This window comes from Aptenodytes patagonicus, chromosome 2, assembly GCF_965638725.1.
Source record: "Aptenodytes patagonicus chromosome 2, bAptPat1.pri.cur, whole genome shotgun sequence".
Taxonomy (NCBI): domain Eukaryota; kingdom Metazoa; phylum Chordata; class Aves; order Sphenisciformes; family Spheniscidae; genus Aptenodytes; species Aptenodytes patagonicus.
In genome coordinates, this window is record NC_134950.1 from 136,501,257 (window position 1) to 136,573,345 (window position 72,089).

General features: G+C 41.0%; 1 protein-coding gene across 3 annotated transcripts; it reads left to right on the plus strand.

The window, feature by feature from the left end:
* The first annotated feature begins 5,313 nt into the window (after positions 1-5,313).
* Positions 5,314-26,813, plus strand: CDCA7L (cell division cycle associated 7 like). 3 transcript variants are annotated; one of them, XM_076331351.1, is made up of 10 exons: positions 5,314-5,397; positions 12,694-12,840; positions 16,385-16,516; positions 17,536-17,895; positions 19,806-19,880; positions 21,374-21,559; positions 23,027-23,161; positions 24,026-24,175; positions 25,330-25,466; positions 25,817-26,813. In XM_076331351.1, exons 1-10 carry the CDS (start codon positions 5,314-5,316, stop codon positions 25,845-25,847), a joined length of 1,437 nt encoding a protein of 478 aa, XP_076187466.1. In that variant the 3' UTR covers positions 25,848-26,813. The 3 variants fall into 3 exon arrangements, with proteins under 3 accessions (XP_076187466.1, XP_076187467.1, XP_076187468.1); XM_076331352.1 differs by having other exon boundaries at positions 23,030-23,161; XM_076331353.1 differs by lacking the exon at positions 12,694-12,840 and having other exon boundaries at positions 5,377-5,397.
* Positions 26,814-72,089: the final 45,276 nt, after the last annotated feature.

Genomic DNA, 72,089 nt, shown 5'->3' on the forward strand with positions numbered 1-72,089 from the left:
AATTGGTAGGGACATAGCAGATTTTTTGAGGAAATTTATGCCAGGCAAACTTTGGTGAGTCTGGAGTTTGCTAACGACGATGACCTTCAGTAGGATTTACAGAACTGACAAATCAGCCTCAGAAAGAAATTAAAAGGATGACATAGGAGAAAGAATTGAGAAGTGAACCACCTAGATAATGTGGATGAAATAGGGCATTTCCATGTGTTCCTAGCCTTTTTTTAATCCATGGAAAGCAGGAGGAGAAAGGTCAGATGATCCTAGCTCAAGGGATACAAAACAATACTTCCTCTGAAGGGAAAATCCAAAGCTCATTTCTTTGAAACGGTAAGACTCATTTGTCCTAGATGAATGGCTGGGAAGGTAGGGGAGAGAAGGGCAATTCCCATATCCAACTGAAATGGTCCAGCTCTGCTGATGCTGCAGAATTTACCCAAGGAGGAATTAGCTAAAACTAACACAGCCCCCTCACGGGCAGTTTGGAAGCAGCCATCCATCAGAGGGGGCTGAAATACAGCTAAGAATTAATGAAAACACATGACACTTCCAAATATCAACAAGGAATTTTAGGATTAATTAGTAAAGGACACGGCTGTTCGCCTTGACCTGAGACTTGCAGAATTAGATCAAGAAAAGAATGCCAAGGATCCTCTCACAAATTTGGAGTGTGTTTTTTTTGCTGCAGCAGTAGCGTACTGGAAAGGAAAATACCTCCTGTGAGGAAGGTGGAAGCTGGTGTTCATCCACCTGGTAAGTACAGCTCGCTGTCTAATAAGTCTAATGGAAAGGGGGAGGGGACAGTAATCCCGGTTCATCTACTTTATGAAAGCCTGGAAACAAAATATTGGTTTGCAATATGAAACAAGAAAATGAAATTTTCAGCAATGCAAACTTTATTGATACCCCCCACCCTGCCCCAAGGTTTGCAGCTCTTTTAAGGGAACTATGAGAGAGCGCGAGGAAGGCTCTCTTAGACAGCATTCAGGCTACTATTGCAAGAGAATAACCTGAGGCTTCAGTTTCAGATGGTAGGGTGAGATCACCCAAACTTTGCCCTCAGCCTCACCCACAAGCCAATTTGTTGCAACAATGAACAGGTGTGAGGAAAGGTTTTGAGATGGGGGGGTGGAAATCAAGGTAGTGGGAACATTTGTGCTTTTGTTGTTGTGCTGGGTACCACTGACACCCCTCCCTCGGAGCACAAACCTTCACCACCACTGGCATCTTCGGCAACGGCTTTGGAAAATACTCTCCAAATTGACTTTAGGCAGTTTGGAAAACCAGTAGTTTTTGTATATAAGTTAAAAGTAGGTTTCTGGGGTTTGTCAACAGAATAGATAATATTAAAAACTGGGTTCAAGTTAAGGCAATTCAGTATCTGCAGCTCTTTGTAGATACCTTTGAGAGAAGTATTTTGTCCTGAGCACCATTCACATAGCAATTGTGCGTGTATTCATACAGCTATTAGAAACTAAAACAGAAAATATCAAAGCACCAAAAATAGTGATGGAAGATGCCAATGAGTTAATAGTCAGGGACACAGCTCCTGGACAAGCGTGACCACAAGTAAATCTTAGATTTTATGTTTTCTTCTATATCTTCTGAGACGGCGATTTGCCCTGCACGGCAGAACAGATCTTGGCCTGTCTTTTTCACTTACTAGAGGATTTGCAGAGCAGGAAAAGAGGATTACAATTCCCCTCAGCAGAAAGTAATCCTTTTAAGTTAGGTATGTCAGCATTCATTGAGAAGTGTGGGAAAGTGCGTGCTACTTAAAATGCTTGACAGGTCTCAGAGAAACGTGGTGGCAGGAAGATGGGGGCAAAGCCCCCAGTCATGATTACAATGGCCCCCAAATTAAAGACTGTTGGAGGGAGCAGTGAAAACAGAGCTCTGGAGTGAGGATTGATTTTAATGTTTATCCACCTCGGTAAAATCACAGCATTAAAGTCCAGAATTATAACCTAGAGTGGTATTTGTTCATTCAAAACTAATGGCAAACAAATTTTGCATTTACAAGGCCACTTCAGAGAGATGGTGGTCCCATCCTGCAATTTTACTGTGCATCAGCATGTTAGTGAGGTGGTCCACATAAACAGGTGGATCTGCTATACCTGTTACACATTCCAAGCAGCTCGTAATTCTTTCAGTACACATTTGTTCTGTTCGGAAAGTTACAGTCTGATTATAATGGTCACATCGAGCCCGAGACAGAACTTATTGTTATGCGTTTCATTATATAGTTTAGGAGTCCAAAGACCTGGACTGAGACATTATCAGCAACACTCTCACGGGATGATCAGCAAGGTCAGAAACTATTCTGGACCCAGTCATTGCAAAATAATTCAGGCTTAATATATAAGGCTGAAGTTGAAGAGTACCCGGAATCCAGCTGAACTTCACGTGAGCAGCTGATGAGATCCTACTGACAAGGCAAAAAACACAAAAGCTATTACGGGTTAGAAAAACAAACTTTGAAGTAATATGAAAAGAGGTAAAGAAAATGGGCAGGAATTCAGCGGTGGAAAATCCACACTGAGAAGTATTTGAGATACAGCTGCAGATAAATTAAACTAAGGAAATTAAAAAAACCCCACACTTTTAATAGAGCAGCATAAAGAGCAATAGCTGACACGAAGGGCTTGAAAATGCTGGGAAGGAGAAGGATTGTGAAAATACAAAATGAAGTGGAAAGTTAACAGAAAGAAGAGAAACAAAGCAACAAATTGCGTAAAATAGCACAAGGTATTATCAGGCAGTTCATAATGTATTTGTAACAGCATAATAGCTGCAGATCTCTACTGTAACGGAATGCAATTTTATTCACTCTAATTTGGCACAGGACAGTCAACACAGTCATTTCAGATCTGTTGTTCGCAATCCAAGATAGCATCTTGACAGCTTTTAACAAACAAAGTGCTTCATAACGTAGACTGTTGGGGACAAGTGAAAGAACCAAACCCAGGGTCAGCAGTGGAATACATAAAATACATGTCCTTCAGGAATGTATCGCACAAGAGATCTTTATTCTTTCGTATTTTAAGAAGTCCACATTTCAGTTTTGCTGATATTATACCTAATTCCCGCATTTTGTCTTCTACTGAATTCCGTCCTCCCCACCTCATCCCCAAAGCTTCTTATTCCTGCAGCCTGAGTGACAACCGCAGGTGCCTCTATAGCGGATATTGCAATGCAAACCGGTATTTAAATGGCCTGCTTTGGCTAAACGGTTCTTTGTTTGCATGTAACTACTTTCCTCACATTCCCTTCTAACAAATACTCTCCATATGGCTGGAATATAAAGGCTTGGAAGTACTTAAATGGGTAGTCCACCATGTGTTACACTGAGGATCAGATACCATGGTACACAGAGAGGCTCTTCTTCCACATTTTAGGGTGGCTGTTCAGAGAGGGGTGGAAGACCATTTCTCATCTGTCCTTCACTTTCCTACAAAAACGTTACTTTTCTCTGACTTTTATTTTAAGTCAATATTTACAGTACAGTATTTAAAATACCCAGTCAGGCCTGGGAACTCATCGTAGTAGGTAGACTGCACAACGCATTTTGGAGCTCTCCCCGAAATTAAAACATACATATAACATTTAATTCGATGGCATCCAGAAAGTATTAAATAGTCAAAACAATCTGAATTTATTTTTAGCGTGCCCATTCACAATTGGGTTTGAAGGCAAGCTACAGAAGAATGCAGTTGGTGCATCTGATTTGCTTTTATCAATGCAAAAACTATAAAGACAGTTATCATGGGCTTATTTCAGCCAGATTACGTGAGCAAGTGAATTTCTTGCTGTCCTAGTCCAACTATCCAGACTAGAGGGCTCGTGGAAGCACACCCACATGCTGCTAGACAGAAACCTGGGTGTAGAACATGCCCCCAGACCTTATCCTGGCATCCCCCGATTCAGACATAGCCATCGAGTGTTCTATTTTCTCAAATCCCAGAGAAACGGTAAAGACACGCATTTATTTTATAGCACTGCAAACACTGAAAGGACTTCACTGCCGATCCCGAGAGGACTCTTTACCTGTGAGCCACCTGTTGAGATGGATGATGAGCAGTTGGCAGTAGCCCCATCAGAGGAGGCGTGTGCCTGCAATAATGTCAAGACGGAGGACGCTTCTCAGGCCCACCAAGGGAGACATGTTCAGACACAAGAATGGGAAAAGGGAGGGGAACTGTATAAAATGTGCCCTAATCACAAGAGTTAACTTAATTACAACCATCTTGGAAAGAGCACCATTCCATTACCAAAGCCGCAGCAGGAAAATACCAACAGGTTTCTGCCGGACCTGCTTCACATTGCAGTGGACAAGTGAAGATTGACAGTGTCAGCGGGACCGGGGGAAGCTGCGCATGGACCTCCACCCCACCCGATCAGCTATCGTTGGGAGCACGTCTCTGCTCAAAGGGCTGCTTTTCTTACTGAATTACTGAGTAATCATAGATGAAGTGCCTAATCTAGTACCACCCCCTTGATTAATAAAGGGAAACATACAATGTTGTAAGTTTTTAATAAAAATTAAACTTCTCAGTTGAGGAATACAGGTTATTCAGAGGAAAGTAGAAAAACGGTTTCCATGTCTTTGTGTTAATTTTTCTTCCTGCTAGCTGAAGAGTGGAAGAATAACATAGGAGATTTCCTAGAGGAAACATGCTTTAAAAATGGATACATTCCCATTTTTCCAATTTGCTTTCTCTGATTTGATTTACTTTCCACCATTTGTGATATTCTGAAATTTGAAGTCTTGACTTGCAGTTGAAAGAAAACAGCTCTGCTTCCCATCGCTTTCACTTTTAGATTTCACTTGCACAGTTAAGTTCAGGGCACTTAACTTGGGAAGCTGGGGAACGCTCACACAAAGCATTTAAAGCTACATCATCTCCATCCCCTCCCCCCCCCCTTTTTTTTTTTTAGAGTCTTCAAAAGGCTTACACTTCACCCCTGTACCGCAAAAGTAAACATTTTAAATTATTTGGAGGATGAGAGCGTTCCCCCCCCGGCAAGACCGCTCCTTTCAGACTAATAGCTGCTGCCGTGCGAGGGGTACGTAGGGAAGAACCGAAGATGCTGGGTGCCAACGGGGGAGCACCCGCCTCACCCGCCCGAGCCAGAGGACCAGGAGCTCCGCGGAGGTAACCCGCACGGCTGTTACCCACCCCCAGCCAGGCCGCACGGGGTGCCCCGTCCCCATCCCGCCTTTCCCGCCGCCGCCGGGCGGCTCCACCCCGCCACCGCCCCCCGCTCCTCCTTCCTCCTCCTCCTCCCGCGGCAGCGCAGGCGGCTCCTCGCGCCATGGTGCGGCGCGGGCGGCGGCGGCGGCGGCGGCGGGGGGTGGCGGCGGCGGCAGCAGCGGGCCCGGCGGCGAGCCGCGGCAAGGTGAGGCGGCCCGCCGGCCGCGCGGAGCGGGCGGGCGAGGCCGGGCCGCGGGGGAAGGCCGCCGACCCGGCTGCTTTCCGCCTTTCCCGGGGCAGCGGCGGCCTTTGTCCGCTCCCCCGCCGGGGCCCGGAAGAGCCGCCCGCCGCTGTCGGCGGCGCCGGTCCCGGCGCCGCCGACAGCGGCGGGCGGCTCTTCCGGCCCCCGCCCGGTACACACGGGCCCGGCGAGCGCGGCGGCCCGCGGTCCCGCCGGCCGGCCGCCCGCCCTCCACGTGGCGCGGCGGCTCCGGGGTTGCAAAGCGCCGGGGAGGGGGTGGAAGCCGCCTTTGGGGCGGCCCCGAGGGCGTTTGGCATCGGCGCGAGGAAAGTCCGGCGGTGCTGGGTCCTGCAACGTCCCTAATAAAGGCCGATGGGGTGCGCGTGGCTTATTGGGGAGGAGCTTTGTTAATTAATTAGTCTCTGTAAGCCAGGGGATGTCACTTTTGAAATAGCTGATTTTTTTTTTTTAAATTATATCCCCTTTTTTTTTTTGTTGTTGTTGTTGAAATGCCGCGATGCCACGAACACATATTTGAGTCGCCTGAATACATGTGAGTATTGGTAAGGCTGGAGGCTTAGGGACAAACGCAGCCGTGCTTTGATCGGCGCACCCGACTGCCATCTGGTCCAAGCCCGGCATTTGCTGGGATGCATCAGGCTGCCTGTGTGTGGTTCAAGTCTTGAGAGGTGGTATGGTGGTCCTCCCAGGTGGTGGGAGGGAGGGAGGGAGGAGAAAGTCAGCATCTCGGTCAGCTCTTGCTGGTGGAAGGTTGGGGAGTTACATGGGTTTCTGTGGAACAGGAGGGTTGTAGAAACACTGAAGCGTTTGTTGGGACCTCTGTCCTCTCAGGGACTTTGTAAACCTTCCACCTCTGTATGGCCTCAGGCTCTCCATTGGCAGAGTGGAGACAAGGGCGCTAAAACAGTTTGGGAGAAACCTGATTGACACGGTACAACAGAAGCGAATGGCACTTACTTCTCACCTCTGGTGCTATAACAAGAGGCTCTTACTGTCTGCTAGTCACCTTTCTACTGCACAGCTAAAAGGGTGTACATCATGTTTCTTTTAAGGCTCAGCAAAGGGGAGAGGGAGGCAGTCTGTTCTCAGTATTCTCCTGTTTCTCGTGGGAGCTTGTTTCTGGCTGAGCAAGGCCGCCTGCTAGCTCTTGCTCCTCTTTGCGACAGGCTGGTGAGCAGTGGGTTCGGTCCTGGCTGAGCCAGAAGGACGTGGTGGCGAAGGTTGCCTTGTCTCCGACGTCACAGGTCGTCTGCTGACTGGTAGATTAGCTTGTAAGTGAGTACGTGCCCCCATTGAAAGCAATTGCCAAGGAAGTCCACAGTGCAAAATTGTTTTGCATCACAAGACCTGCAGCTCCATTTCCCATCCCGGGGTCTAATTTAACAGGTCCTTGCACAGCAGTTTCAGTACACGGAGCTTGTTAAAGGGGTGCTGGCTGACAAAGCTTTTGCACCCAAAAAGCCTGGACGTTAGCAGTCCAGACGTGAAGAGGGGACGCGTTGCATTCCTGTGGCGTTGGACAAAAGTGTTTTGCTTGGAACACCAGGGCTCGGAAAGTAATTAGGCACCACCACAGATGAAAGGGATGCTCTTGAATTATGCAGAATTAATTCAGAAATAGCTGTTACTACTGTTTGGATCAGCGAGAGATTAGATATTACAAAAGAAGAGAGAGTAGCAGTTGACAGAGCATTTGGACTGCGTTCATATGCCGGCATGCTGCTATTCACATTATTATCGCTGTTTTTGAAAAGTAGGGGATAGTCTCCAGGTAGATGTTGCTTATGGAAGGTAACATTTTAAATGACTTGCCATGTGGTTATGATAGTTGGGCATTCTTTATTTTAGGATAAAGTAGCTTGATGGGTTCTAGCTTAATTATCAGTTTAAATAAAGCAATGTAGAAACCATACTCTACTGTTCTGAAAATAGCTGAATTTACTAAAATTTCACAGAGTACTTGGGTTTAGCAGTAGGTTGGCTGGGGTGAAAATTACCGTAACTTTTCGTGGGGGCAGGGGGAACCATCCTGAATGTCCCAGGAGCTGTTGCTGTGACAGATCTACATGCTTAGGCATAATCCATCTTCACCTTTGGTGGAATCAAAGTATCCCTGTGAAGATTGTAAAACTGTGTGATGACTGCTTATTTTATCACTTGTTCCTTCTTTTCTCTGAACATTCACTTGCCTTTCACCCTGTTGCCACATGTGCCCGGAATATACTTCACTGCCCTGAAGGTTTCAGGTTTTTGCCCTCTGATGCTGTTGAGAAATTGTGGAGATTGGGATCTTCCTTGCCTTCCTAGATTTCGTTGTTGCCCTTGAGTCTCAGGCTGGTTGGATGGTGTTGACAGTCCTGGTGACCGACCGTGTGTCTAGTTGTGTGATTCTTCTGCACCATAATACATGACTTTGCCTCTCTCTGCCTTCCACGTCTTTCACACGTTCGTATGATTTTTAAAATTAAGCTTTCACACAATGCTGTTTGCCATGATTCCAGTGGAAAGAATCTTGACTTGTAAATAGTTTTGGGTTTTTGGTTTGGCACCTATAGTCGTTCTGGCTGGGGCCCTCTATTCTTGTAGCGCTGCCCATAATTGTCAGCCTTGGAGCGTTTCCCTGTTTGGTTGTTATTTTGGGGCTACGAGCCAAATCCAGTGCCTGTAACCCTTGGGTGGCGTGCCTTGGGCTTGCTGCGTACTAAGCCTGGGACAAGTCAAGAGGTTTTCCAGCGTGAGTTGAAGGTGCGACTTTGCACAAGTTTGGTTTGTGTGAGTATGCATTTGAGATTAAACTGGGATAATTTCAGTTTGACTGAAATGAATAAGCAGCAAGTTTGAACGTTACCGAAATTCTCTGTCCCCTGCTTCAAATAGGAATGTCCATGCATTGTGCAAACTTGAATGAGGGGAAAACAGCCCAACTGATTTTTTTTTTTCTTTCGTGGTAGGAGCAAAAATAGAGAATTACATCTAGCCCTGCTTTCTCACACAGTATGTTCTCCTGATACATCATTGTCAGAGAAGAATGCGCTAGTGTGACAATTGGCAATGAAAGTGATATGTACAAATACGTCTTAAAAAAATGAAATATGATTGACAGTGGCGTAGAAATAACTCTGATGCTTCCCACCGAAGCTGAGGGTGTGCATGCACGCAGGCGTTCTCTCCTCGCGGCCTGCCAGGGCGCTGCCTTGCAGGCAAGTTGCATCTGTTTTGACTTGGGTATCAGGAAGGTTGCTTTTTTCACTTGAGACACAAGAATTCTTCCTGTTGACGTGGAAAGTAAAACATCTCACCTCAGGCTTTTCTTTATCTCCTTGCCTAACGTGGCAGGTGGAATTCATGGAGATGGCGCTTAGAAAAATCGTGTTTTGACTGGTGGGGACCTCGGGTGCCTTACTTTTCCCATCACTTGCATGGTGAGTGCAGGAATGTCGCCGAAACAGGTCTGACATCCCTCCTGGCCTCGTTTTCCGTCTCTGTCACCCTTGTGCCTTGGTGGCAGGTCTGCCAGCCCTTACGGGAGCACGGGAGCTGCGGGCTCCGCGTTCTGCAGAAACGGTAACTCTCCTCTGCGCAGCCCGACAAATTCGGGTGCGCTCCGGGGTGTACTGGTGGCATTTTGGCAAATTTAGAGAAGGGCAAACTGGGAGATGGGAATATCTTGAACTTTGATCTTTTGTTGGAAAAAACATACTTAAGGTTGGCTGTTCTGGAAATTCTTGGATTGAATGCTGTTTGTAGCGGGGAATGTTTTCCGCTGCTTTTGAAAAGTACCTTGTGGGTGTTTTAAACAAGTAAATGTATTTTATGTGCAAAAATAACTGAGCTCAATAGGTATAAAATTTCCTACTAGAAATGAGACTGACTTTTTCAGCAGCTGTGAATTATTTCCAGCTTTTACTAGATTTTCAGTACTTCGCTTTTTGTAATTGATACCTTTAAAAGACAGTATTTCTCACATCTCTGCAGCATTTCAGCAGACCATTGTGTCTGAACCTGTGGTTTTTTCATGTTGAAATATTTTCCCTGAGCAAGCTTGAAATGTTCATCACCTCTCTGCCTTCCTGCCTTTTTTAGGGGTTTAGTGGCAAAAAGATCCTCTCTTGAAGTGCCTGCATCTTTCAAGTGTTTAGAATAGATTAGTATTTTGACATTTGTGTTTAGGCAAATACGTGTTTTTCTTTCTTGGTATATGCTACTTTGTTGACAGAGTTGAAATGCTAGGCTCTGATGCTGATTATAAATCAGTTTCTGAATGTATTTTAATTGAAAGTGAAAAATGGAAATGTATGTGGCTTCTAGGACTACACAATAAATAATGGCTAACCAACCCATCACGGTAGAGGTGTTTGGTGCAAGCTTGTCTTTGATGTCTGTTTGCTGATGGCAATGGACTTCTGCTGGGAATAAACTTCAGTTGTGATTTCAGGTGTAGAAATACTGGTGATGAGTAAGCTTGGTCGTGAGGGTGCTCTTTTTAAACTGGAGCATGCCCACCTTGTATGTGTCAGGTGTTCTCTGTTATTAAGCTAAGCCCTTTCGGTGAAACGGGGACTCATCAATGACTGAACAGGATTCTTCATAGTCAGGCTATGGAGAGCAAGTCACAAACGAAAAATCTTTGAAGTTCTGCAGTAAGTTACTTAAATCAGTACGTTAGTATTTGGGAATGCATAAAGATCAAAAAAGGTCTTCTACTGGGAAAGTTTTTTTTGTTTTTTTTTTTCCTTTGTTCAAGATCAGTAATTACACCCCCATAACGGCTCCTGTGGTACAGATGCAGAAGTAATAGACGAAGAAGAAGAATTTAGTTAGGCATACAGGAATCACAGCAGTGGCTAACTCAGCTGTACAATAGCACAAGAACTAATGCAGCGGCTCCTGGAAGCAATTTATTCATAGCAACGAGCCCCACAGCTCCTTGTATGTTTTTCCATTAAAATGCATAATGCTTCATTTAATTCTGCTCTGTACTGAGTGAATTCTGTCACAGCAACAGAGCTGGATTCTGTCTGTTCGTTTTAAGAGGTGGGGGTGAGGGAATATCCAAAGGGGTTCAAACGTGGACAGCACAGCTTCTGCAGCAGTGCATTGGGTCGTGCTGTTATATGCCTGCGAGGGTCAGTTGTTCGGAGGTGAATTCTGCTCTTGCTCAAGCAACAGTAAATCAGTTTTGCATCAGTCTACATCAGCTTTATAAAAGCAGAGCAAGAATAAAGTTGAGCCTATGTATGCCCGTTACTGTAGCTTATTTCAGAGAGTGAAGCTTTGGTCAAGGTGCTGCTTGCTCTTCTAATGGAAGTAGAATTTTGTCAGCAACATTATTTTTGGAGAATAAGCCTCCTTTGGGCCATTTGCCTTGGCACAAATAAATTAAAAAAAAAGATGAAATAATAATAAAAAATAATCATTATATGGGGCCCTGTATGAGCAACCTTGGTTGTCTATGACAGCAGACAAGGACAGGCTGCTCTCAGTTCTGGGGTTCATCTCGGGGATGTTCTCTTGAATGTTAAAGGCTGGAGACCTCCTTCGGACGAGGAACTGGCCCCTCTCACCAGGCAGCTGTTGAGCTCACGTTCCTGAGAGTTAATGAGAGGAGTGGGAAATCCACGTGGGGCTTTAGCACACAGCAAACAGCAGAGAGGCTTGCTTCAAGTAAGAGTAGCGTGCGTGACGTGTACATGCCCCCAACATAAGAAGGACATGGACCCGTTGGTGCGAGTCCAGGGGAGGGCCACGAAGATGATCAGAGGGCTGGAGCACCTCTCCTATGAAGACAGGCTGAGAGAATTGGGGTTGTTCAGCCTGGAGAAGAGAAGGCTCTGGGGAGACCTTCTAGCAGCCTTCCAGTACCTGAAGGAGGCCTACAAGAAAGCTGGAGAGGGACTTTTTACAAGGGCATGTAATGATAGGACAAGGGGTAATGGCTTTAAATTGAAAGAGGGTGGATTTAGATTAGATTTAAGGAAGAAACTCTTCACTATGAGGGTGGTGAGGCACTGGAACAGGTTGCCCAGAGAAGTTGTGGATGCCTCATCCCTGGAAGTGTCCAAGGCCAGGTTGGATGGGGCTTTGAGCAACCTGGTCTAGTGGAAGGTGTCCCTGCCCACGGCAGGGGGGTTGGAACTAGATGATCTTTAAGGTCCCTTCCAACCCAAACCATTCTATGATTCTGTGTGGTCCTGGGGATGTAGAAGACAAATGTCTGGGTGCTGGTAAGCGATGTGGACACTTTCCTCCCTGAGCATTTTTGTGAATGGCAGAATGGTTTTGCAGATGATACTGGGATGTGTAAAACAGTCTTCTGAAACTTGGCAAAATGCCTTCTGCCTTGGTTTTTAAGGCTGGATCTGTTCATCCCATCCTTCCAGACACCAAATCCTAAAGCAGCCTAGGTGGGAGCTGTCTAAAGGCTTCCTTACTGGCCCGTTACATGGAGAAGCTTATCCGAAGTGCTTGGTGAAGTACGTGGCCAGGGGGAATGGTTACCTCTGGTGGTACGAGTCTCCTTCTGTGCTGGGGCTGGACTTCTCGAACTCTGAAGCTGTGACCTTGGTCACCTCAGAAAGTGCCGCTGCCTGCCCTTGGCAGTGCTTCCTCCTGGCGGACTACATTGTGGACTTTTAGCAAAACGAGAAATGTTCTTGGTTAAAATGCGTTTTCACTTTCTTACCAAGTGTCACAGAAAAAGCTCTGCGGCAGTACTGACGAAAGAGAATGAGTTGCATTGGGTTTATTTTTGGAGTTAGGTAAGTGTCTGATAAAACATGTTACAGTACTGTTACCGGATCTAGTGGTAAGGTTTCTTTGTACTTGTTTAGCATTGCATTATATTTGAAGGTGTGTTCCTCACCTCTGAGCCATCGTTGCTCTGTAAGAGGAGGAGCGGTGGTGGGTTTCGCTACAGGTAAAGGGTGCTCTGAGCACGTGCTTGCAAAGATGAGGCACACACATATTTTTACATCTGAGAAGCACTGTTGTGTGGAGTTAAACACCCTGCATATTGCATCCCCTCCCTAGCCCCAAATCTGGAGTCTGTATTTAGGGAGTAAAATACAGAATTTCCTGGAGTTTAGCTAAATGAGGTACCGTTTTGCTACGTGTAGCGTATTTTGTGATACAAATTTGTACTTGCATAGGAGTATAAAAATAAGTTGTACTGTTACCAATTTGAGTTTTCCTATTAAGTTGGCGTGTCTGACTCGTATCTTCTGTCTCGTTTTGAATCAGAAGCAGATACCCAAGGAAGTGGCTGACGTTTTTAATGCCCCCAGTGACAGTGAAGATTTTCTGGGGTTCCAAGATGATGCTTCCAGACAGAGGTTGTTGTCAGAGGACAGCTATGCTAGTTTTGATTCCCTGGAGTCAGGAAAAAAGGTAGGAACGGATTGCCATGGCCCAGTTACACTCTTTCGGTACAGTAGTACTCTGAGATTCTGTCAAGGCTGCACGAGCCATAACTCGCAGCAAAACCCATAATGTGCAGTCCTAATATTAAAAAGAAATGTAAACAAACTTGCTATCCTTTTTGGGTTCTGATTATTGCTTTTAAAAACTCTTTCCTAATGTAAGGAAAATGGGTTTCATTAGAAGGTGAGTTTAAGTGAAGTAGGTAAGTGAAGCAAACAGGAGAGAGAGAATTGCCATCCTGGGCTGGTGTGCTGTGGATACACAAGGCAGTGCAAATGCACGGTAATAGATGGGTTTTGTGAGTATGCAGACTTCAAGGTATTTCTTTCAGAAATTTATGTCGGTCCTGTTTCTGCACTAATTTATATTAGTGCTTTTTCTGCACTAAAATTGCTGTTTTAGTGGTGGTGACCCACAGAAACCATCAGCTCCTGCTTCAATTGTGAGATTTGCTGGTTCTCTGCTCTCTTGATGGTGAAGTAGCTTGGATCAGCATGATGATTTGATGTTTTTCATTCTCTGACTTGGTAGCTGGAGGTACCAGCTGAATTCACAAGAAAGGAAGAGAACTGGTGTGCTGTCTTGGCTGCCAGAAAATTTAGTTTTTAGTCTTTTAGAAGCTTGTAATTATATACTTGATAGATATGGGCTAATGTGCTAAAAGATACCCTTGTCAGCTGTGCTCTCAAAAGGGTCCCTCTGTTCCATTAATTAAAAAATTGAAAATGTCTTCCTTTTTTCTCTTTTCTCCTTTTTCTGTCCCCTTCCCCTCCCTCCCCCTTTTTCCCTGTCTCTTCCCTGTCTCTTCCCTGTCTCTTCCCTGTCTCTTCCCTGTCTCTTCCCTGTCTCTTCCCTGTCTCTTCCCTGTCTCTTCCCTGTCTCTTCCCTGTCTCTTCCCTGTCTCTTCCCTGTCTCTTCCCTGTCTCTTCCCTTTTTTCGTTCTCGATCAGGTCAGTACCTGGTTGAGAGTTGTTGAAGACAAGGAATATGACTAGTGTTAGCAAAGGGAACAGACAGAATGGGGCTTGGTATGAGTATGTGCTCTTTCTGAGCCTTCATAGGCAAATGGCATCAGAGAGGCTTGTACAAAGTGCAGAAGCTGTTTGGGAGTAGAGCCTCAAGTCTGTGCTATGGAGAAAGACAGCAGCTTTTAAGCAACAGAATATAGTTGGCTCTAAATTGCTTCGTCGTCTTGTTGCTAGACGGCGGTATTGGTAACTTCAGAAAACCAGGAGGTAGCTTGCTCTTGTATCTGTGGCTTTGTGTGGAGCATGAAGAAGGATCAATGAGGAGAGGTGGTGGTGGTGGAGAGGGAGTCTTGTGGTTCTGTCTCTGCTACCTGCTTGGGGACTGCAGGCACCTTACTTTACTTCTCTCCACATTGGTTTCCCAACTTGTGAGATGGAGATTATGATAATGATCTTTGCTGCAAAGCATTTTAAAATCCTCTGATGAAAAATGCTGTGGAAGAGCTACGTACTGTTAATTTAACATGCGTTACTGCGAATCCCAGGGAGGCTTGTTCCAAATTTACAGCTGGCACTGCAGCCTTCCTCACCATTCCTCTGTCTCCCTTGGGCTGAGAATTATTTTAAATCTCCATCAGTATTGAGTTTAACTCCTTTACCACTAAATGGTACAATAAAAACATGATTTTTTTATCCTGAGTTCCATCCATTTATGATGCCAAACACCACTGTCGCTGAGAAAGACCGTAGCTAATTGTTGTGCAAAACTAAAAGTTTTTGGTGTGAAGAGTGAAACGATGGGAAGTTCAGAAAAACGCTGCAGTTGTTGGGAGAGGGGGCAAGGCAGCTGCCCTGCTGGGGTGGTGAATGGGGTGTTAGTGCATCAGATGTTCCCTTGGATGCTGATGCGCAAACACACTAACAGTTATTGACCTCTGCGTGTCTGCTTTTCCTCAGGGCTTTCTGCAACCCTACTCCCATAATCTCTGCACTTCTGCTGAGTTTCAGCCGTTTCTCCTATAGGTATCCCTGATGCGTATTTTACCTTGTGTAGATCATTCTTCATAGGTGTAACAGCATAGCTCTAGGTGTGTTATTTTTAGTCATTTTAGCTAACAAACAGCTTATTTCCACTCCCCCCCCCCCCAACCTTCATTGTGGAATTTCATGAAAACACAGAATGCATAAAAACTTCAGTTTCCCTCCAAGAAATGCAGTTTAATTTTAAAGTAACTTCCCTATTGTGTTTGTTCCTTTCTCAAGCAGCTGCACTGCAGCTATCAACAAAAGAATAAAGTAATTTTGCTTAGAGAAAACTCATTCCAATTACCCATAATAATTTGTGGGAGATGTTTAAGTGTAAAGAAACAGCATATGCAGTAGCTCCCCCCCTCCCATTCTCCTGTAAGTTTTTCCACTTATCTATTGTATCTGTTTTTCACCAGATATTATCTTAACGTAAAGAAGTGTGTAATTAAAGTCAGGAACGGGAGAGAATTGAAAGGAAGAATAAAAATATTTAGCAAGTGCATCGTATGAAAAGTCCTTTTTGTATCTCACGTGGGAGGAAGAAATAGCAGAGGAAAATTGGGGAAACAAACTTAAGTGCGTGTTGCTGACTTTTCAAGAGGCAGGTGTGGTGTGAACATGGGTTATGTTCCCACCGTGAACGAGTCTTTCAGGAGACTAACGGGGACAAGTTGACAGATGGTCTTCTACTAATTCTGATTAGAAGTATGCAAATATATGTCTGATTTAGTAAATGCATTGTGTTTAATTGGTATGTAGTGTGCATATCGTGAAGAGTGTTTTAATGAGATCTTAGTTTATTTTTCGTGGGCTGACTTTTTACTTCCTAGTCTGTAGGCAGAAATTTGGGATCTGTGTACCCTAGAACACGTTTGAATGATAAACTGCACCATTAAAACAGAGGGAGTTGAGCAGCTGGAAGGCGGAGGGATGTTAGTCAGGCTGTTCAAAGCTCTGTGGTTTTGTGCTGGTGTCAGTGATGGTGTAACAGCGTGAGAAGGAGCAGACTCCATCTCCAGGAGCCTCGAGTACTGCTGCAGCAAGCCCAGAGGAGAGTGTTGTTTCTACTGCTAAGTGAAAAAAAGGAGGGCTCTTTCTTACTGTGGTTGTGGTTTGTATTTTCTTCCATTCAAGGCCTGGTTTTTTACATCCAGAAGAAGACATACAAAACAACATGAAAATTTACACATAAAAAACCTGATAGTTCATTTTTATTGGGTAGTAGTGAAGAAGAGGAGGAAGAGGCGAAGAAGAAAGTTTTCCTCACAAGAAGCAGCTCAGTTAAAGCCCTGTGCTCAAAATGAAGAAAAAAAATCCTGCCAAGTTAAAATAATTCAGTGCTGAAACTGAATGTCTTCTGCTTTTTTTCTTCTGACAGGCTTTGCCTGCCAGGTGCTTTCACAGTATATGCCATCTAGTTGGTACCTGCTTGAACCTCAGAACCTGCTTATTGTGGCTGTGTGACTACTCTGTACCTGACTGTCTCTCACAGCTACTGACTGGTATTTTTACAGGAGGTTCGATTTCAGTCCAGATACCTCACTGAAGAACTGCGGAGGATTTTCACTGAAGACACTGACTCTGAAACGGAAGCGTTTGAAGGCTTCACTTCAAGCGAGGTGGATGTGAACAAGAAAGGAGTTCTGGTAAAGGCAGTCACCTATGCGTGAATGTATATGTTGACTTCTTTTTTTTTTCTGTCTCTTCTGTGTAAGCCTCATGTTCTAGTTAGAGTGTTTCTGATACACTGTGATGTTCTTTCGTCATTGTCCTGGTTTTGGCTGGGATAGAGTTAATTTTCTTCCTAGTAGGTGGTACAGTGCTGTGTTTTGGATTTAGGATGAGAACAAAGTTGGTAACACACTGATATTCTTAGTTGTTGCTACGTAGTGCTTACACTAGTCAAGGACTTTTCAGCTTCTCATGCCCTGCCAGCCAGAAGCTGGGAGGGGGCACAGCCAGGACAGCTGACCCGAACTGGCCAGAGGGACATTCCATACCATGTGACGTCATGCTCAGTACATAAACTGGGGAAAGCTGGCCGGGGGGCGGCGACCGCTGCTCGGGAACTGGCTGGGCATCGGTCGGCGGGTGGTGAGCAATTGCATTGTGCATCACTTGTTTTGTATATTCTTCTATCATTATTGCTATTATTACTTCCCCTTTCTTTTCTGTCCTACTAAACTGTCTTTATCTCAACCCACGAATTTTACTTTTTTTTTTCCCTGATTCTCTCCCCCATCCCACTGGTGGGGGTGGGTGTGAGCGAACGGCTGTGTGGTTAGCTGCCTGCTGGGTTAAACCACAACAGTCCTGCTAAAGAAAAATATGTTATCTTAAAAGAGAAAAAAAGCTTTATTTAATGTAACATCACATATTAGAAATAAGAACTTCTTCCCCTGCTTGTAGACTGACTGTGCTGGACGAGATTGTTCCTCTGAAGACAGCCATTTCTGTATCCCAGACAGTATTAATATGTAGATTTTGTGTTGGTCTCTGCACAGGGAGAAGTAGTGTACTATGAACTTTGAAAAATTTGTTGATTTAGTTGAATTTATGGCAGTGCCTTTGGGTGGTGAGACTACTGCCTAGAATTAGTGATTTTAAAAATGGCCTTTCTTGTGTCACAGCCAATAATGTAACATGGGGTTCTTCCTGCCTCTAGGCAATGGAGTCGGACTTGAGTGATGAAGAACGCGGTAATTTATTGGGTAGTGAGGAAGAAGAGGACGAAGAGGCGAAGAAGAAAGTTTCTCCCAAGAGAAGAAGCTTTGGCCTTCGTGTTGCCTTGCAGTTTCCCACCAGAAAGTCATCTGAGAAAAAAGTGCCTGAACAGGCTTTTTCTAACTTACCTCTAAAGGACAGTGAACCCCTCACACCTCTTTCAAAAGAAATAAGCTGCAAGCGGTGGGACAAACTAGAGGGCTCTGCTTCAGAGTCTGAAGAAGACATTAAAGAAACACAGGCGGAAAGTTCCAGTGCTCTGCTTAAGAGAGCCATGAATATTAAAGAAAATAAAGCCATGGTAAGACTTATGAGCAGTGCTTTGTTCTTTGACATTTACATCCGAGTACTTAGCTTCAGCACACTTGAATTTTGGGGTCCCCGCTGGTGCTGTGCTGAGACTTTGGGAAAATCTTACGGTGGTTTGTGCTTGAATTTTTCTACCTGGGAAAACCCTAGAGGACCATCAGCATGCAGATATTTACCCCTAAAATAGCCTCAAGTAGGACTAGCCTGCTCAAGTTTAAAACCAGAATTGAACCAAGCATTTTGTATGTGGATGTGAACAAAGTTACAGATGCCCAAGTTGCAGTCTTATATTCAGAATATGTCAAAAAACGAGCTGGTCCCTTCAGGTGGTTCGTGGTGTCATTTGCACAATAGAGTTTCTGCTTTTCATTTGTGTCTGACAGATCTGCTGCAGTTGGAAAGCCAGCTAAAAACTGCTAAGGATGATAAATGTGGTTTTTCTGTTGTGTGGGATGTGATGTTTACAGTTATGCTTTGCTATATAACTACTGAAAGTGTGCATATGTGTGCATGTAGGTGTGGAAAAGAGAGACACTGATCGTTCCCTAACGCTTTTTCCTCTATTGTCCAAAATGCCACCAGCTCTCTTTAATTATCATGCTGCCGTGCAAATCTGAGTTGATGCTGGGTCCTCAGTGGCTCTTCCAGTTTTACTGTATTCCAGGAAAAGCTGCGGCTTCCAAGCAGTCTTGGGGCTCAAGTACACCTCTTGGGTGAGCGGGCCTGCAGCTCCCACGTAAAAACTTGCTTTAGTTTTGTATCTGTGTTTCTAATCTATCTTGTATCCTCACTGCTGTTGTGTTGGTCTTGCTGCTCTTCCACCCTTCTCACCTTCTACTCCTCCTCCTAGTTCAACCATTGCGAAATTCATTGGCATCCTAGTTGCGGTACTGTAATGACATTAAATAGCTCTTAATAAATGCCACGCTGAAGTATTTACTGAGAAATGCTGTATCCAGCTTTTAGTCTCATGATTGGTATGGGCGGTCTCAGAGACAGCTAGCAGCCTGGCTCATCTCCACTATTGCTGGCTTTTCAGAAGATAGCCTCATCCTGGTCTTCCAGAACAGGTCAGTGGTTTTTTGGACCTGTCAGCCACTGCTTCTGTTGAAATGTACTTCCAGGACATCTCCTACACAGTGCAACAGATCATCTTGCTGAAGCGCTTCTGATACTGCATACGCCGTGGTTAGGGGAACCACCAGTAGGGCTTAGTTGTTTTGCGACTTTGCAAATGAGCATGTTCCCATGTCGCTGTGTGTATCTGCACAAAGCAATGGGTATGTAGCATTACTGGCTGTGGTTTGCGGCATTTGTGAAATTAGTACTAGCTGTCATGATTGAAAAAGGGATGTTGCTAGTCATTGCTACTAAGGACCACTGAAAAACGACGAGCAAAGTTTCCCTGCTGCAATGTCACTGCTTAAGGGGACACTGAGTTCCCTGGCAAAAATCACAGGTGTATCAGCAGTCATTCAGTACAATAGCCCTCAGGGAACATCTTACAGTCTTCTGGCCAAGGGCACCCTGTCTTCCTTTTCTCCCTCCTGTCATATGAACTGTGAATTTCTCACTATCGGTCATAGATATTGTAACAGTGTTGTAATCCGCTTCTTCAGTGCTGTTTCAACAAGATTGGGTGTAATTCTAGCTAATTCTAATTCCCAGTAAGAATTATTGGGAGCTGTGACGTTAGTACTGCCTGCAGAGTTTTGCTCATTCAGGGGTAAATGAACCCCTTTTATGAGCCCCATTTAAATGAAGTGCCTCCAGAAGGGTTTCATGCGCTGAAACTTCATGTGTTTAGATATAATTTGGAGTGCATGTGAAGAGTGAATGATAGGTGTTGCTTATTTGCAAGTTTGCAGTGAGTTTTCAATGCGGCATCACTGTTGATTTCAGCTTGCCCAGCTGCTGGCAGAACTGAATTCCATACCTGACCTGTTCCCAGTAAAAACACCCACCTCGACTCCTTCGGTAAGTCTCTGGTACTGGCTAGAGGTGACAGTCGTTTTTGCTAGACTTAGGATTAATGTGTTTCCTGATTAAATGCTTTCACCAAGTTTGTTCTGGTTTTCTTTGGTTTTGGTCACTTTATTTCTATAGATTTGCTATTGATCAGTATTTAAGTACCAGAGGTTATGTGAGGAAATGGAATTTTATAAGATAATTTATGAAGAAATACGGAGACCAAGGTGAGATGCTTCTTTACCACTTTTGCCCCAGAAATACTGTTGAGATGCTAGACAAACGTTTGTGTATGTGGGAATAAGGAAGAGTAGCTGCTTTCCTTTGGGTTTAGATACTGTTAATTTCCCTGTTAATTTCCCTCTTGCAGGCTTTTCTTTTAAAATCCAGACTTCCCAGTAGAGCCATGCTGATGAAACTCAACCACTTCAGCATGAACCCGGAATGATACTGTAGTTATTTCGACTGACTTTTCTTGGCTAGAAGCAGAGAACTGTCAACCCCTCTAGGTTCTCTATAAAATAATGTTTTTCCACATATATTATAAACTGAAGAGATCTGAGGAAAAATTGAAGGGCCATGTCTTTGGGAAGCCCATGTAGAAATGCTGGTGCGGTGGTTGTCAGGTGAAAAGTGAAGCCAAATTATACAGTCTTTGAAAGGCTGGAACCTTGCTAGCTCTAGTTAAATGCTATAGAAACTTAAACATCCTTTGAATACATGCATAAGCCTGCTACTTCTATTTAGTATCTTTACCTGAGGAGGAGGAGGGCATCAGGAGTATTCTAGTTCTCTCTTCTGCTTGGTTTTTGACTTCCAGCCTGTCTCCTTGTGATTGTGATGTGCCTTTCACTTCTTTCGAAGGAAATAACTAAAGAGTACAGTAGCAAGCAGACTTGCTTCCTACATCTTGTTTATCCTGTCAGATAAACAAGTGCCTTTATGGTAGGTGTCTATGCAGGACTTCTGTTGCATTAATTCAGTCGTGCAGTAACTGGCAGGTGTGACAATATGAAAAGGGTATCTTGTGTCTCCTAGTAATTTCCACATCTAGGAATCTGGAAGTAGGAGAAGAAACTTATTACCGCCCCTTCAATTTAAAAAATATAAAAGAAAATAAACTAGAATTCAGGTTACTCCTTGAAGATGTATTCAATTTGTAGGAAAATCTGAACCTTTAGCTGCTGAAGAACAGTGAGAACTAGCTTCTACCTTAATATGCCATACAAAAAATTCTGGTATAGTTCTGTGATGTTAATTGGAATAGAATTTGACTGTGGAAGTGTGGTGTTATAAAAGGATCAAAAAGGTGTAGCATGTAGGGAGAACACTTAAGTATGCTAGAAATTGGTGAGGTTTGGCTTAACAAATAAGGAGTGGGAGAAGAACAGATTAATTCCTGATAGTACAAGTATGGTACAGACATTTTGAGATAATTTCTGGTGTTTAACTCTACAAACATAACTGAAAGGACAATTACTGGAATCATCTTCTCTTTCCAGAAACAGAAGAAAACCCCAAGGAGGACATTTTCTGAAGGCCAGATAGCACGTCGCATGAACCCAACCAGAAATGCTCGTCCACCAGAGAAATTTGCCTTGGAAAAATTTACTGTGTCGGCTGTTAAATTTGCAGAACAGTTCCGTAGCTATAGACAACAAAACCTCTTGAAGAAGAGACTCAGTGTGGTATTTGCCAGACTTTGATATCTCCAGTAGTCAAGGATTAGGAAACATTCATTTAAATTGTTGCCCAACACTTAGAGCAGACATCACATCCTACAGAAAGTCAATGAGAACCTTTGATTTGGGATTAGCTACAGAAGAAGTTGTCTTCAGGCCTTCCTGCCTCATCTTTCACCATTACCTGGGTGACCTGTGTTGTCCAAAACATAACAAGGCAGTTTACTTATGGTCTATTATTTATTTATTATCTGAAAATTATTAGAGCCCACAACATAGAAGGCCTTTGAGTGACAAGGTGGTGGGTCTGGTGGAGGTGACAAAGCAGATCTCTGTCTTCAGGCTCAGGAAAAGTTAGCAAAAACCCCTCTCTGGAAATAGCAGAGGGAAGATAGAGAGCAGTTATACAGCTGAACTGAGAATGAATGAAGGGAATCTGCACCAACAAACTGCTGATGTACTGGCTAGCCGTTCAAAAGTTGCAGATTTTTTTCTTCCCCATTTTTTTTAAATCTCCTGTTTTTCCATCCCTTGGCTTATGGTGGTCATTTGTCTTAGTTATATTTACTGTATGGCCTTTATGAGGAAGACTCTTAAGTTTGCATCTACATGATAGAGGCTGGATCCCAGTTCTGCTTATAGGAATGGGTGCTGGGCATAGCTAAAGCATTATAGAGGGAACTTGGCTATTAAACAAGGTGGAGTAGCACTGAATGAGAACCTGGGCTGGTAAATGACTATTTTGGAGAGAACAGAGCTGATCTAGGGCAAAGGATGAATTAGGTGTTAAGAGTGGAGTAGGCGGAAGGCTAAGGATCAGTTGAGACTTGTACATGAAATTTGAAATCTCCTGAGGGGCATAATGATGATCCGTGGATTGGGGTCAAAGAGATTGCTATTTGGAAGGAAAATAAGAGCGCTTAATAGTGAGTAGAGGACTCTCTTCCAAATAACAAACAGGATAATAACAAAGGGCTGGGTATGGCAGGACTAACCTAAAACTTCAGTAGTTTTTTTGCAAGACATTAGAGATTGTCATTGGAGAAGGCAACTAGAGAGCATGCTAGGACATTGAAGGAGCAAGGCATGGGAAGGCAGATGGTTATAGTTCCTTATTTTGAGAGGGAAGAAGTGGAGTGTGAAGAGTTACAGTGGAGGTGTGCAGGGAATGCAAAGAAAAGGAGGTAGCAGAAAAACACGTTAGGAATTTGTGGAAATAGAAGTAGCAATGATGGGAAGGAAGAACATATAAACAGAATAAATAATGGAGTAGAGAAAAGATGAGGGAGGAGAGGGAGAGAATGAGGCGGTGATGATTTGGAAACTCTATTCCCTGTTCTTCTAGTGGTCTGTGAGCCTGTAGTCCGCCCCCTCTAGACTGCATACACATTATAAATGAAAGAATTTGTCACCAAGTGTGGTGACAGAGTCTTCATGACACCAGACAAAAGGTGTTGAGATGAGTTTGTTTAGCAGGGGGATTGTGGAGTGCGCAAAAGAAGGAGATCATCAAAGTATTCATCTCACCGTCCAGTAGAAGATATTACTGAGGAGGACTTGGACAACATTGCAATCACTGTTAAAGACAAAATCTATGACAAAGTTCTAGTAAGTGGCTGCTGTTTTCTTCAGTGTGTCCATTTGCTTGAAATTGAAAGTCTCCTAACAGTTCCTCTGGTGTTTGCTAAAGGGTATGCTTTCCTGAGGTTCTGGAGAGTGCAGCTTTGCATTATTTTATTACACAAGCACAACTTGGAAGCTTTGTCAGGCTTCTGTGGGCTTGCTCATGCCGGTTGATATGCCCCACCAATTTTTTGCTTCTGCAAAGAAGTGCTTTCTTGCCATAGAGCTATTAAGTGCAATTTGCAATAGCTATGACTCACCACTGGTAAGAGTTGACATCCCTTTTATCTCTCATTCTCACTTAATATAAATGTGGCGGTGGTTGTACCATTAAATAATAGTGATCCCTGCTGCTCCTTGTACTCCCTGGAAATGACATTTCTGTACTGGTTGGGGAGTTTCCAAAGCTCTTGGTGGAACTCCTCCTCCTTTCTTTCACCGGATTTGGCTATTATTAATTGTCATAAAGATCTAGATGATCAGCTTACTATATATTTCATGCTTCATTGTATTTGCAGAGGTAAGTCAGAAGGTCATTTTTCTGAATAGTTTTAGCTTTTTCCTAGATAGAGGAAAGGATCAGAACTGCAATATGAGGTTCATGTAGTTTGAGACTCCCAACACAGCTGAGGCTGGGCACTGTCTATGTAAAATCCCTAGCATCTCTCCAGATAACTATGATTTATCATAATAACAGAACTTTTACAGTTCTTACTAAGATTTTCATTGCTGAATTTGACTTTGGTTTGAAGTTTTGTTTTGCTATCAGCAGATATACTAGGAAAATTCAGCAACAAGCATTTAAGATGTCCTTCATACATACGTATTTCTCCTCCTTTCCAACTTTAGGGCAGTACTTGCCACCAGTGTCGACAAAAGACAATTGATACAAAGACAATCTGTCGCAACCAGGGCTGTGGAGGAGTAAGGGGGCAGTTTTGTGGACCGTGTCTTCGAAATCGATACGGGGAAGATGTGAAATCAGCACTGCTTGATCCAGTAAGTATCATTTCTTGGGCTTGGAAAGAAAGCGTAATGAATATGGTTTTGTTAGTAAGCTGTGATGAGTATATGCTCATGATAACATGGTGGTCAAAGCTTTTTGCCATGAGAAGATCTGTAGTACTGTTACGACTGACACTGATCTTGTTGGAACTCAAGTGGAAAGTGCTGGACCTGGGTTACAGTCCATCCAGCTTTGTGGTTTGAAGCTCCACTTGCTTACCCCAGATAGTGGAGGGAAAGCGTGAGAGCTTTTAAGAAAAGGAATCTTTCCCCTTTCAGAAAAATGCCAAAATGTACCCTTTTTTTAATGCTTTCAGTAACATGGCATGCAAAGCAGGTTCCTTGTTTTAGATTCTAATTTTTAAATATGAGAAAAAAGGAGAAGGAGATCTAAAAGTCTCAGGGTTGGTTCCCTTTTCTCTGTTGTCCCCCAAGGCACTGAGCAAGGAGAGAGCACAGGCTGCTGCCAGAGAATGAGGCACGTGGCTACGCAAAGACCTCGCAGCAGAATAGCTCGCTCTGTGCTCCTGGGACCTCCTCTCCCCCCGCTCTGCTTTAGAGATGGGCTTCTGGGCTCTTCTGAAGGACAATGAAGAACTAACGGCTCCAGTGTGCTGGCCCAGTGTGGCAATGGCTGCTATACTGTAATGCAGGCTGTTAGCACCCGCGCCGCTATGTTCAGTTGCTGAGCAGCTGGGAGATGCCTGACTTCATGTACATGCTGGGTAATTCAGTCTCGGGAATCGGGCTATGCCAGCAGGCAGAGCCAAAGAAACTTGTCACAGTGGGTACCCATCTTTTTCTAGGCAGTTCACTACGGTCAGCCCAACATAGGATGAGTTATCATTAGGCGTTACAGATGCCTTTAGTCTATTTTAAATTAATACTGAACAAATCAGAGAACCTGAGTCTTCAGAGTAAGAAGTATTCAAGCAAACAGGGTAGTACCTAATCACTTCTTTAATCCTACAGAATTTGGAAAGTGTTAACAAGGTTGGTTGGCTGGCTGATTCAGGTTTTTAAAACCTTGCCCTGAACAATCATGCAGTAAGGAAGCTATACTCTTGTCTGTCTGAGCAACGGGAAGGCGAATATAACCTTACTTACTGGTTGCCTTTAACCCCCCTCCCACATTCACCCCCTTGCAGGCCTGGATCTGTCCTCCTTGTCGTGGGGTGTGCAACTGCAGCTACTGCCGCCGGCGGGACGGGCGCTGTGCCACGGGCATGCTCATCCACTTGGCCAAGTTCTACGGCTACGACAACGTCAAGGAGTATCTGGAAAGGTGAGGGCCGTGCCCCGCAGTCATTCTTTTTCAAACTGTTGTAGCCCTTTAAATAATACTTGAGTTTTGTGGCCTGGGGCAGATCCTGAACCTATGCAAAAGAAGTCTCTTGGACTTGAGATTTCTCCTAGGCTGAAATCAGCTGCATTAAAGTGAGTCATATTGTCTGTGTAAACAACTCCTGTGCTTAAGAAATTGAAATGCTTTTCCTTATTTTGAAATCAGTATTGATTGCTTCAAGCATACAGAAGTGCTGGTTTGGAAGTTGTCCTCTTCAGCAAAGGAAATTGTTTACGGGGAATCTGAGTTTCCTAAGAAGCACTAACACTGTTTTCTCACATGTCTTCTAGTTTACAAAAACAACTGGCGGATGACAATTGAAAACACTGAACTCAAGCTGTGCTGCAACTGGTTAATACGTTGACAAATTTTGACTTCAAAAGGTTATTACTATGTTTTATATAAGATAGAATTGTAGAGTATAGTATATGTATTTCTGTGTTGGGAACTTTTTGATTGATGTGGTCTTATGCAAAAGATCTCTCAGGAAAATGTTTTGGTAGAGAAATCTACATGCACAGACCTATACATTAAGTGAAATGGCACTCTTGAACCTTGAGTGGTTAATTTTTAATAGAGCTACACAACCACACAATTATATAAATAAAAATATTGCTCAAATTGACCAAGTTTGCAGAAACAGTGTTTAGCAACTACCTGTAAAGCATACCCCGTCTTTAAAGAAACAAAAACCCCCTTGTGTTCCAACCTGGCCATAAAGATTCAGTTTTCCAGCCCTTGCTTTCTGAACCTATTCTTTCTTCCACCTGTAGTTGATGGAACTTGTCTCTGCAAAGAAGGGAAGGGTACTTTCATCTGAATGCCTTTATATTTCAGCCAAAGCTGATGCAACCTACCAGTGGGAGGATGATTTTTTTTTTTTATTCCAAAGTGCAATTAATCACTGAAATATGAAAGTGGAAGAGTGTTTTGTAAAAAAAAAAAAAAATAAAAAAATAAAAAAAAATAAAAAAAAAAATTAAAAATTTTAAACATCATCCCAATAAAGAAAACGAATTGTTCACCAGCAGTTTTTGTGTGATGCACCTGCTGCCTGAACCAACTACCTTACAGCAGTCGTAACTGGTTAACTGGTTTAAATTGCAAAGTTCAGGATTACTTTCTTTACATACAGTTCATACTTGTTTTTTCATATGTACAACCAAGCTTTCAAACAACTTCGTTTAAATGCAACATGTTTGTATTGCAGTATGATTATGTTAAATTTCTTGTAAGAAAGATACACGTTTCATTTTATGTAGAGAGAATAAAGAATAATCAAGAGGAGTATTTTGTGAGTCAGACTACACCCAGATGCTGATGTTTCTCATTTACTTTCCCGTAGCAGGTGTAATGAAGGAATGCTTGCAGATCAATAATCATTATGTGGAGAAACACTTGAACGCAACACTGACGAATGAGGAAATAACAACATAGCACACATAAGTGTTACACTAAGGATTGTGTTTTTGTGAGGCAAATCTCCTGCTCCAGCTGACTGAAAAATATTTACCTCCTTTTGCTTTAACTACAAGGCAGATAGAGAAAGCAGCACGTACTATTGAAAGCTTAGTACTAAACTGCCTGGTTTCATCAGCATGTCCTTTTATTGAAAGCAGGGATGGGAAACTACTTACAGTTGGGACTTGTGAGTATGCCTATGACTGAGTGTGCCTGTCAAAGTCAAGTGCTCAGATTTTCTCCCAATTCTCCACTAGTTTATGGTCAAGTATTCCAAAAGCTGGAGAACTACACTGGAGTATTTAGCATATGTTTGTATAGCCAGATATCAAACAGGTACTTCAGTGTAGTTAAGACAGATGAGTTCTGTGCTGCTGAAGGGCCATGCACTTTCTGAAAGCTGCTGGATTTAAGTTTGTTGTGTGTTCTTCTAACATAAACCAGCATATAAAATGTTGCAAATGCTTGTTGTGGATTTTAGGAGTGTTTATGTAGCAACAGGAAAGTTATATTTGCAAATACCAACAGAAACACAGCAACTGCAGCTCACAAGGTTCCTCGATACCTTCCTCATATCCAGAGGAGGAACGAACAGTATTGCCCTTTGGGTGACAGATGTTTTAAAAAAAATCCTCTGAAAAATTCAGGCTACCTTTCCAAAAAGCAACAGTCAAATGACATGCTCGTCATTGCTCCAGTCCCTCACCCTGACTTTCCCCTTGGGGGGGCTTACCTGCTGTAGTAGCAACTCCCTTCCAAAAGAGTTGCTTTCCTTTTATTCTATTCAGGTCTAGTGAAGAGTACGAGTAATGATGATGTTTCTCTAATTGCCTGTTGGAGTCATTCACCTTTCCTCTAATTAGCTAAACTTAGTTGACAGCCCTTCTAAGTTAAAACTAAAATCTCATTTTGACTGCGGGCCTTAATTGTCATTCCTAAAGTAGCTTCAGTCTCAGTAAAATACAGTTCCAAAAGAGCAAGGTACAATGTTTATCCTCTGAAAGTTGTTAAAAGAGGGGTTGCACCTCAACAGATGTCCCATTCAGGGACAGCCTACAACCATATTACAGCTACTACAATAATCGACTGCTTGGAAACCCAGATGAAAAATCTACTCGTCATACTTGCACATCACCCACACTTAGGTGTGTCATTACACTCATGCTAATACAGGGGTTCTCAAGTATTTCCTTGCTTCTTGGTATGTCTCCCCAACAGCCTCTAAGTATTATGGCCTAGGAAACGAAAAATTAGAGTTCTTTAGATGTGTTTATTTAGAACTGACAACTTTCTGCCAAGATGGAAGAAAAAGCAGGAGAAAGATGATTTTGAAAATAGCTTTTTTGGTGGGTTTTTTGTTTGTTTGTGTGTTTGTTTGTTAACTGCAACTGTGTAGATGGCTTGATCTAGGTTACCAACACGTGGTAGCTACTAACCCTGTTCTACACCTCTAAGAGCTGCAGAACATTTCTAGGTGATCAGTGAAATTTAAAGTCTCTGGAATAGTTTTCTATTTCTATTTCTAAAGCTTCTGAACCTCAACTAGATTAGAGCTGCTGCTTTACTACAATGCAGACCTTGTTCAGACTCAGTTAACAGTTGCTTAACTGCATGAAGTACAGTCAGTGATTAGGACACCAAGCCGGTAGGAAATTTAAAGTCAGAGTGGACCAACACCAACAATCCACCACCATTCCTAAACTTCCTCGGTGCTGTTCATAGGATCACGACACTTTAGTTCAACTCCTGATGGAACTTGTCTATGTAATGAAGAAAGCTAGAGTCCCTGAACTAGGTTACTGAGATCAAGCAATTTAAGTTTATTTCTTATCCTCCATGGAAAGCCCACAGATACAGGCTCCTTCCCTTGGGGGATAGCCATAAGCTTCTTTGGTCTTTTTGGTAACATCTACAGTCAAGCACACCTTATCCAAAGGCCAGTTGTTCTTGAGTGCTGTGCTCTGCATTACAGCTTTAAAAAAATAATACTTTCAATATTTCAATAATTCAATATCCAGACGGTAATTTTAATGTCAGAACTGTTAACGTGCCCCTCCTGGGCCTGTTGTGCACGAGACTGACGGGTTTTTTTTTTCCTTTGGCCATTAGTTGAAGTAAGGCAAAAAAGCTGCATGAATGCAATTGTTTGGAAACAAAACATTCTGCACAGTACAGAACAAACCAACCCCCTCCTTAACAGGGGAGCAAGACCGCATTGCTGTCCGCACTCTGAGACACCGCCTTGCTTCAGTTGAGTCCCTGTTCAGAACAAGCCTGTGCTAACATCTATTCTAGCCTGCATGGTCCTTACATCCCCCCAGCCCTTGACAGGAACGAGTGCCCAGAAGAGAAAGTTTGGAGAGAGGCAGTAAAAGGAGTGAAAAATACAGTTGAGTTTCTCTATGCCTGTGGCACAAAATGAGCACCATTCGGGGACCTCGACATGAGCAGCAGAGAGAAGAGGAGCTGCCTGCCAGTCCTCATGCTGCCATCCCCTTCTGCTTCCAAGTACAGGGAGAGGTGCTTCAGTGTCGGCTGCAAACACTCCCTGGGCCCCCGCTGCCCATCTTCTCCAGGGAATGATGGCAGCCCAGCCAAAGTGTCCTGTGAGGAGCTCCTGGCCACCTGTCTGCTAGGCTAGTGGAGGATTATCTGAGTGCCATTGGTGGCCATGCAGAATTTGAGATACCCTGTTATCGGGCTCTCATGGGGCTTCACTGTGGTCTTCAGAATAAATACACACATAATGTGCTGTGATCATGGCAAGAAGTGAGACATCAATACACTGCTGAAGATTTTTTTATCCTCTACTGTGGCAACAACTACACAAAGAGGACTGGCAGACATTTATTTTTTCTACTGAGCCTGGTAACTGCGTTAATTCTAAGGAATAAACCAGAATGGTACCATGACCTATGCACTGAATTGGTTAAATAACAATGACAGGAAAACTTGCACTCTTAACCTTTTTTAAACTATGAAATTCAGCTTTTATTTCCTTAGCTGCTTTGTCTTCACGCTTCTGAGTAGACTGAAGACGCGTTTGGGTTGTTTCCCCTGCTTCCAGGAGATGATTATTCTGATACCAATGAGTCTACCTACAGGAGAAGAACTTGGACTAGAGGATTTTAAAAATGGGACAACTCACTGCTAGGAGTCGCTGTTACAGAGCAAGGTTGTTGTCAAATAGATCTTAAAGACAGCACATGATTAAACCCAGGACATTTCAGTCTTAGTTTTCCTGCCATTTTTGTCATTTCTTTACTTTTCTATTCAGCTTAGATATTTAGCTGGTATTTATCTTTTTATTTAAACTGTGCCTAACTCTCCAAACAGCATCACAAACATAGCTAACACCAATGGTAAAAAATAAATGTCTGGCAGTGAAAGGATATGCCTGGTTCCTTACAACCATCACTGCTTACCTGTCAGAAAGGACCGAGGATTGAACAAGCCAGAAAGCCACACCACTGCTGGCAGCACAAGGTCCTGTGTCCAGATCTGAAGTTCTCTGTATTGCATGAGAAGATCGGTAACCCTAAAAGAGAAGCAGCAATAGTTTCTGCCTGAATCTATTTGTACTACTTTTTTAGACAAAATAAATTGCAGATTCAAGTGTAAGAGTCCTTTTGTCTACAGAGAAGGTACATGGCTGAAGTAACCAGAAAGTATATGCTTACGTAAGCCTAAGGTCATGGTTTTAGTGGAATTGTTCTTTCCCTGATGTAGGTATGTCCGAAATCAATTGTAGAAGGGGATCAGCATGAGACAGGTTGCTGGCAACAGAGAATGTGGGTATGCTCAATCCTGTAAAACTTGTTGTCTTGGAGAGAAACCTGAACATCACCATTAGTCATGTTAACGCAACTTCAGAAACTGCCAAAAATTAGTAACAACAGTTGATGGCTTCTTAAATGCAAATTGTCTGATACCATCTTCAGTGGTGCATTTAAACTTCCAATAGTCCAGAGCAAAGTACAAATCAGGAGCACAGGAGAGTCTGACACAGAGACTGTGAATAACAGCATACTGCAGCACACATTGCCATGAGATACCAGAGGAATTTCCAAAAACACTGCCTATTCTTTCCATATCTAACAGCCTGCCAGTGGCTATTGCTGGTGGCAGGGTAGGGGAAAAGGAATCCTGAAAGATGCTGAACACCCCTAGCTCTTGTGACAAGGGAGGTGACGAAGCCTTGCTTTAGCAAAGAGCTTAGCGTTTCTGCAAAACTCACTTCAAAGTCAAACTGACTTGCATTAAGACAACTTTTGGACAAAAAAAAAAAAAAAGGAACAAAGCTGTTGGTTTTAGATCACTGGAATAGCTCTGTACATAGTAGCTAAACCCTGTTACTGTGTCATACTTACCAGTATGTGGATGGATATGCTAGTTTAGTCTATGTGTCTGGCACAGCATCATAGAAGAGTGCGGACTGCAGCACTTCCATGTGAGGAGAAAACATCAACTCCCCCTTTGTTTGGAGAACAATAAAAAGCATACTGGCATCATGAAGAATAGCTATTCTTTCATTTGCAAAAAAGCAACAGAAAGCCCCAAAATACATAGAAGAGCAACAGTACTGTTAATAAAAAAGTCACTTGCCTTCAGACCAAGGTCCAGCTGTTTAAGATACCTACGGATCTCTGAAAGGAGGAGGTTCATCCTCTTACACTCTTGAAGGCAAACAAGGGCATAGGGACTCCAGGCAATAGTCTTCTGCATGATTTCTGCCATAAAACTTCCTGAGGAGTTTACCTCAGGAAGCATCTCCAGAATACTATCCAGGACGTTCTTAACCTTTCCAGGCCAATACAAACAGATCCATTAGAAATCACTGCAATTAACTCTTTTTGACTCTTCTACTTTCAAGTCTGATTTCTTCTCCAGGAGAGCACAAACATCCCATTTTCTTAGGCAGATAAAAACCAGAGATGCTCCCCTACCTTTGCTGTCTCTTCGGCAACAGTATCGAGACAAATGACTGCAAACCAGTTAACACTTAGAAGCTTCTATTTAGCTTTACAATTCCAAGTAACACTGACCCCCAAAGCCCACCAACACATCATCCCTGGGCTTGGGATGACCGCTGTTACAAGTATGTACCCTGAGATTGCCTTGGTTTTTAGTCAAGTGTGATCAGTTGTTTTTTATTTCTGTAGTACGTAATAGCTTCTATCTCCCCCTCCACCGCCCACAGTCCTTACTGTCTTGAGCATTAGGCAAAATACAGCACAGGCACATGCACACACACGTCTCACCCCCAAAAAGAGCCTCTCTCCCTCCCCGCAGGCCTGCTCTGGAACTGAGACAGAACACAACTGAAAAACAATTCATAACAGAGCAGCAACTGAAATCACAACATTAATGCAGCTCAGTTTCCCTTCCAGTCCTAGCTTTGGCAGAATTAATGATGAATGCCATATATAATTGTCCACACTCACTAAAGTGGACAGGAACCAAACATGAAAAGCACAAGGTCCCCCTGGGAAATGAAGTGTTGTTTGGCTACTTGCATACAGAGTATTGTATTCCCTTCTGCAAAACCCCCATGATCTGATGGTGGTAAGAGAAAAAAAAAGAGTGCCCAGAGGGAAAGGAAGGAAGGGATGGAAGGTTGCAGAATAAGAGTGGCAGTCATGGGGGAATTTAATTAACTCTGGTAAGGATGAGGAGCTGAAGGCTCAGTCTCATGATATGCCAGTTTTTGGGGCATCTGGACATAGTTTCTCAGGTCTACACTCAAAGGAAGGTGCAGAAGACAGCAGGGTCTGATGACTGAACTAGCTGAGATTTCTGATTATGTTTTCCTTTCCTGCTCATCATTTATTAATTTAATCTATTAAGCACAGCACCAGTGCTGTTCCATGCTCAAAACCCAGTCTTTTACATTTTTCTGGAATCAGTTTGGCTGTACTAAGATATCTGGGTATCTGAGATACCTTGACTGTGAACAGAACTACAGTGCCCCAGTTAACTCCATGTTAAATGACAAAGCTTATCTTTGTATTAGGGTTTCCCTTCAACCTAGCATCTGATAGCTTATAGGTATTAATGTTATTGTTCTGCTAAACTCCAGATTTCGTACAAATCAGCTAATTTTGCCCAGATTTCACTTCTTCAGACTACCAGAAAACTAAAAATCCCTGAAAAGCTCCTCCTCAACTGCTGCCTGCAAGGGAAGTCTCGGAGCAGCCACATGGCTCCTGCTCGGATCAAGGGCCCGGGAAGGGGAGCGGTGGGAGAGCACTGTGCTTGGGCTGCTCTTCCTGGCATGGAGACCCTACACATGACTGCTAGGCTGTGCTGTGAACGTGGCAGAAAGAAGCCAGGACCACGGGCTGGGAGGGACTTCATACGCTCGACACAAGTGGGAAGGAGCAGGGAAGCTACACAAAGGGGATTTATCATGCAGGAGATGGGAACAAAGCACAGAGGTGAAGACTAGACTCACCAACTCAGCCAACCGTAACTTTTTTTTAGTAAGCTAGTGTTGCTGTACTTGTTTATAAAAGCACACAAAAAAGCAAGATAGAGTCATCCCTTGTTTCCCACCCTGTATCAAATTCAAAGTGAAAAAGAAACCATCTGCATAACAGGTTAGATGTTCCTCTGGTCCAAATTCCTCCCTAGTGCAGTACATTGCACAGGCTGGTGCATTATCATCGCCACTATTAACACTCAGCTGATCTTTGCTAATTTGATGCACCTTTTTTTTTTTTCCTAGAAATGAAGTCTCTTGCTGAAATAACACAGTAAGATGTGTGCTCCACATGTCATCAACAGCACCGAAACACACCAGATGAAGAACTTTACCTTTTCCTCTGCAAACTGGCATGATCCTTCTCCTACGAATGAATTTATGGGTTGCATTTCCAAAAGAGTTTTGAAGAGATTATCTGACCTTGCTGTCAAGTATCCCTTCTCAGCATTAGGGTGCAGTCTATATAGTACAGGGCTTTCAGATGGAAGCATTTCATCTATGTGTTTATGGTATCCATCATAATCCAGATTTGGTGGGGCCAAGAAACCTGGTGCCAGAGTCAGTTCCCCTTCAAGTTTCAGTAAAAGAATCAATAATGTTATTGATAATGTTGTCATCAGTTCTTGAAACATTCTTCTGCATCTACAAAGTTTCAGAAATTTGTCTGGAGTCTATGAAAATGACACCTACATGTGTTGATATAGTGGAACAGGGTTACCAAACTATTTTTAGCACAGTTACTATTTGCACTCTTTTCCGATGTTCCCCTTTTTTGCAGCATTGAAATACTGTTGCTGCTTCCTTTTCATTCATGAGGATGCTCTGAGTTTAAGGACAGCCACTACTGAGGTGAGTGTATTTTAAGTACCGAATTTCTGCAACCCCTCAGTAGACGAGCAAGGATCGTTATGCCATTTTGCAGATGAGAGTCTAAGACACACTGATAGTGTCACACAGGACCAGGACACCTGTGGGAGAGGCAGGACTGGACCCTCAACTCACCTGAAGCCCCAACCCAGTAATACATGAGCCGCAACATTAATTCTGCTTGGTGTGTTGTTAATTAGGGGCTTTGCACAAACACACTGTGCTCACAATAATCTTCAAGAGGTTACAGGGAGTGACAGGTCAATGAGACAAGTAAGTGTAGTGTGTAAATGGGACAACACACGTTGCAATTCATAGCTTGTCAGAAACAGTGATCCCAAATCCACTTTCCACAGAAATGGTTGTCAGTTAGGACATTTCTTCACATGTTGATGTCCCTTCCTTTTTCTTCTGCCTGGCTGATAACACCCAGGAGCTGGAACAGAAAGGAAAAACATGCTACTCCGTTCCATCTCTCCAAATGTAGGAGTCTTGCATGGGGTTTTGTACTGCTGCTTTGGCCTCAGTGAGATAGACAGTGGCAATAATTTTCACAGCAGAAAAAATTAAGGTCTCAATCAGCTCAATATTGAACCACATACTGTTAACTGCACCATTCTATAGAACAGGCAGGCCCTACCCCATCAGGATATTAAAGATAAGACTCAGGACTTGGGAGCAAGTCAAGAATTAAGTAGATAGATGGAGGGCTTTGGTGAGATGTACTCTTGGTGGGCTGCCCTCCTACTGATGACAGGACAGAATAAAAGCTGTAGCAACCACATTTATTTTCCAGGCTCCCCCAGCTCCTGTGCTGTAAGGACCTCACTGGATTCAAAGAGTTTCTCTGAACTTATTGTCATAGAGCTGTCTGGGATTTAAATCAGACTTGCAAGTTGTTTTTGCTGAAAAATATTTCTGGCTCTAAGTGGTACTTTTCACAGGAGCTATTTCTTCCTAATGCAGGGTCCACTCCACAAAATCACAATAAAATTTAACAGCTTTTGGCATTTAGAACAGTCGACAACAAGCTGCTGCTCACAATAACACCAGTAAGCACTTATTTCTGAAGTCATTTTGGTTCTGCAACTAGCCATTTACCTGCGCCTGAACCTGCACCACTAACCTCACCCACAATAAGCTATGTCTTAAGACGCCACTTTGAAGCAGTGCCGAGGTTCTGAAAAAAGCCCTGTTATTCACCTCGAGTGGAAGATCAATTCTGTCAGACAATCTGTATTTACCAGTCTCTCTGCTGGCACTTAAAATGGGTTTTACTGTATTCCTGGGAGTCATGTATGCAGAGGGAGGCTGTGGGTTACGGGGGTTCATAGCAGGAACTCACTGCCGTTCTGTGCTTGCGACAGATCCCAGATGAGGTATAGAAAAGCTGACATATAGTGGATTATTCTAACACCTCATGGAATGAATTTATAGCTAAAAGAACTTATCAGCAATGGGAAGAGGTAAAGAGAAGGTAATCTCCCCAGTGAACACAAAGCACCAGCCCTGATGAAAGGCATTGCCATCTTGTTTGCATTCATTTGGCTGCCAGTCAATAAATGATTTTCTGTTTTTTCTGGTAATTCGGGGCTTTAACATTTTCTAATCATGGCAAAAAGCTTGGAAAGATATCTCACCGTTTTAAATACCAGCAGATCCACGCTGGGGGTTGGGTCCCTAAACTTTCCAAAGGCCATACAAATAGCAGTGATTCTCCTCAGGTTTCACCACCTATACTTATTTTACAATTATTTGAATGAAAGTTCAGGCTTGCGAAGGTTAATGGACTGCCTAAACTGGAAACAGTAATTCTTTACTTATCCATAGGCTAGAGGCAGAGCCGGAGCTGGCAGGATGAGCTTCCCACCATGCCCCCGTGACCTCAGCTGTCATTTGGAGAAATCAGCCTCCGCCGAGGTCAGGAGTACAGTGGTGTTTAGCCTTTCCATCTCCATGGCAACTTACTCTTGGGCATCTTCTTCTGAGCAGTTACTTCCAACTGCCTTCATGTGAGTGTGGCTCTGACATAGCAAACCCACTCGTTAGAGACTGAGGAGACACCAGCAAGCTCAACTCGCTCACGACCGAAAGGCAGGCTTCAGCAGCATTGCCAAGGGGGAAAAGTGCACCTTCCCCAAGTTAGCCAGGCTCTGCAAATAGCCTGCTCACACATAACGTGCTAATTTTCATTTTTTTTCCCTCCCAAATAAGCTTTTTACCTTTGGATAATGAAAAATAACAAGTCTGGAAAGGGCACTTGAAAAATCTCTCAGCTGTTTTTAGCAAATTGTGTACAATCAGTTCTGTAAAGTGACTAGTTCAGCAGCTTAGGAGAAGCAGCCAGTTGGGGTTTTTTTACTTATCTTTATACACACCCCCCCCCCTATATATACATACACATTTTATATAAATGTATGTATATGAAAATAGATTAAAGTAGTTTCCATGCCTAAAGTTAAAGCAACATTTGCTTTTTGTATCCTCAAAAATTCTAACATTTGTTTCCGATTAGAAGCAACTTTGGCAATCTTGCACCTTGGACTCATGGATGCTCCACAGACACTGCTGTCCAGGACCAAAACTCAGTGGTGAAATTTGAATAATTCAGTATATATCAGCTTGTGATAATCTGACAGAGCTACAGAAACAGATGTGTGAGAGGGTGGTGGAACTGAGACGCAGTCTTACAAACTGTTTTCCCTATTTTGGAAACAGGAAAATGCAAGGAAATGTATAACATTCCATTCTACTATTTTTCCGGAGAAGAAAACATACAAAGAGTAAATGTAAGTTTTGAGGACAGTGCCATTCTGGACTGCTGTAACTGGTGAGTCTATCATTTACGTTGGTTGAAGTGCAGTTTCATAAAAGATACTTTCCTGTGCCCACCCAGACCTTTCTAAACGGCGGCACCTTAAAAGAGAACAGTCTTATTAGGAAAATGGAAACCTAAATGTACTATCCCCTAATGTCATTAAGCTGGCTATACAAGTGGTGTTACAAAACACTGAATTCAAGTTACCAAGTAAGGGTGCTTGTGAAAGTATTTAAACAAGGAATATGCCAAGTCACAAACCCTTGCAGACAAAATCTGCTCATGATGAATCATTGTACTCATTACGAGTTGGAGAATTTATTGCCCCACAGCCAGACAAGACCTTGCTACAGGTGGGGCCGCATAGACGAGGAAGCTTGTGGTCTTCTCCACAAGGCTCCAGTTCTGAAAGATGATTTCTCTTAGTTTGAACATACTATATACATGTTCAAGAGCTTTAGGCATATGAAAGTTCTTGCCACAGGTGGGCTGATGAATTCTTGCAGATACATACAGCAAAGCCTGCAGTCCAAGGCATCGGTGATGTGGACACCGTACATGATCTCACCAAAGAGGTAACGCAAGTCTTCCCACGGAACCTACCCGGTGGAATAGAATGCATACCTGAATAAAACAAGTCAGCTTTCTAAAGGACAAACCAAAGCTGCTCAGAATAAATGCTGTTAAGAGAAACAAAAGAAATTCAAATACTTTCTTTCAGAAAGCTTCATGGTTATATATGGTTATAAAAGTACATTTTCAAAACACCGCATGATATAAGAGAACATAACTCATTAACAAGCGCATGTATTTTCCCATACAGATCTTTAAAAACATAATCCTCATGAGTGACAGGAAGGTAACCTACTGTGCCTTTCTTAGAGGAGAAATAAAAAACTTGTATCTGATTGCAGTCTTTTGTGTCTTCTCACTAGGAAACACTCAGTAACTGAAATTCTACATTATTTGAATTTGGGATGTATTCAAGAACTTTGGTAAAAATTGAATTAATACTAATCCCATTACTACCACATCACGTAAGCATTATGTTTATTGTAGAATTCTAGTCATAATGCCACTGTTATAGCATGTGATTAACAGTGGTAACACATTTTATTCAAGGAACTACTGTCTTCCTCTTTTATTTGGCTTCACAGAGTTTGAAGCTTCTTTTTGCTACCCTTTGGTTTGCAAAATATGCCAGTTTGTGGTGAAGCCTTTCCAGACAGGAACCTTTACACCCTTGGGGGCAGTATTTGCCTCCCAACAGTTCAAGTAAAAACTTAATTATAGGCTTTAAATATTGCATGATGTGACAGAACAGAACAAGTAAAATAGCTGCAGCTATTCCAGCCTGCTTGCTACAAGTTTATTTCAATTTGAGTATGTGAAACTCTAATCCATCTTTCTTTTAAATTGGTTTGAAGAGAATGAAAACAGAAAAAAAAGAAAAAAAAAGGCCACTGGAATATAATATGCAACACTGCATGCTGGTGATGAGAAGCCTGAACAGAGAATCCCTGTGAAAAATGCCACCAACTTGGATTTAGAATGAAACATTCTTGCAGTTAGAATAAAGCTGCTTTTCTCTTTGTTGGCAACAGAAACACATTCAATGTTTTTCTAATTTCATATATATTTATCTCAAGAAATGGCTTTTTCCTTTGTCTCGTAGAAGGGTATATCAATATGCTAACTCAGTACAAGCTCATTCAGCTGCACACTTCCGGAGACATTGATTACACTGCCATAATCAAAGCTTGTGATATAAAAGGGACATTTCTGCTAGTGTGAGAAAACTGAGGGGTTTGCATTAGAAATATTTTTGGCTGTCAGGTTTGCATAACTGCCATTGTACTCTATAGAAAACTGGTCTGTTGTACGCAAAAAAAACCACGGAGCCATTGCTCAGTGGATGGATATGGTGAAGCTGGAGCCCACATTCCCCTCACAACATTGAATGACAACTCCATGAACATGCGTATGGGGATCAGAAGGCGGAGGGGAAGAGCGGGACAATGACGCAGGATCAGACATCCTTCACTTTACCTGAGGAGACCTTATCTATCAGAGGTTAGTGTGGTGGAGTTTGTTTTAGCAACAGGAAAATGGGTTAAGTCAAACTGAGATACAAGAAGATTAACTATTCACAGGGAAGCACCATAAACTGGTACAAGCGATGATGGAGTTAGGGCAATTTCCACTAGCTGACGGGCTTGCTCAAGTTTCCCAGTTTATGCTTTCTGGTCAATCCCTAATTGTCTTAAACAAAGTTGTCCCCAAAGGGTACTCTACTGGGAGATTTTTTTATATATATATATATACACACACACACACACACACAGAGTCATATACATGTATATACACATACAAAGTCACATTTTTAAAAACTGTTCTCTCTTTTCTCTCTCCAATATCTACGTTAAAAAAATGCTTTTAAAGCTACAGGGTAATGAATTGCTAACAAATACAATGAGAAGGGACAATAAGCAATATTACCAAAAGGAGAGGAGAAATAATTCTCGCTCTTACAGACCTTTCTAGTCCTCCGTGCTGTCAGAATCCTCCCTCTCATTAATTAGCAAAATTAATTATCCAGCTTATGAATTGTGGTTTGAAAAGAACAGAGCTTAAAGCAGCAAGATCTATTAGCAAAGAAAACTAAGGGTTGGAATAAGCTGGTATTATAGACTTGTTTTCTAAAGAGAAAGCATTATTAAATCATCACTATAAAATTAAGTAATTATTTCACTATGACACCAAGTACCACAGAAAGGAAAAACAGTTTCATGTCCTATTAGCTAAATAAAGGTCAGTAGGGGTAAAAAGAAAAAAGGAAAATTAATTTCTGAGAGTAAATACAAGTTGGGAGACATGGAGAAAACCACATCATCAAAGGGTGACATTTCCTTCTCTTTTTTTCTTTATAAATATCTCAAATTTCTTTAAATTACTGAAATGGGAGGACCTATTCAGTACTATCCTATATCATTCAGTAATAAATAATTATTGCTTTTATTTAGGCATTTCATATACAGAACTTACACAAACGACCTCAACTGAGTATTTAAACCATACAAGTGTGAAATATGCTGTAGCTCAGAAATAAAAATCACTCATCTACCCTTAACTTTGACTCAAGGGGAACATTACTGAGAAAGTCACAACAAGGTGGCATCCTTAATACATAATAATGACACATGCAGGAAATGCACCATTATTTATACATGTGACGTGCTGTAAATTGCTTCCATCATCAGAACTAATTGTAGTGATTATTAATGCAGTGTTATGAACTGTCAGAATTGCTGTATGTAATTACATTTGTGCAAATGCTTCATTACCTGCCTAATGAATTTGGCATATATGCACATGTAAACCACTGTTTTTGTTAACATAATGAAGGGCATTTTTTTCCCCCTTAGCTACTGATGTGGAACTGGTTTGACCTATATTACAAAGTTCAAGCATCCACTGCCAGAACCCCCCCCACCCCCTTTGATCTGGTTTATTTTCATACTCAGCAACAGCATCATATAATGCCAGATACTTAAATAACAGCTTCAGAGAAAGAACAGTGTCCCCCTTATTCAGCATAAACAGCTGATTGAGTTGAAATGACCTTGGTGTGTGGCTACCTGACCGCTACTTCTTACCTTCATATGGGTCTCTAAATAGTTGCAGAGGACAGTTACGCAGACGGCAAGATCTCTAGCACTGAACGGGTACCTTCCATTCCAGCCCTGAGGGCCAAACTTCAGTCTCCCAGCAAGGCAAGTGTGAAAATAGCACAGAGAAAAAAGGATGCTTTTAAATTCCGCTTCTCTGGTACACAGTTCAAGGGTATGCTGTCAAAGAAAAAAGGAATACATTTATCCAGTTAAGAACCGGCAGCGTTATCGATGGCTGTGCCTGCCTCAGCTGCCGAAAGGGAGCACTCACAAGCCTGAAGTTTGAAGGAGAGCGAGAAACAGGTTTCGTAGTGATGACTGACTATTAGGCAGTATTTTTTGCAGTAATTCCCAGAAGCAAAAGTGTTGGTGGTTACCCTTCTACTTCCAAACGTCCCTTAGGAAAGAGAACTGTTGTGCTACCGAAACCAATAAAAATCGAGACTTTAAATAGAACTCTATAAATATTACTCAGATAACTGCTATAGTTTCTTAGCATAAATCATCCATAGACATTATCCCAAGTAGAAAATTTGCCAGTTTAACATTTATTAAGAAGCTTACTATTCCTTCAAATTTTACAGTTTCCCAAAGAGTCATGTTTGAAATTGAAGTTTAATATTTTTTTTTTTTTCCTCCTTTGTTTATAGTGTTAGTAGATAATCTCGGCAAGATGAGATTCTGTGCAGGGCTTCAGCTGGTTTTTAAATTACTGAGACAAACTATTTGGCGTTTTCCTATAAATCCTGCAGAAATTAATTCTTAGTTTTCTGACAGTTTTCTATATTCTATCTTTTAGTTTAAGAAGTAATTGACATAACAAAATGACTTTTGATACCCATAAAAACATAGATGTGTGGAAGGAACTTCAGAGGGATAAACTCTTGGCTGTCAAAAGGAAATAGGTCATCCTGAACTGAACAACAGGTAGCAAAGTCTGAGCAAAGGTGAAGGATTTTATGTCTGACAAAAACCCCTCCTTCAGTCAGAATCCTGAGTTTAACCATGAAAAATACAACACAAGCTTCTATCCTGCAGAAAACCACAAAACATGAAATTTATTCCACCTGGATTAGACATAGTTTGATTTTCTTATTACAATTTTTTTTTCCCCAAAAAATATTAAAATACCTTAACCAGAAACATATTAAAGATGGTGTCTGCACAGGAATTTGAAGTAAGCCGCAAACACCCATGGCTCAAAATAATGGGGGAGAAAAGAGAGTTTTCTAAAGTATCAAGCTTAGAAATTAGCTAATTAGCATACATACATATATATATTTCTTGAGCTGAACACAGCCTGAAGTGGGACAACAATGCATATGAATTGCCTTTATTAAAAACTGTCTAGCTTTTTCAGCTTTCCATTAAAAATATTATTATAATACGTTCTAAAAAAAGAAAAAATTGCTGCATTAGTAGTTGTCTGTTTAGCTACAAAACTACAGCCATTCTCCCTTTCTCGCAAGTATCTTTCCAAATCACCTTACACCATCAAAAGCAATCTATTTGTAGCCAAGGTAGCTTTGACACATCTCTTTTAGTGCACAGCTCTTTTTTTCTAGGCATTGGTTAGCACAGTTCCCTTTAAAAGAAACTCTTACCCTTTTCACATGCAAGCTCTGCCTTCATGTGTCCTGTGCTCAAATAAATAAATAGATGCTAATACATTGCTGGAATGCTAAAGTGTACAGTTACGGTTGCCTTTGTCATGGTCTGCTTTGCTGACACGAATAAGCTTGCTGCTCCAGCGCTTTCACAGCTGTGGGGAAGTTGACTGGCACCGAGCTTGAAGATCTGTCTACAAGCTCCTCAGGGTAACAGACCGGGATAACCAGGGATCCGGAGGGAAGAAGACTACGCACGTCCAGTGACACCCCTGTCCTCCACATTCTCATGCCATCTTTCTCCTACTTCTTCTTCCCACCCACCAAGCAGCTCTGCAGAACCTCATGCAGGAAAGAGCGAAAGACAAAACAACAAACGGAGTGTAACCCTTGCTCATGAATTCCTTTCTTTATGCCTAACTACAGAAATTCATACACAGGGTACTGAGCCATTGCCTGAACATCTGGGTACATAAATCCGCTCTGTAGGAGAATGGACATGGTCAAACCAAATTTAGAGCTGAGGAAAATTAGTGAGTACCATCGAATGAAAGAGCTCTGACTTTAGAGCATGGACAGTTTTTTTTGTAAGACTGCACAGATGGGTACAGCTGGTGTGATAAATGCACTTCTTTCTATCTTTGTAAGCATACCTATGCAAATCTATATCTAAATATTTAATAATACAAGTGTACACATTATTGTCACGTGTTTCCTCCTGCCCAGCATGGATGGGAAACACGGAGGCAGCACAGGGCAGGGAGGGCTGGCATCCTCCAGCTGACAGATTAGTTTGGAAGCACAAAGATCCCAAAGTTCTGCTCTCCCACAAAGCAGTCATCAGCGTTATCACTTCTCCCCATGGGAGAAGTAGTAATTAAAACAAATTAATGAAAAAAAAGTACATCTTGCTTTTACCTGGTCAAAACTGTAGAGTACAGCATGTAAATTAGCCAGCATCCCTGTAAGAAGTTCACTGGTAATTTTAATCGAGTTTTCTAGCATTCCTTGAGGAATGATGTGCTCTTCTGGGGTTGGAGCTGGTTCAGCACTAATAGAGACACGGAAATCAGGATGACTTTCTTCACTGTATTGCTTGAGGAGTTTTTCCAAAGTTCGTAGCCCCTTGGCTACTAGATGAATATTCTGTTGTAAAACACCCAATATGATTATTGTGAGAAAACAAATAAATTTGTTATCCTTAAGACATTGTTATTGTGGTTTTATAATAAAAAATAGCTAAGTTACTTAATTCAAAGCATCACTTTGTTGTTAAATAAATTGATAATACAAAGAATAAACTTGGAGATTCTTAGCTACTGTGCCATTTTTTGATATCTGTGCAATAACAGAGGTTTCACCATTAGCTTCTAAAGTTTCAGGCCTTGATTCTGAAGCTAACAAAAATATTATAAACTTAGGGTTAAGTGATCTGGGGGTGTGGGTGTTATCCTGTGTGAAGAGAAGCATAACTCAGCAGAGCACTTGGGCTCTACTTAAATTCCCTGTAGAACTGGGACCTAAGACAAACCATGTCCAATGCATACCAGGAGCAAGACTGAAGAAGTGCTAGATAAAGAAAAATGTTTACAGCTATCCTACTACTTAAAAATTATGTTTCATACCACTTCAGAGCCCAATTGTCTTTAAGATTCTTAATATATGAAGACAGTGGAAAGTCATTGATAGACCAGAGAAATTAGTTATAATGGAACAGTATCGGCCTCCAAAGCACCTACTGGTGAAATACGGGAATATCAAGAGAAAGGTTTACAATGTAGCTGGGCTGCAGCTGCTTTCACCCCTCCATTAGCCCACACTCCACTTTTTTTTGCAGAACTAGCATTTCATCTCAAATTGCAGCTCAGCCCTACAGCTTCTCTCTGGCTCTTCACTGCTGTGCCAGAAACTGCTGATTGCACTGGCTTCCACCTCCACGCAGCGCAAGAGGAATTGCAACTCCATACACCAGCCAAGGAATACGACATGTCAGTCACGCTCTGGCTGCTGCATCACTTTGTCATGACACCTGCTGAGGGGATAGTCCCAAATTGTCCCTTGACATGTGGAGAAAGGAATAGGGGGGTGGAAAGAGAGGTATGACTTTCATATCACAAGGAAAGAGATATGACTTTCATATCACATTACCTGATAGCAGCCTGGTATTTTCATATAGGCTACATCCATCCACTGCAAAGTGGAAGTGGTTCAAGCCTTAATATACAAAATAACCTTTTGATATATCAGATGTCTGAGTTTGAGACACTAATGTGAGAGTGACACAAGAGTTAAACCTGTAACCAAAAAATTTCAAGTCAGTCTTTCTTCTGCCAGTTTACCAAATGCTGTGCCAATTTGTTTTGCTACTGTTTTTCAGACCTTGCATTGTTTACTCCACAACATACTTGTCCCTACCTCTTGCTCTGTCACCTTCTGGACTTCCCTCAGCTTTGCCTCCAGCAGGAGTTTTGCACTAAGAGCTAGACCTATCTCTTGCTGAGGTCAGTAAAAAATTTCCTCCCTGCTTCAAGGGCATAGGTCTGAAGCCAAGGCAATTTCTTAAGTATTTCCCAGGTTAGTTAGAATAGCAGAGTTTTTAAAATATCTAATTATACACCCCCTAGCCTCCAACAAAATGCATAGTAAAATACTTCATCTTTTTGCTCCAGGATTTTTTTTTTAAACATAAACATATAGGTATTTGGGCCAAACCCCAGAAGACTGAAGCTTGAGAAGCACTGAGTATATCCAAATCCCACTAGCTCTAGCTGGCTTAGCGTCATTTCAGATTTGGTAAAAAAAAAAAAAAATCTTTATTTAGTCTCCTTTCAGACTTTCCCCAACCCTTCACTACCAAAAATCTTCACAGCAAAATTGTCACCTCCTTCCTCCCTCAGAAGCCAGGCATAACGGGCTGGAAAATGGAGCAGGTCTGTAACACCAGAAGCCTCTCAGATGTTCCCCATTTATCCCTGTGGCTTCAGACACACAACACTGCTGATTTAGGGCCTCTGCCATCTCCCATTTTCTCGCCCTGTCCTCAGAGCAACTCAGAACACCAAAATTCCCCTGAAAACCAACTCTGCTCTTTCCTTCACAACATTTCTATACTCAATAGCAGAAAAGCAGGGTTATTTTCAGACTAGTGTGACTAGCTTACTCGTGCGAAACCTGGTTAAAGAATTCTTCCAGTTTCAGTGTCGATGAAAGGGTCAGTTTGTGTGTGTTTGCCCAGTGCCTAGCACACCAAGGTCCCTCACTAATCCCACGGTGATTTTATTTCAGCTGGCAGACAGCACTGAGTCTAGCCCATCTCTTCATTTGTTGCAGGCAACCTCGTTGACAGCCAAATGTGTATGTTGCCGAGGTTAAAACCAGAAGAGGAGGGAATCATCTGGTCCCCATGACCTCCTTAATATCAAGGCCTGGAACACGCATGTCTTGTTTGGCTTCAGGGCAAAGGGATTGTTACAAATATCCATTGGCTATTTAGCATAAAACGGTGGGAGGGAAGCACCTTCTTTCAGTAGCATTGACAATTGTGGTGCTCCTGCCTGCTCCGTCATTGCACTGGGAACCGCAGCTCGCCAGGGTATTGCACAGATCTTTTCGTCCGCTCCAGAGTGGGTTCTCGGTCCATACAACGCTGGCTAAAGCTGCGGCTGCTATCTTGGAAGAGCAGCACTGCAGGGCTAATTATACAGCTTCCCAAGGGGGAGTCAGACCTGTTTTATTAAAGTCTCCATTATGGCCCGCTGAACAGAACAGGAGCTCTTAATTACACGGGGGAAGCGTATGCCTGAGGGCAGTCCTACCTACCCACCAGAGGCTTTCCGTTTTATCTCTCCTGTTCCTCCTGGGAGAGTGAGGACAGTGTTCAGAAAAACATGACATACACTCTATTAATATGATGTTTATCCTGTTACAATCAAAAGCAAAAAGGAACAAGATTATTAGCTGTTTAAAACTTTTGCTATAATCTACCACATAGTTTGTTTGTAGTCTGGGAATATCTCTCCAACTGAGGAGACAGTCCCCACCAGAGGGGCTGCTTGACACTCACATGGAGAAGAACCCAATGGCGATGTCTGGCAGCCTTCTCGAGTGCCTCCTCTGCAACCATCTCCTGCTCTTGTCCTAAAGAGATGTTGTGAAATCTTCCAGAGTCTCTAGTGAACCCAAGCTTTTTGCCTGTAAAAGAAATAACTGGGGAAAGGTGAGTGACAGGGAAGGAGGAGATAGGAAAATTAGCAGAGCAGAAAGGAAAAAGAATGATAATGCCCCCATTAATTTCACTATCACTTGTGCAATGCATATTACTTCTTCTGAAGCACTTCACTAAATCCTTACAATTTCAACAAGCAAAATTGCGAGCTCTCAACAGTGGCCTTATTGCTGGTATTAGAAAAAGCCCGTAGAAATCTGCTCCCTTGGTTTTAAGATAATGAACCTTTTGACATTTTGATAGATGCTCGGCATTGTTACTGAGCTTTAGAAACTCTTACAGGGGGTGCAGAGCAATTCCCTTATGAAAAAGGGAGCAACATGTGGTAGATATCACATCAGTTTTTTAACTGATTGGTTCAGTGGGTAAATGCACAAGCCTCTCACCTTGTGAGGCCTGAGTTTAAATTGAGCACAGTGAGGTCACAGCTGTATTAACCTGGTATTGTCACTATTGTCTGTGGGGAATACTAATCCTAAGTATAAAGCCACAGAGCCCTATACAATTGAATATCATTTGTATAATGACCATTATTTAGTCACAGGGGGCACAAGATTACATGAGCATGGAGAAAATTGCCCTCTGGCCCTCATCTAGTCAAAAGGTAGAAAACAGTACAAAGGAAACCTGCATTATGCCAAGCAGAGGAATGCTCGGTCTAAAAATTTCTTCATACTGTAGTGCTTATGGCCTTACACTTTTCATCCACCCCATTTACCATGAATATGGTGGGGGTGGAAGAAACTTTAGAACTTGAATCTTCTGCTGAAAACCTTGCCCAACTTTCCCATAGTAATGTATACTCCATTGTAGTGACAGATGATTCCAGAAGGCTTTGTTCTGTGTAGTAAAAATACACTCATACACGTACATGTGTACAGGCACATACACACAAGCGTATAACCATCTATTGATTTATCTACATTTATAGCCCTGCATGCTCCATTTCATTTTCGAGCTCAATTTTTCTTTCTTCAGTGGGAGCACAGTTGAGTGATCCTTGCACCAGAAGCAAATAAGAGGCTTACTTAGTGTCTCAATATCTTCAAGTGGGTCTTCTCCTGGAGACAGAATGAAAAACACAGGAGTGGCTGGACTGCTCTCTTCATAGGATTTTGCTAAGTCCATCCTTGTGCTTTCCACATATTTTGAGCCAAGCTTTTCCTCCACAAAGTTCCTATACATACAAAAAACCATGCACTAAACACCAAAAACGTTCCCTGACACAGGCTTCAAGCCTGCACCGTTCTCAGACTTGAGTGGCTGACAGCAATCGTCTAACGGTCACTTCATCAAAGAAATTGTCAGGGAAGTGAACTGAAGGCAAGAAGGGGAGGCAGGTGGTGAAGCAAGACAGAAGATGATCGTTCCCATTTCTCCGTGGGATAGGGGCCACGTGACAGAAAACAGCAACTTTTGAATGAAAAGGACCTCTTCAATAACTGAATCCAAGAAGTCATTATATGTAGGCAATACTGTCACGTAAAGCCAGGACAGCTGGGCAGAATAAACACCCAGGACACAAAAAACTGCATTCTCAGAAGGCATGTAAATGCGTAAAAGCTGTGATGGTGGGGTGTGGAGGATCAGGTCTATGAGACCGTCACTTGGGATCAGAAGATTAAAACAGTACAGGTGGAAAACAGCTGGGAGAAGATTGGTAAGTATCCACAACTGAAGCTTTCTTGGTATCACAGAATTTTAAAGAAGGGAGACCTGAAAAATTGTCATCCTGTGGGGTTAGCTATGAGCCCTAATACCATAATGAGAACTAACACTGAGAAATACACTTTTAGCTATTAACACCATAGCTTACTATATTTCTATTTATTAATGAGCACTCTCCTCAAGGTACCTATATGCAATCTAAAAGAAATCACAAACATAGCTCTCTCACGTCTCACCACACTACTTCTTCATAAATTCTTCACCAGCAGAACAGACTTCGAAGGGCCACAGTCATTGATTTCAAATTCTGGTTGATCACCTAGTTTATAAGTTATTTGCCTGCCTCTTAAGAGCTGAGTTTTCTCCACGCCAACACATACAAGCCACCCTCACACACACTTGCCCTGAAAGATGTACCCTCAGATTTCATACCTAAGAGCATACATCATTCTGTCAGGACGGAGCACCCTCAGTATGATTAATTTCTGAAAAGAGCTTTTTTTTGTCCATTTCTGGGGGAGCTGTTCCTTTTCTGGACATTCTGAGTCCACCCACTTCTTCCACCTCTTGGTGGATCCTTCAATATCTTTGTCTAACCCCCTGAACACATCCATCACTGCCATAGCCTGGAAACATGCCAAAGACATACATATAGGTGATGTACCTGCTGCGTAAAGACTGAAATGGGAAGGCAAATACAGATACTTTTGGGGCATGTAAAAAAACATAGCTTAACCAATTACAAGGGACTCAAGACTTACCTTAAAATACCAAATTACATATACATATATATGGATAATATTATTTATAAGAGTTTACTTTGGTCAGTATTGCCATACTGTTTCCTTACTGTTAAATATCAAAATATGACAAACTGGAAACCTTGTATGGGACATTTACTATAGTAAGGAGTGGTATGAAGATCAAAATTATATTTCTAGGGGACTGGACAAATTATAGTAAAACAGAATTTCTTCACAAAGCACAGTACGTGATGTCTAAGGAAAAATACAAAAAGCAAAGACAACTCCTCTTTGAAAGCATCACTAGTTCTACTAAAAACTATGGTGGAATGTATGACTTTATCTGAAATTGTCTAGCTGTAGCATGCCTCCAGAAATAACATCAAAAAAGATTTAGAACTGGAAAGCAATTTTCCCAACCTACCCTAATGGCACTCCACGACTGAGTAGTTAAGAAGTCAACAGGACTCTTGTAAGTGTGTTCAACTCTGAATCAAACAAGGAAATCCAATTCAAGGAGTTCTATCTCTTTACTTCTTAGAAGAATCTTGACAGCACACAAAATTGAAAAAGGTCATCAGACTTGCTTCAGAGCCACTTCTGCCTTAAAGTATTCACCGCTCAAAGTATTACTGACTAGGGAGCTCAAAGCAACAAAAATTCCTATGGCTTTTCCAAAAGCCATTTTCTAAAACTGATATAAGAATTTACTTCTTGTTTTAACGATATTTTAAAATACCGATTTGAAATCTATTGCAAATGGAGTGATTCTTAGATATTAGTCACTAAAGGGTGTGACAAATTTTTTCAAAACCAGTCCTACACACACACAGAGCTGAACTTTCCTTTACCTGTTAAAAAAGACACCATGAAAACCAAACACAACCAGTCAATCAAAACTTTTTGCAGAAAATGTAACTGCTGTTCATTTATGTACTGAAAGACAAATTCACTCAAATTTTAAGGTGAGCTAACCAACAACAGCAGTTATTTTACTTTAGCTTGTGGGAACATAAACAAACATAAAACTGTAAGTCTTGCACACTGAAGTTAAGCTTACATAAATTTGGTCACAAATTATTTTACTACCGAAAAAGTACAGATTACTGAATCCCACCTAATTATCTCTATGTATCCTTTCTACCTCTCGATAGATAGAGAGAAGAACAAACAGTGCATAGCTGTTTCCATCACCATTCTAGTCCCTCTTCAGACTGCAAGCTGACACAAAGCTTTGGGAAAATTGCAAATCCTGAGTGGTTTTTGTTGTTGGTTTTTGGGGGGTTGTTTTACACTGAATCAGTTCTGGCACATGAGCTGAATGTATACTGAAGAAAACTCCTCGGGTTCTACGAAGGGTTTTTCTAGTTCTTTTATCACTTTAACCACATATAGTGGAAAAGAGAGACACCTTTGCTGTGATACTGTATATTCTCTCTCCTTTCTGATATAAATACATCTTTCTTCTTCTATTAAAAGCCCTCTCTCTTTCCCTCTAAAAATGTATTTAATAAATCAGAAGTTTATTGTGCCCTTTACTCTGGTTTCTGTCTACTCTGTAATTGCGATAGAGCTTATTTTTCGGTTGCCATACAGATTTCCATTCTTCATGATCCATCCCAGTGCCACTGCTACAGAAAAGACAAAAGTTAAGCAACCCAGCGCTAAAAACCAAGGTGATATGAATAAATCCATCTGCACCATGATGCAGAGAAATCATCACCAGTTCTCCTTCCCCCATTTTCTCTCCTTTCTCTTCCAGACATTTCTGTCTGCTTTTAACTCCTATGTAAACACTGTGTGGAGTGCTTCTTTTTTTTCCTTTCCTCCCCCAAATCGGATTCCTCAATTTATAATTTTTTACCTTCTTCCCAAATTGTTGGTTTCTAGTTTAATTCCTACCTCTGTTACTGATCAGCTCTGTGATACAACCTGGAGCAAGCTCTTCAGGGCAAAATCTGCCACCCAATACAACGGAGTCCTGATTTTTTCCAGGGCTTACAGATAACTAAAATTAAAATGAAAAAATAACAGCCTGAATGTAATATGGATATGTACTGTTTAGTGAATACATATTTTACATACCGCATCAATTTCAACCCTAATTATCCACCCACAAGCAGCTAAGTCATGCTATTTATCCTCAGCGTAGTTTCATAAAGTCATTGCAGAATTTTAAATGGAAAGAATCTTTGGAATTTTTGCAATTATTATTGATATTGAAGCAGCAGTCACACTGTGTGAGAAACTGCACAGCCACAAGATAATAAGATAACTTTTTTGGGCAGAGGCATCACCTTCTAGTGAAGAAAGAGCAAACTCAGTAAATATCAGCCTCACTGATCTGAAAGTTTTTCCTCACCTGAAAAGCTGTCTGGGCTAAGAAAATGAGCTTTATCCTTTTCGAAAAGTCCTTGGAGTGTGAAAAGAAAGGTTGAATATGTGACAGCTTCTGTCAGGTTAGATACACGACACTGAATATCCCCTGATTTTTCAGCCTGCTTAATTGCTTTGTGGAAGACTGCATGGAAGGCCTGAAAATAAATACAATTATTTTCATTTATTTAATTTCAGAATTCTGTTTGTTTGCATTTCTACACACAAGATAATTGGTTTCTGACTGTAGGCTTCTAAGAAGAGCTGGCCTAAGCAGTCTAAAATGCAAGGCACTTCTGCCCAGAGCATTTTGAGGAAAGTTTCTGCAAACCAGGGGTGAGGGCTGCAAATGGCAATACTCTTCTGCTTCCTTACTTAACTCAGCAGGCAGAACCTCTCATGTAAGCAAGCTGGTAATTTTGCAGTGAGTGATCTCCTTTCCTCGTAGCATTAGATCATTTGGTAGATTTGCCACAGTGAATTGTTTATACAGAATCCCTCAAAACTCTTTCTACCTCACCCTGTGGGATGGCTTAACACAAGGAAGGTAAACTGTAAAAGCACAGTCAGAAAACACCATCAGAATGGAGACAGCCGACAAAGAGACCCGTGGGAATGTACCGTGTTACGGACCAGCAGAAGATCACATCGTGTTCTCCTTTCTCAGACACACAGCCCTGCAAATGTAAACATCTGGTACAAGTAATAACTAATATATCAGGCATCACTGCTGGAGGCAGAACTCTGTTTCTTGTGCTTTGAAACCAAATCAGGAAGCTAAATTTATACCTTCAGTGGAAACTGGTAGATGCGGTTGATGTTGCCCAGACTATTGCTAACGAAGTAAAGAATGGATGCTCTTATGGCTGTTGGTCTGTAATGCTCTCTTGTCACGTTAATCTGAGCTTCATTTTCTTTGGCTTCAGCTATCTATAGGATGACAGTTGTCTCATTTATTTTTAATGCGCCATGATTATCCCACACAATTACCAAAACATTCCTATCCGTACAAAAAAGAATGTGGATATACTCTAGAAAACTGACTTTATTTCAGACAGTAGCAAATATTTAAGGTAAGCAAGCTTTTTATCTTAGACAAACATTAGGGAATGCCTGTCCTCTGCAGCAATATGCCTGTTCACTTGTGAAAACATGGAAATTGTATATGAATACATTTGTTCACATTTTATGCTGATACTTCTTTTATGAGTATTAACTCAAGCACCTAAATCAGAAGGGAAAAAAAATGATTATGTGACAGCTACATACCATAGATATGAAACTGTGAATATGTGGGTGGACAACACTTGCTGGACAGACAGGAATTGGACTATTCCTAGCTCATAGAAATATTTCACTAAAAATAATCAATAATACACATTATACATGTGACTTTAAGCTGTTAAAAGTAGTTTAACTGTTATTACCTTGTGCTGTATTTCTGCTGCAGTTGACTTTGTTGATTCAAGTTTCTCTACAAGTTCACCGTTGACTAAGAAACTGCCCTGGGCAGCTGACAGGCTGAGCAGCATGTCATCCTCCAGCTGCCTGAGCTCAGTCTTGAAACGGTTCTGCTGCTTGGCCAGGATCAGCTAGCAGAGGGAATGAAAATGCTGCATGTAAACAACCGCAGCAAGAAATACTGCTTCGTAGCATTTGTAAGCTATATTTTCTATTTAATTGCATCAGTTGATTTAATTTAAATTTCTGAAAAAGAAAGTTTATCTTCTGTCCCCGTACACTAGAACTAAGGTTCTGGGACACTCAAAGCAAAAAGGTCAAGGTCACCACGGACCAGAACTTTATCTCTCTCCTAGCCTCCTTCCTCCTCAGACTACACAAAAAGACTGGGATCTCACCAGAGGTGGCAAGTGGTAATCTATGTGGCAGCTGAGAAAACCAACAGGAGCACAGGGCTGGAGAACCCCACTTCGGCAGCAAGCAGTGTGGGAAAGCATGGTCGTAGTCTGCTCTGCTGGAGTGACCTTCTGACGGTGAAAGAGCTTGACTAGTCTTATGGGGAGGTCTCCATCAGAATCTGACCCTTGCACGAAAAAACCCTAGGTGATACAGGTGTTGTAAGCATACAGGCCCACGTGGAACAATGTGCAGATGCAGAGGAAAATGGCCAGCTGTTTTCAGATCGTGTTCCCAAGCATATGGCTTTCATTCTTCAAGGGGTAATTAAACTCTCTGACCCAGTTTGCCCTTGCATGAAGCAGCAGTACCTCACAGAGGTGTAGCAAATCTTTGTGGATGAAGTTAGTAAATTACATGAGATAACTGGAAAGACACACTAGAGAAATAGGAAGTATTCTTATTATTCATTTCACACCCCTAAGTATTTTTTCATTTTTTAGCTCATAGATCACAGTCTGCTCAAAGTCCTTTCTATAACCAGCTATAAAAGTGTTTCTCTTCAGAAGTTACTATACATCGGTATGACTGCAGCAGCCACAGAACTGCATCTTTGCAGGAATAAATTATGATTTATTAACCAAATGCCCCAGGTCCTAACAGTGCCATCATATCCTCTTATAGACTGGCATGAAATTTTATTCACACTTATTGGCTCAAGATCACTGAAGCACAAAGCACTGCAGAGGGCTTTAATCCTGCACTGTAAATCAAATGCAATGCACAGAGCAAACCAAGCAGTAGAGAGAAGTGTGGGAATAAGATCACAATAAATTTAATTTCTAGCAGAGCTTTAGGTCAAGCCCAGCCTGCTGGGAGCACGGATTTGAGCGAATCAGTAGAAGTACTTTCTACACTTTGCAGAATCTGACCCTTAAAATCTTTCTAATATATGGGTTACTAATAATTACTGTACAGCAGATTCAAACAGGCATATTAATGCTAGCCTTAAAATCTCAGAAGGGGCAACGGACAGATCAAAAGATAGTCTTTACCTTATGTTTTTCTAAGTCCGGCCTTTCAGCACTAACAACCTCAGCCAACAGCTGGTCTTCCAGCCCGTCCCTGGTGACAGTGAAATTAATGAGGGTGGTCTGAACCTGCAGTTCTGGCTTGTAGTGAGGGTTAGCCAGTTTAGTGTGAAGGATGAGACAGAAATTCTTGTTGAATTCACATTCCTTGTCTTCAATCTTGATATATCTGGGAAGGAATAAAATGCACAAGAATGGGGACCTCACTCAATTAAAAAACCGTAACTATCTTAGATTGCAAAAGATGGGTACTGCATGATCTTGGCAGCGTAAGAAATGGATACAACTTCAGGTGCCTGCAGCTTAAGAAACAAAATGAGGATGATTGAACACACCAAAATTATATGAAGAATACACAGAGCATTTCTTAATTGGCATAGTTTCATACAGCAGACACCAGTAGATTATTCACTGCTGTACTGAAGAGTCTGTGGGTTAGAGGTAAACGTCTATCTTCATTACTTACCACAAACTTAGGAAAGTTTTCAAACAACGCTTAATGAGATAGCTGTTAGTTCTTACAATAATTTTCTTAAACATAGCTCACTTTTCTACCTTTTGAAATACCTTAGCGGTAAATCCTAAAAAACTAAGCAGATGCATATATTTATAACAAACTGATAGTGATCAGAGGAGAGAGAAGGGCTGGTGACTGAAATAACAAAAATAATTTATTAAGGCAACCTACTAAATGTTTTGTTCCAAATCAGTTATTTGCTGGGTGAAAGAATGGGTTATACTAGGTTCACCTTTTACTCACTGAATAAGATCCCTTACCGAAAAGATGCCATTTCCTGACCCCTTGTCTTCAACAAGAGGTGCCAGCCTGTCCCATACAGCCACACTACTACTGCTGAAGTACCATTTTAGGGCCCAGCAGTGAGGCAACATGAAGTTCTCCTTCCTACTTCTATGGCACAGCACCAAAAAAAGTGGAAAGACTGCTTATAGATTACCGTGTGTGCTGTGCATCTGGTCTGGTGTGAGGAGGTGCCACAACTTTGTGTCATCTACCTGCACAGTGAGCAGTATGCTGATCGTCAGCCATCACCTGCCACACCGAAGCACAAGTACAATATTTTCTGTACGGCAATGGCTTTGAATGTTCTCTGCCAAGAAAGGAGATCCAAACATTAGTAACAAAATTCTGTTTAAAAAAAGTCAGTAGAACGTTTATACAATGGAACGTAGGTAGACACAAACCCTTTTCACAAAATTAAAATTGACATTTGTTAAGTTAAATCAATCTTCAAAGTGATTGCAATAGTATAGATACTAAACACTTAAAATGCAATTCATGAAAGTTACATCAGAACATGAATAAAACAAGTCTTTTCTGTACAAATTTTAACATTGCTTTCTTTTTAGGGTATTGTAGTGCACTGCCAGAGTCACAGACACATATTTCAGCTCTTAATATCCTTGCCTGCTTCTGACATGCCCTTAGCCAGAAAACATAGGCTAAAAGAAATGGTGTGCTGAAAGCACTTCTGCATTTCACCAGGGATCAGGAAGAAAAGACAATCACTTATGATACACTGCAAGTGAATTCCTAAAAATAACCTAGTATGTCTAGTGCTAGGAAACCCATGACTCTACAAAACTCAACATCAGACATGTATGTTGCATACTACTGCCATGCAAACTACTGGAGATGAGTTTTCCTGGTTTATATGCCTGTATGCTAGTGAAATAATTTAGCCATACAATCACGTCCTTCAGATAATACAACCTTTCCCAGGTGAACATGAATTCACCTTCCAGTTCTGCCACATGGATTTCAATTCCGATACTGTGGTCTCTCCACAACCTTCAAAACTGGCTACAGCTGGAGGGAACAACACAGTAGAGCTTGACACAGAGAGTGTAATTTTGCTCCGCTTTCAATACACACACAGAGGGAAAAGATAGAAGCAGAGATCTGACAAAAGACAACTTTTTCAGTTTGCTTTGTCAGTGGAAAAAACTTTGCTAAGGGAGTGACACTATATTTCAGACCTACGTGGCGATATAATAAGCTCTAGAGTTCTGAATTCAAGCACTTAGTTTATGGGTTCTCAATTCACAGGAGCAATAAATTACTAATTTCTGTGCTTATCATCTGTGAAAGGCAAAAACTACATAACGACTCAGTGGGTTTTATTACTGCAGCTATTCTAGGTTTTCTGTTAATTACAGATCTGGGAAAAATAAATGTTTTGTTATCGCTCTCACACAGTTCAAGGAGTATAAGCAACAACGATAAACACAGAGGTGGGGAAACCCGGTAGAATTGCTTCGTTTTTTTCAATGAAATGTATCTGTTTAGAGGTTAATTCTGGATTCTGAAGAAACAGCAGATATAGGCACTATTTAGAGAAGTCCATGATAGAAGGCATAGCAAAAAAATGATCACCAAAGAAATTACTAAAGACAAGTTCTACTTTTGGTAATTTTTTCTTCATAATCTCCTGTTCCACCAGCAGAGGCAGATAGAACGGACTGAACTAATGCACCGTTCTACCCCGGAATAGACAGAGCATCTTTCATGTGAGCTCCAGCTCCCTGTTATTTAGGAACATACAAAGTAAATTAAAAAGAGATTGTTCTCCACTAGTTCTTAAAAAGAGATTGTTCTCCATGAGTTCTTTCCTGTTGAAATTCTCATAGATCTCGAAATAAAGTTGATTAAGGGATTCAAAAGAGGTTCGCAAAGCACTTTTAAAATCCTGTATAAACTTTGAAGAATAACTGAGTTTTAGCAAAAGCAAATATAACAATAAATACATCCCAGAAGATAACAGGAGTGCTAAACTCTCAGCTACTAAAAGTCTAGGAATAGTGCAACATCTGGTCTGATCTGTCAAAATCTGAGTTATTGGCACAAAGAACTGCTTCTCACTTGTGTATGTGCTGCCCAAGGAAACAATGCCTAGGATTTTCAAAGACAGGATCTGAAAGATGAAAAAATCTTGAATATAGGAACATGACTTCATATCATGAAATGGCTCAAGAGTTTATGCAAAAACTTTTCTTAGCAGATACTTTCATGCAACTCGAAATTAAAAAGAGTACCTTTCAGGGCAGACATTCTCCAAAACATGCCATGACTCTAAATGGCAGAAAGTAGGATAGTTTCCTGTAGCTAAATGTTTTGGATCAGCTCAGCAAGAATGAAAAGAAGTGATAAATTCTTGGACAGGAAAGGAAAGGGAAACAATATATTTCAGTGTGAAGAAAGAGGGATAAACACATTTTACGAAGGAGCCTTCTTTCAGTTCCTGCTGCTTAAAATTAAAAGCTTCTGGAACCGACTTGCAAACTTCAACAAGTAATGTAGAGAATGAAGTTGAATAAATCAGGTGAAAACAAGTGCAGAATGGAGCTGTTACTAGGCAATCTCAGTAGGCAAACTGTGCAAGTTGCTCAAACTAGTTCAGTGGGAAAAGCACTGCCTTAAAGTTGCACAGCTGGCAAGACGTTCAAGGCAAGCAAAGCTTCTCCCTGTGGAGAAACTGAGTGAATTGTCTTGCTGTTTCATGAATAATAGTCATGCTTCATAAGAATGGAAACTTGTTCATACAAGCTACATTTGCACATAAATCAAATTTCAAGACATCTTAAAGAATCTTGTAATAACCTAATCTTGCAACTGAGACATGACTACCACTTTGTGAACGTGCAAAGGATTTGAGCAGGTGTGACAACTCATGTGAATGCAAATAGGGGCCTTATGAACAATGAATTTATTCCTCTATCTTCTCTCCTATGAGTCAAAATGACATTGATCTATTATAGTTAATGTTCATATCCAGTGATCTCCAAAACAGCGGTGCTGGGGAGACAGGATAGGAAACACACAGATAAAACTCAAATATTAAAGCCTATCCATACCAAATCTATTCAATAGCATCACTCCTCTTATAGCAGGCAAGGGCCAAAACCCAAAACCGTATAGAATTGGTACCTGTTTACTTTTATGCCTTGATTTATCTGCTCCAGAAAATCTAAATACGTGCATTTTGAATCATTTTTGCATATATTGCTAAGAAGTTGCACCCAAATTTTACTTACTTTTCTTCCTGTGCCTTTCATACTTACATAAAGCTATGTACTACAACTGATATTTTTTGGAAATTATTTTATTCTCTTTTGTCTTTTCTCCCTCTTCTTAAAGCAATCCTAAAATATTTTAATAAAAATCTTAGCATTTTAAAGCCATTTTGAACATAAGGTCACAGTCTAAAGTGTATTAAGACCCACTGAGCAGGTTTGCAGCTCCAAAATTAAAATTAAAAAAAAATCCAAACTTGAACACCTAAAACTTGTTAGGTTTCTAAATATATACTGAGGCACTTAAGCAAGAAGTCTGATTTTCAGAGATAACAAGTACCTGTAGTTCACCCTGCAATCACCCACATTTTGAGAAAAATACAAATTTATACATATATTTGAAGTTCTCTGAAGCTGAGAATTTGTTTTGCAGGCTTCATTCAGAAACAATACCAGAAGTTGGCGTTACAGAATATCCAAGAGTACAACACAAGAACAATCTTGGTAAACAGGGATGGGGAGATATACTTTTATGAAGCTACTTCACAGATCAGCAAGTTCTCTAATATGCAGGCTAGTAAATATGCTTTGGAAGGAGTACAAGTTGATAAATCTCCCTTGCTATGCTTTCTGTCGATTGATATGATAAGATATATTTTACTTAAAATTAGGATTGTCTGAAGCTCAGTGGATTTAATTATTTGTAATTATCCAGTTGTTGTCAGTATGTGGCCATTTTATGACAGTGGTATCTACTGTGTGGGTCAGGTTCAACTGTATATCTTTTCAAACACAGAATTAATGTACTATTGATGAAACCATTACTAGAACCAAATTAAAGTCTGAGCTGATGTATTGGTCCACAGGGTGCTGTCAGACATGAAAGGAGTAATTAGTATTCATTACTTCATACTCTGCAACATTCCAATTATTAATGAACTTCAACTGCTGGACTACACCATATCTATCACAAATACCTTTCTAGTCTTTCTTTATTAGAAAAAAAAAAATCAAAGTGCCTGACACAACTACTAAAATAAACAAATAACAGAAATGAATCCAGAACGAGGAAAATTCTGCTTATTTGGTAATAAAGGGATATATATATTATCAATGCCCCACAAAGGAGACCTGCTGCATCTTCAGTGAGCCACAGAATGCTAGGTCGTGTAATGCTGCTAAAATATTCACCAGAAGAACCTATATTTGAATAGCTTCATATATTTGTGTTTGTGTCTGTGTGCAGGTGTACAGCTCTGCTGTGCTACATGGAAGCCTTTGCTAAGTAAATGCAAAACTGTATTGCTGTGACCCTTGTCCTTTTCAATCCAACTTCTTTCTACTGTTTTACATCCCTCTGTCTCATGCCTTAAGACTTGTTAGACCGTGCAATTTCTGATCTCTCTTTCAGACCAGTATAATTCTAATTTTCAGCAGACTTTCTTCACTATAGATTCTAAAAAGCAAGCTATATGATCTTACACTGAAGTACTTCAAATACCATTATAGAAAAATGCAACAAAAAGGAATAATTTCAAGATCTCACAGTGCAGGGCAAGAGTGCATCTTCCAAGGAGCTTCATGCATGCAAGGAGATTTGAGCTGTTGTGTATTGCTTAGCTTTACTGTGCAGGCACCCATGCCTGAAATATGGGGGAGGGAGAAAAAGCTTGGGTAATCTGTCCAAAACTAGATACCATTTTTATTTAACCTATCTTGCATATTTTCTCTTTTAACAATCTGAAACTGTGCCAAGTACTCTAAATACTGAGTAACATTTGAGACCCATCCAGAAATGCTTCAGGGGTATCTCTGACTTTTATCAGAATAAACATCATATTCTTCAACATGAAAAATCTAGCTTGTTGATGTGTTGTTTGAAAACAGGAACAGAAGAGAGGAACACTTTCAGGCTTAAAAATAAATTCACATTTGAGCAAAGGCAATAACATGGCAATTGAGTTCATCAGATGAAACATTTAACGAGGTTTACCAAGTTTACTCTCATGCAACCACAAACCAACATTATTCTTTAGGTAACAGCTGCCTTGAAGACTCAACAATCGTGTTGGAAGTTTTCATGAAAAGTGATGGAAGACATTACAGACTGAAATTCTCTTGCACCAAGGACTTGAGTACAAGCTCCTTTACTTTTCCTATTATCATCCTGAAAATGTGTAACTAAAGGTATCTTAACTAGATCTTAGGAAATATTTTTGATGATATTTTCTAAATTTTACAACAATTTTTCAAAATCTAGGGAAAAAGAGGGCATGGGAATGAAAGATGAGATTCACAGACATCCCCCACAAAAGGTCAGAACATGAGGTTTCCCTCCCTTGTACCATCCACCACTCCTGCCACAGCAGTGTGAGAACAGGGAAGACGCATTAACTCAGCCCTGTGTTACCGGATTCCAATCTGAATCTCCCACTTGAATACCCAGCTACAGACCTCTGGGGTGGAGCTCACACGGCTCTCAGAGCTGTAGTCCTTCCATTGGGAGGGAGAGGTCAGAACAGTCCCTGTACTCGGGTATTTGGAGCACTTGCGTGAGAAATGGGGCATATGAGTTTTGGTGTTAGCAGACTAGGTTTCCGGCTAAAACTGAAGAGAGAGCAACACCACCGCTACACCACCATCCACCTCGATGGATTTGGGAACACTATCCACTGGTTTGATGCACGGGACGTTGGCAGCAATACCGATGCAAAGAGTTCCCGTCTCTGGCTTGCTCATCTCTGCCCTGTGTTGTAGCATATCAGTTTTTCCTCATTAGCCTTACTTCTCTTCTCTTCTCTTCTCCCTTTTTGAGCCAGTTCATTGATTTGTTTCAGGGGGTGGCCCAACAAACAGTTATGGCAACACACTGCAAAGTGGAGGCATGGTTTTCTTATGCTGATACTGCAGCTGGAAATCCCTATATTGTTAAATCCAAGTCTAGCCTGTCATTTCCAATGCTTTCCCTTTTGCTACAGATGCCTAACATGGAAATGAAATATTTTCTTTTCTTTTGAGCCAAATTATAATATATGCTCCTCCTTGTTTTGTGCCTTTTTTGAAGTAAAAGTAGTAAAGATTTTCACTTTGGGCTGAGAAACTCACACACATATTGTATTTTGAGTCCAATTTGCGAATTGAGAAGAGAATTTTGTTATCTAATCAGATGCAGATACTAGCATTGCAGATAACTCATCACCAGTTTTTAGCCATTGCATTTTAAAAAGAAATAAATAACTTAATGAAGAGTTATGAAGTAGTAAGCAAAATGTGGCAATCAAAGCAATATAGATCCAGTTGTCATGGAAAAATTCTGATTACTCAAGTATACTTACTTTCCCTTTTTAACTGCGTTTCTTCCAAGCAGGGGATCAAGTATGGGATCAATAGATTCACCCACATTTTCGATTAGTACAATCTCTCCACAAGCCAAAGCTCTTTCAATGGTCTTCAGAAAACCTAACATGAAAAATAAAAAAACCAAACCCTCAAATATTAGATAAATGCTGCTCATCGAAAGATTTCTTTCCTTAATAGAACTGGAGAATTTTTTCTAAAAGATCAGGGCTAAACCACGCAAAACCGTTCACAAAGAATTTCCCAGTGGTTAAGAACTCGACAGTTTTGAGTTCAACATCTTTACACCTATGCTTTTGCTAGTCCTCATACTAAACAAAAAATATATTGCTGGGGCTTTTCTTATAAGCAAATATGAGGATATAGCCCCACACTGAAGACATTGGAATTGACATAGAGAAGTTGGGGGGGCACATATATCTTCTAGCTCTTGTTATTTTTTTAATTATATGTTTTTGTGTTATAGCTTTTGGTATATCCTCATCTACACTATAAATGCTTTCTTGAAGGCATTGCATCTGAATGACTTGGAAGTCCTCTGTTTTAACAGGCACTGAGAAGAGAGTAGATAATTGTGGAAAGATAAGTAAGCAGACAATATAGCTTCATGCAGAAGGGTACTGCAGGGTACGAATGAAAATCACAATTATTTGTGAGGGTTGGAAAAAGAATTTAAAAAAATTCAGGGCAGGTGAGGGAAAAGAGTTTGTTCAGAGGAGCAGACCAGATAAACGATTAACAATTCATTTAAAAATGAGGCATTACTGTGACCATTTACTGTGCTGTGTAATTGTGTGTTGTATCTGGAATTCAGTAAAATAAACTCAGCCCTTTGAAATGGAGCAGTTAAATCTTACCTAGTTGTCTCCCTAAATCAAAGTAAACATGAGAAAAAATATGAGCAGATCAATTACGTGCAAGTGCTATCAACTTACATATAATTCAGTAATAGTAACGAGAATTAAAAACATGTTTCTCAGCAAAAGACTTGATAACCGGCTTTTGCCTTGAATGCCATACACTAGCTTGTGTCTTTCCCTCTGTAAGGTGCACGTCCTGTGTTCTGCTGACTAAACTGTACAGTATAAGCAACGTCATATCATCAGGATTTGCACTTTACCTATTGAAAAAGCGATTTGCCCCTCACAAGAAGGGCACCTCAACTTCCACTTCATTTCCTCCTCAACACTTGAGTATAGCATAAAAAAGGTCCTCTTTCAAGCACCATTTTAAATGGAAAATGATGCTATGGATAAATAAGCAGTAGTGATGTAATATTTCAAGTCTTCAAGTAAGTGCATTCCAACAAACACCAATTCCTTACAAAAATTAGGGGAACTTCAGGGCAGTAAACGTGAAAGCCAATTCTTCAGCATGCACATACCCTTTCTGTCCTAGATGTATGACTTTAAGGTCAGCTCCATATTTATTCTTTATCCATTTAATTCCCTGTTGCTGGGGTTTTATCATCAGAAGCCAGCGCTCGCAGTTTGTTAGAATAGTGGCATTTTCTGTTGACATCCTATCACCGGGCAGTCCCTCGTTACTCCACGCTGCAATCGTAGCATCATCCGTCAACGTGACAATCGGGTCCAGGCCCTCCGCCACAGGAGTAGGAACCTTTGAATCAGAGTGGAATATAATCATCCAGCAAGGTTACCAAGCAGCAAGACATGACTCAGTGCAACGCACAAGATAACTGGGGTGATATAAATTAAGGCTTTCTAGGCAGAAAAGTAAGGAGGATCCCTGTGGAGTCTCAGATGCAAAAGACTATACTAGGAAATGTGATGAGAAGCAGCTTATTATATAAGAGATTTTAAAAAAATGTGTTTTCGTTTAAGACATTTACTTCATAAAACATATTTATAGTTTGATAGAGTTAAATAAACACCATATATTATAAATTTTAGTGTATACGGATTCTGATATTGCAAATTCAATGCTCACGTATGCTCTTGAGCATGTATTTCTGGACCATAAATCAGTATTTATCTACACAAAAATTACAAAAACAAGATTCCCATGGTATCTTATTAATATAGTTCAGCTATATATTAACAAGGTCAAGAGCCAGAGAATGGGACCATCTCCAGGGGCAGAGGCAGCCTTGGAGCTCCGTGCGCGGCACCAGCTGCGGCGATGCTCTTGTGTGAGTGCCCGTTCACTAAGAAGGAAGCTGCCATCTCCACGTACACTAGAGCAGCCGTTGGCCAGCCACGCTTGCTGGGTACTGTCTTGTCGCAGGCATTTACAAGGAGATGAAAACAAAAAGAAATGGAACATCTGAAATCTGTGCTTACCAAACGGGTATGGGTGGGAAGAGAAATGCCTAACGCAACACAACAGAGTAAGAGAGAGCGAATAACTAAGTTATTTGGGGGGGGGGAAAAGAAAAGCAGCTGGTGGAAGCATAAAAGAAGATCTATACCAGGTGCCTGGAATTAAATTTTTCCCTACTGAAGCAAAGGGCAAACCCCCACCAATTCCTTCATGATGTTATCCCAGGCCTCCTTATTTGTGATTTCTGGATTGAATTCTAAACCCATAAATTAAAGGAAAGCACAGCATCATCAGTATTTAGCCTGAACTGTCTTCTACACCATTCAGAAGTGTTTTAAAAACTCTTCCATCAAAATTTTCCTCCTCCCTAGACATGTATAGTCCTTAGTGCTGGCTTGTAGCCTGGAGATTCTTTTAAAAGTGCACACTGAAATAAAAAAGCATGTAAATCTGGTGGTTATTTATAAAGAAAATCATTACATATATTTAAGTTGTGCCAAATTTGCACAATTATTAGTATTAATAAGAATGGCACCATATGTCTAGTGCAGTTTCTGCGGCACAACATCATAGTTACCATATTATTACAAAATACATACCACCTGAAAATTGTCTAACCCCTGATTCTAATCACAGAGCCCAAAATAAACCTAACTTTTGATGAACTTGCTGAAAATACAAGCACAAAAGGACCAACAGGCATACACTCCCCTCTGCAAGCATGCAACGTATTTATCTCCTGTGTGTAACACATTTATCTAAATACACCAGAAGACTGAAAATATGATTTGTTTTATCTCTGGACTGTAAGGCAAGCAATACAGTCATTTCCATGAGCTGAAATACTTCCTTGTGGAAAACACTAGCGTTGGGGTATTATCAGGGTATTATCAGGGTTTCTAATACAAATTTTCACACAATGCAAGAAAAATATTTTAATATATAGATATATCTATTGTCCCCATATCTGCACAAAACTGATACTTCATGGCATAGAACTACTTGTTGTTCCTTCTAAAGAGGACTATTAATAAACATCTATTTTTAACATCACTTCCCAAATGCATTTCTCTCCTCTTTTCCACTCTTCCCCACTTGCAGGAAAACAATCAAGACTGAAATGAGGTATTTTATCTCACTGCCGTTCAGTGAAAGCATCTTAAAAAGTAAAAAGTGACAATATGGATTATTTTTATTTATAAAAATGTTCAATCCATTTCAGAGGATTCTTAAAAGAGTTAAGAATGACACTTATTTCCAGGGTCCCACTATTTAAAACAAATATACAGGGGTAATTTTTTCTACCTATCAGCATTAGGCTGCAAGGTAGAAGGAGGTTTTTGAGAAAGAACTTCATCTGCAGACAAATTTTTGGTGGAAAAGGACAGGGATATGTTTCAGGCAAAACAAAGCTCCACGCAAATCAGTGACTGTTAAATTCTCGCACAAAGCAAACGTCTACAAAAAGATGCCCCCGCAGTTCTGAGTGCTGATCATGGAAAGCTTGGATTTGGCTTTAACCGTATTTCCAGAGTGTCATCAGGCAACTCAGCTCGCCCGCTGTGCCTTAGCTTTGTGATTTAAAATGGGGTAAGAGTTCCACATGTCACATATTTCAGAGAATAAACTACATTAATTGTGACACAATGCTGTGATTTGTGGCACAAGAGAAATAGGAAACAAGTAGGAAGAGGTGAAGAGCATTTGCAGCAGTAAGGAAGAAAGGAACGGTCCAAAGCTTCACCAGGAAGGATGGAGAAAGCTTTGCAGAGACAACTCCAAGCGTTAGAGCCTCCATGCATTTATTGAGTACTATCATGGTTTCCTCCTTGTACAGAGCAATGGGGATTATCATAACTACATGCTCTTCCTGGAGCTGAAAAGCTAAGCAGAATAGCTCTCTACACAGCTCTATCACTATTTATAGCATTTGTTGTTACACAGGTGTCACAAAAGACAGGATTTGGCATTGAGAATTGGAAAGGGAAGGGATTTTCTTTTGCCGAAGAGAACTTAATCTCTCTCTCCCATTCCCCTCAAAATGTACCTGTAATCTGAGGAAAGTGTGCATGTGTGTGTGTATACATATATACACACACACATATTTATACTGGAAAAATACCTGCAAAGAGTATTTTATAGCCACTTTTAAATACAAATCCGTACTTCAAATTTTTGAAAGACAGCAACTTTAACGAACCAGACTCTTCACTGGAGACTCCCATTTTGTACAGCAAATTTTACCTTTTGTGACTTTAGAAAAGGAATCCAGAAATGTTCCATCAGTTCCTAGCGATACTGTTTTGTGAAGGGTCCAAAGTAAGACACAAATGCTGCTGTTAATATGATGTCACTGCACAAAGTTTTCTTTTGTGCTTTGATGTTTTCAACAGACTGGCTCCAATGCCACGTCTTCAGACTCCAAAACAAAATTAGAAAATGTCGCCTCCCGAACAACTTGGAAGTGACAGAACGTTTAATCTCCACATTAAAAACCAGAAGCATGCAAAAGCACAACAGGAAAGATACTCTGTCAGCAAGAGATATGCTTCCTAAGACTGCAAGGCTGGAAACAATCCATAATTTCTGGTGGTGATTTGAAGCCTTTGAATCTGAAAAAATACGATGGAGCTCTTCCTCAAGTATTCTATGTCCTTCCCTTTTCTGATTTTTTTTCAGTAACGGTGCTTTTGCCTGGACCAGATACAGTATGGCAGACACACGGCAATACTGGCAGCATCGGGCATGCTACTGCCAGGTACAGTATGGCAGCAGTGCCTAGTGCAAAGTGCAATCATTTCCAGCAAGATTCAGAAAAGGCAAGGAAACAAGAATATTAGAAGAAAAAGAAATATGAAGAAATGAGAAAAAGCTGTTTCAACCTCAACAAAGATGTGACTTCTCTTTTTTTCTCACGCTTTTTTGCAAGGGAAGGGGCAAGGCAGAAGAGTTGCAGGTTTTTTTTCCTCTTATTTGTCTGGCTTGTTTTACCTACAAGAAGTAGGTACAGAAGCTTTACTGAGTTAAAAGCTGTAATGATTTGGAATTTCAACAGGAGGAAAGACGAGGGCGCAGGTTGCCCAGAGAGGTTGTGGAATTTCCATCCTGGGAGATATTCAAAACCTGACTGGACATGGTCCTGGGCTATCTGGTCTAACCAACCCAGTTTGAGCAGGCGGGGTGGACTAGATGATCTCAGAAGGTTCCTTCCAGCCTCAATGATTCTGTCAAAGTTTAACTCTAGAAATTTTCTTCTTCATATTTTTTTTTTCCCCCCACAGAAAGCCCTGATTTCTGGAATCCCTTGCGCACTTTGCAGAGTTCATTTTCACCACGCTTACTCTGGGACATTTTGGATGAATAGTCAGGAACAGTCTCAGATATTGATGATTTCTTATTAGTAGCTATATGGAAAGCTGTTATTTTATTCCAGTTACATTGTAAAGACAGCCCACCATTTATCTAAAATGTTGAAATGGTGACTAAAGAATTTCAGAGAAACAAAATTATCTTCTTTAAAGAAAGTTAATGTTTAAGATATGGATCAAACCATCATCTCCTTTTCAATTGGAATTTATGACATGGTATAAAAACCAAACTAGCAGTATTTGGCACATTATACATTGATTGGTCTGTGTATACAATTTCCAGCAAAGGAATGAACGTATGCATGAATGTACACTCAAATAGTTTCAGCATGGAAAGGAAGGTAAAAATTGATCATCCATTAGAGTCATCTTCAAGCTGATAAAATTCTAGATGTAAAATTGGAATAGACTGCCATAACCTTTCTTCCTTGTTTGTACTGTTTGAAATACTCAGGATAAAATAAAAGTTGTTTCACAGTTTGTTCACTTGCATCAGGGAAACCTCAGGAAATCATTCTCCAGTGAGGAGAGGGACTGAAGCAAAGAAAGGGCCAGCATGAAAGAAGGAAAGCACACTGCTGAGCAACTTATGACTGTCGTTTACCCACTGTCCATACAGACATCTATTTTTCAGAGCAATGATAGTAATCAAAACATATTTTTCCAGTCCTTTACATGACGTAATCAAAATCAGTGAAAATCACTGAATAGAAAGTATCCTCCATACTTCAAATAATTTCATGTAATTTCATGAGAGCTTAAAAGAATACTTAGATGTGATCATTCTTGAAAGCCTTAAAAATATATAAAATCAATCTCAAATAACAACTCACTCTCATTTTAAAAATAAATTTCTATGTGTACAAAAACAAAGTAACAAAATAATTGTTAAATTTTATATTCATGAAGTATTTTCCATCTATATTTTTTCAGAAAAATCAGAAATATTTACTGAAACGGTTAAACATCCTATCCTGCAAAGACAGACACAGAATTCTACGATAACAGAAGACTCAAACTCTTTTGTTATAAAATAGGAATATAAAATATCCACTAAGAAAATGAAAGTATCTTTAACCAAAGTACTGTGCTTAAAAGAGTTAGCATTTAAATGTTTCACAGTGTAAACACAGGAAGTCAGTGTGTGAAGGCCTCTGAAACCCCAGTTACGTTCATAAGAGATGCCCAACAAATGACAAGTAAAGGACTATTCCTGTTGAAAGCTCTAACAGCAATCTTTGTAATGTAGCAGTTTTGTTTTGAAGTATTTTAGACATCCTTTTTTTCCTACAGAAGTCATTGGATTCTTCTTTAAACCATTAACTGAAGGCAACAAGACAATAAATCCATTAATTTACAAGAGGGTTTTTTTGATTTATCTATTCTCTCTTCTTGTTGTCACTGACTGGTAAGTCATAAACAATAAAGAGCACCCACCTCATTCTCCAAAATAGCTTTGAAATTTGAAGATTTACTAAACATAGAATGGTTGTCTATTTAAATCTTCAGCAATTTTACCATACCACCCAAGCACCATAAATCACTAGTGACATTGGCTAACAAGGGTTTAAGAGTTGGAACATGCAGTGTAATAAATTTCCAGACAGTTAAAAATCACTATAATTTTATTCTAATGCATTATAGATTGCCTGTAATGTCATCCTGGCCGGGGTGACCCATTTCTAATTTTGAACAGCTGTTCAGCTCGGGAGTTAGTTAATGATTAAATATAAATTGCCTGATTTATTAGTCTGAATGGTTGAGCTTCCAGGTCAATGCTATATAGACAAAATCATCAGTCTTGATGCTTATCAGAAGTTAACTGTCTCCTGTTCTAGTCAAAAAGAATTTATTCTCAGAGGAAAAGACTTGACGTTCTCAATTAATCCTTTTAAATATTTTCCCCCTTAACTTACACAATAAGATCACTAATAAAAACTCAAATCTTGGAGAAAAACTTCTTTTAACTACGTAGAAACCTTCGAATCTAAGACTCAGAGACTACCTATGGGCAAAGGCCATTGGCTTCCACAGAGCTTCCAAAGGCGTTGGGGGTCTGCAGTGTCAGGCTAACGGTGACTGTCTCGGGCATCTTGGGGCAAACAAAAGTTTTCATATGCAGATAGTAACAGTGACTTTACTGTTTTTCTACCAAAGCAAAGGTAATCTATACATTTTATATTTCTAGACATATTAATTTCAGAATCGGGTATCAAACATGGTTCTGTTTTAATTGCACTGGGGGGGGGGGTTGATTAGTTCTATACTCTTACATTAATTTGTTTCTAAACTGATTTAATCTTCTTGATTGCCAGCCTCTGCCGAGAGATTTGCAGAAACAAAAGTATTCAACTCTGTGATTTTAGAAAGCAAGATCACAGGGATTTTATGAAATGCAACTTAAAATATTTATTCAGACTACCTTGGGAACTAACATAGTAGTGTAAATATTCTTTGTACTTTTTGTTTCCTGTTATTTACACTTATTTGTCAAAAAGGAATGGTTAAAATTCTAGATGATGAATTGAGACGGCACGATTTCTGTAAAGACTTAGGAGAGACTGCACAGCTAAGCTGTGGCTGACTTGAATGGTTACTGACCGTTAAATAGCCATGTGTTAGCTTTAATTATGTTTGTCTGCAAATAAAGGTAATAACCACACTGAAATATATATAATTTTAACATAAATACATTTCATTCTTATTTAAAAATTAATAGTTTCTGCAAAAGGAAAAAACCAAAAGCAAACAGCAAATATCTGACCGGTGCCTTCCACTTATTTACAATCTAAAGTGCAACGGGGGCAGATGCAGGGTGACTCCATCCTGACCTAGAGGATTATTCAGTCTTTCTGCTCATTAACTAGAGGCTGCCCAGCCTGTCACAATGTGTTCACAGTTGTGTATAAATGTGGTGACTTAGTTATGGAGACTTCTCTTTAGCAATCATGCCAATATTAGTTGTTCAGCAATACATGATTTTTAGGAATTTTACTTCTCAGGATTTTATTATGGGTTTATTTGTGGTTTGGGTTTTTTTTTCCATTTAAATGATTTCTAATAAAAGTCATCTTGTGCCTGTCCCCTCTCCCCAGTCTTTCTCTCCCCCCCCCCCCAAAAAAAAATTTAAGTCTAACCTCATGCTCAACAAAACATTTAAAATATTTCAAAACTCACAGCAGCAAGAACATTCAGGCAAAATCTTCTTACCTCAAGTCCCTTGACCAGCCTGTTGGCCAGCTCAATAGTTTTGTTTGTTCGATTCACATCATCTTGACATCGGACTTTCTCTGCAACTGCTTTCTCAAGTGAAGCTGTGAGCTTACTCAGATTGCTATCCAGAACCTATTCAGAAAAGGGATGGGTAAATACTGTAACTTAAGGTTTGTTGGGTTTTTTTGGTGTTGGTTTTTTTATTTTATTTTATATAATGTATTTTAATGACAATAATTGTAGACAGTACTTTTAAATCTGAAGGATACAAGCTTTAGAGGAAAGGTTTTGTTGTACTCTGTTCTTTCAACAGCTCCTAGCACAACGTAAGTATGCTAACTAACAACAATTTGGAACAAAACCATCATTAGAATACCTTACCAAATATCTATTTAAATGGTGGAGATCAGGTGCTTGGAGATAATAATACAAAGAGAAATGTTTCTGCACGACGACAATGGCCTGTATTGCAGTAGGATCTAGAGATCACAGACAAAACTGCAAGTTTATTGTGCTAGATTCAGTAACAAACATCCTAGGCCATTTTAACTATGTCCTATGCATTCTGGAGCATTTAAAATTGTGCCAGAGAGAAAAAAAATTGCAAGAAAAGAATTATTATTTTTATTTGGTATATGAGCCTGGTGGTATAAGAAGATCCAGCAATTTGCTCTTGGGCAGAGAGGATGGTTTCACCAGTGGCAGAAAACAAGCAGATCTCCTGCATGCCAATCCACACCTTCACCAAAGATCTTTAACCACACTTTTATGCACTCTGCTCAAAAGGCAGCAACATGCCCTCCCTCTGCTTTCAGGAATTTAATACTGAATGTACCCTCAACTCAATAGCAGCCACTGCCCACCCCCAAGTGAGATCCTGCAAATTCCTTCTCAGGCTGCTCGGACCTTTTATTTTCTTCAGTCTCTATCACTCCTGCCAGACAACTGGTAATTTGCTGAGCTGCAGCATTTTCTCCAGATTCTCTTAACTGAGCAGCTAGGATGACATGGGATTTTTAGATAAAAATATGTAAAATTGTTTCTGTTAATGCCTACTTAACTAAAACAGCTGAAAGATGCTTGGCTGAGGAGCTATCTTGTTATTGTTGTTGAAGATACAACACCCTGTCTTTCTGAAAAAGTCTAAGAAATACGGTAATAATAAGTTAAGAATAGTTAGTCAACAAAACGGGGGGGCGGGGGGGGGGAATTACAAGTTTCTTCTGGTTGTAAAAATAAAAACTCCAAACTACTGCATTTGTTCATCGAAAAGAACCAAAGAGAGAAAAACCACCCACAATGTGTTTATCTCAGTTTTCCCTTTCATCAGGAAGATAAACACTTACATTCTTTCCTACTGTATCAGAAAAAAAGAGAATCCTTTCCAGCTCAGCAAATGAAGACGACCTAATGAAAAGAAAGGTGTTAAAAAAGTCAGATAG

Excerpts from the sequence above, each read along its gene's own strand:
- CDCA7L (XM_076331351.1), top strand. The coding sequence starts at position 5,314 with ATGGTGCGGCGCGGGCGGCGGCGGCGGCGGCGGCGGGGGGTGGCGGCG. Across the intron at positions 12,841-16,384 it reads CCCTGGAGTCAGGAAAAAAG|GAGGTTCGATTTCAGTCCAG; the intron begins GTAGGAACGGAT and ends GTATTTTTACAG. Across the intron at positions 23,162-24,025 it reads AAATCTATGACAAAGTTCTA|GGCAGTACTTGCCACCAGTG; the intron begins GTAAGTGGCTGC and ends TTCCAACTTTAG.